This window comes from Malus domestica, chromosome 09, assembly GCF_042453785.1.
Source record: "Malus domestica chromosome 09, GDT2T_hap1".
NCBI classification, from domain to species: Eukaryota; Viridiplantae; Streptophyta; class Magnoliopsida; order Rosales; family Rosaceae; genus Malus; species Malus domestica.
In genome coordinates this window covers 7,579,806-7,644,035 of record NC_091669.1, presented here as the reverse complement: position 1 = coordinate 7,644,035, position 64,230 = coordinate 7,579,806, and the positions used below count along the sequence as shown (strand labels likewise).

The following is a 64,230-nucleotide window of genomic DNA, read 5'->3' as shown; positions in this document are numbered from 1 at the left end:
TTGTTCAAAAAGAAGTTTCTATGACCCCCTTGCTCATGTAATACTGCATCCAGGTGCTGATAGAGATACAACGACCCTTGCTCATTTATCATTCTGTTAGGGCCACACAGCGCGCCACTTAAGGGTGACACCCTAGCTTTAGCGCGATTTCGTTCTGGATTCATTTTTATAAGGATTCGATGTAACCTAGAAGTGCCCTCCCCTTCCTCCTTTATTTGGGCTTGGGATCGGCAATGTAAGATAAACTTACACAAGCGGAGTTATGTCAAAGAAATAGAGTGAAATGCAAAATTTATTTGAAGGAAATGAAAAATTAGTGTAAGACGTTTTATTACGTTGTAATGTAATAGTATTGATATTATTTATCAAAAGAGTAGATTGTATCTTTTTTATTTTTTATTATTTTTTTATTTTAACAAACGATATTTTCTACATTAAAGAAATGAGAGTGGTCTAAGCCTTACAATAGGCTAGCAATATTATGGTTCAAATTCGCCTTTTACGATAATCGAACTTAAAACCTCTTGCTTTCAAGTGAAGAATAATACTACTAAACCATCATACTAAGTGACTTAATTTTACTTTTTTTTTAATTACTATTATTAAGAAGAAAGAGTTTGAAACTACTACACTAATTTATGTGAGATGAGTTTTGTGGACCTCTCACTTTCAAATCTTATAAACGATAATTGTTTCTGGACGTGACGATATTTTGAAATGGAAGAGGTCATGGTATTTCCTTTTTTTATTATGGAAACAGCCAACTATAGATCAGTGTATTTCTATGGGACAATTTGAGGGGGCAATACGTGAAGAGTCGTAAGAGCTCTTGTACAAAAGCTTGTACATCCCGATATGGGGCAAAATACTTCGTCACATATGTGCCCCTTGATGATTTAATTACTTCATTTGAGTGCCTACCAATTTTTTGGATATTAATACTACAAGCACTATACGAAGAGTCGTCACACACATTTTTAAGAAAACATTGTATTCTTTGCAATGATTCTTCATTAATATATTCAAAAGTCAAGACGATGGTTGCAGCATTATTATCGAATTGAGTAATGCTAGGTAGAACAAATTTTTTAAATTAAATGATGTGGTTATAGATGATTGGATTATTAATTAAGTGTCGATTAATATGTTTGTTTCTTATTAGTGGCACATCATTTGGTTTAAAAATTTGATCTCTCTAGCATTACTCTATCAAATTACAATAGTCCATTTGAATTAAATCAACTCGATAGAATGATACCTCTTTTGTCTAAGTTTGAATCTCTATTTTCATGTTAGAAATAATTTCGTAAGAAGACTCACCCTGCTCACTGATCAAGTGGGCTTTACAGTAGCTTCACAAAAATTTCGTGATAACTCATAAATCGAAAGATATGTGATGATTTTTCATCATCAGTCTCTCACTCTCTTCTTTTTGGCAAGCTGTAAGAAATATAGACAATTGATATATGAGATATATAATAATTAGAATATAGACGATTAGGCATGTATTGTGTGGGATAAACTCCATCCATGGTAATCTCATGCATTAATTTTTCGAGTATGAGATGCCCAAAATCAATATGGTACTAGTTGGTATCCATATTATAAAACATAAATAAATAATAACGACTACAACTCAAACTTCCTTCTCGGACACAATACGTAGTCATTTCTACATCTTCATCTGATAACTTTTTTCAAATATGATAAAAGGACGAAGAAACTTCTCAAGAGAATTTCAATCGTCCAACTTTACCAATAGATTATTAGTCTAAGTCATCTAATAGGCCCTACATTCTCTTGAAAGAAACTTTTTATTAAGGGAGACTTAATAAGTAAACTAAAATATAATATTAGGGCCTAATCTAGTAGGCTAATACTTGTGTCATAGCTCGTCCGAGCACATCTCCACCCTTTTTGATGAATTTGTGGTCTGAGAGCGGAGTAGGAGCAATTACTATTCACGTAAATAGTGAGTTGCATGTAGAAATACAAATGTCGGGTCGCCATTGGAAATATTTGCCAATTGAGGCATCTTGTCATATCAAGAAATTATGAGTGAAAGTGCGATAAGAATTGCTTCAACTTTTCTTAAATTAACTTTTGGCTAAATTACTAAAATGATCTTTGAAATTTGCATAACTCATCACTTTGGTCCATAAGATTCTAAATCAATAAAAGTGGTCACTGAGATTGTCTATCATCTATCATTTTGGTCATTTCGTTAAAAACTCCGTTAAGTGTCCCAGAGTTCTTGGTCGGAAGTTTAGTCAATTTTCAAAGCTTCGTAACTCAATTGTTTCTTAACCAAATTCGATCCATAATATATCAAAATGAAGATAGGAAAGTGTAGAATAAGATTATACTTACTTGGAAGCCCAATGGTTGCCGGAGATGGCCGGAAAATAGTCTCAAAGTTGACAGTTCCGAGAGAAAACTTGAAAACTCACTGGAAACTGGGTAAATTTTAAACGTTCATAACTTCTTCAATACTCAACGAAATCAAATGATTCAAAAACTAAAATCATACTTCTTGACAAGACGAAGAGAATGATACCTTTTTTAATGGCTAACTCGCCTTGGTTTGGCTGAAAAAAAGCTCGAAAATGGCTATCTTGGTCTCGAGTTAGCCACTTTCGAGCGGTTTTCCGGCCAAAACACGGCTATCTAGCCGTAAAAAAGGGTACCATTCTCTTCATCGCGTTGAGAAGTATGATTTTTTTTTTGAATCACTTGATTTCGTTGAGTATTGAATAAGTTATGAACGTTTAAAGTTTACCCAGTTTTAGGCGAGTTTTACAGTTTTCGCTCGGATCAGTCAACTTTGAAGCTATTTTCATGCCATCTCCGGCAACCATTGGGCTTCCAAATAGATATAATCTTATTCTACACTTTTCTATCTTCATTTTGATATATTATGGGTCGAATTTGGTTAAGAAACGATTGAGTTACAAAGCTTTGAAAATTGCCCAAACTTCAGGCCAAAAGTTATGGGACATTTAACGAAGTTTTTAACGGAATAATCAAAATGATGGATGGTGGACAATCTCAAGGACCACTTTTATTGATTTGGAATCTCAGAGACCAAAGTGATGAGTTATGCAAATCTCAAGAACCATTTTGACTATTTAGTCTTAACTTTTTGTGTAATGTATTTAGTCTCCTCGTATTTAGTCTTTTCATTGTAGGCAAATTATAATTTAAGATAATTTTAATCATAAATAACAAGAAATAAATTTGTAACGGTCATCATAAATATGAATAGTACACACACAAATATATATACTCATTCAAAAGTGGTAAAATACCATGTCGATAATGCTATTCGTTTCAACTTATTGACTTTTGTGTTCAAATACACTCACAAGAAAAGTGCCTTGGCCAATGTTTCCAATGGCGACACGTAACCGTTACTGTTCCTTTTGAATAATTGAAATTGACCCAAAATCTGGTTTTATGTTGGTGCCGAAAACTGCATAAATATTAACATGCATCACCATCCACGCCGTTGGTAGCAGCTCTTATAACGTGTACCCCCTCCTCTTTTTTTCCAAAAAAATTAATAAATTTATAAATAATAGACCAGGATTTGAAAATACACGTTTTTTACGTATATTTTGACACATGTTTTTATGAGGCTTACTTTGTAATGTATCTTTTATATCTTATCTCAAATATCATTTATACAAAAAAAAAAAAAACAAACTCAAATTGATACAATATGACTGTTGGATTAAATTTAGTGTTTATTTTCAGAACCGTATTCGTCGAATTTTCTTCACTACTAATGAATGTTTTAATGGTTTTGAATTTGTCTAATTTTTTACAAGAATGATGTAGGAGTGATGTACTAAAATATATACGATTTTAGATCGTTGAAATATATTACAAAATGAGCTCTACAAAATAGGTGCTAAAATGCTTGGTAAAAGCATATGTCAACTAATCTTGATCCATAAATAATAAATTAAAAAGAAGGCATAATTTCCAGCGTCTGTTTGGGGTTGGAAATATGAGAAATGAATGGTAGCCTACCGAAGTGGCAAAAGGCGATCGCAATTTGACAACCTACTCATCCGGGATTCGAATTCCCTTCCGAGAAAGAGGAATAGTAGGATGTGGCGCCACTTGTCAAAGTCCATTAGAAAGTCACTTTCGGGAGGTAGAATATTATTATAATAAAATGACCATAAAATCCGAATCTGTGCATATGTTCAACAACATAAAAAGGGAATAATAATGCAATATTTTTAAAAGTGAATTGTTATTAGCATACAAAAAATCTCATTTGGCATTTTAAATTTTCTATAATTAAAAAGAAAAATACAATTACGAGGAGTGTAGAATGAAAATTTTGAAGTGGTAATAACCGTTATCTTTTAAAATAATATGAGCTAATAAGCCTAATTGATTGACATATTGGAACTCATACTTTATGAGAGGGCTTGATGAGTAACCATCTAATATGTAAGGTGATGCCATCATGAATCATGATTGTATTTCAAGTTAGTCACTAAAAACTAACACGCAAGCACATTAATACGTGATGAACTCGATACAACAACAATGACATACTTAATGTAGCTAAATTTGTCTTTGTTCGAAGAATGCAATGATCAGTCTATACTATCGAATTGTATCATTTTTTTGTTTAATTAAGATGAATGCAATAACAGGAGAAAAACTCCGATGGCAATTGGCAAATCACCCTCATTGTTATTGAGATTGCGCATGTATGCATTGAATGTTGTACTTACATAAGAGGAATGATACCTACATATCATAGCATATGTTCGTTTGTGAGAGAGTCTAACTATTTAGCAGGTCAGGGTGCCTTTACTGAAGATGATGAAATTATGGTTGAGTTTTAAGTAAATCACATACTATAATATATCATACAGATAAATCAAAATACACAATAGTACGTGATTCACTTTATCAGTCATCCATAAATTAAACAAATCACATTTAATCGTTGATACATATGAGAAAGGACATGGATTCTCTGCCCTCCCAATTCGGTGTCCTCTCCGTGCCCTCCTGTTTGTGTGGTCACGGTTAAGTCACGTCAATATTTTATATTATTATTTTTTTTTTTGTCTTATTATTTTTATAAAAAACAATATAAAATGTTAGCATGGATTAACCGTGACCACACAAAACAGGAGGGCACGAAAAAGGTACCGAAATGGGAGGGTAGAGAATCCAAGTCCTATGAGAACCTTCTATGAATGGACAACGGAGCTTATTTCTAGAGAATGTAATTACAAATTGAACATTAGTTTTCGGGTCAAACAATTAGGAAATAGACAAAGAAGTGATGTGGAAATACTTGATTGGACATTGTCCTATTAATGCTCCTTCCACCTGCCCGCGCCTCATAGAACCCCTCTCTCTCTCTCTCTCCCTCTCTCTCTCTCTCTCTCTCTTCCCTCTCTCACAGGCTCAGCCCAGCCAGTCTACTTCTAGAAGCGTGGCACGCAGCCCTAGACTCCATTCGCTCTCCACACGCCTCTTCCTTCTCCGTTCCCCTCCATAACTCCTCTGTCTTCGTCTCTCTCTCTCCTCAATCATCACACACACACTCTCTCTCTCTCTAATCAAATCCTTATCCGCTGTCATCGTTTTGTCTATATGATTGCGTGATCGTAGTCATGTATATAAACACAGCGTCCTGCTCTGCCTCCTCCCTCCTCAGAGCTTCTAGGGCTCGATTTTTCTCCTCCTCCTCCTCCGCCGTGTCCAGAACCTTCGTTTCTTCGCCCATCAGGCCGTCGCACCACCACTTCGCCTCCCTTCGCTTCCTCAGCGCCTCCTCCGCCGCTCGCTCCTTCCCTCGCTGGAGCCACGGCGGTGTCCATTGGCGCTCCCCCTACACCCTCCGCTCGCAGATCAGAGCCGTCGCTCCCGTCATCGAACAGTTCCAGCGCAAGATCGCTTCCATGGGTACGGTCTCCTCTCATTCCGGAGTTCTCGGAGTTTCTGTTTTCGGATTGTTCATCGAGTTTTTATTTTTTATCTGAATCGTTTTTGTTTTGTGGTTGTTTTCGAAAATCTGGATTGGTTTTGGTGTTTTTGACGCTTCTGCAGCTCAGCTGCTATTGCTTAGTAGTTGCGAAATGAATACTGTTTGGCTACTGAGAAAATTGAAAAATGACTCGGAAACTCTTTTGAATTCGATCTAATTCTTGTTCGCATTTCAATTCATGAAACACTTTTCTTATTGAATGAATGTGACACTGGTGTCGTAGAATCTGAATTTTTAGATAGAAAACTTGAAATTGTGGGCTTTTCTGGTAATTTTATAAATTTATTTTCAGAAATTGGTTTTACAGTCTTAATTTGGGCTCTGATCGTTCATCCGTGTGGTTTCAGCTTCCGAAAATCCTTTCAAGGCAAACTTGACCAGTCTTCCCAAGCCCGGAGGCGGCGAGTTTGGCAAATTCTACAGCCTTCCTTCTCTGAACGACCCAAGGATTGGTAACTTTCGAACACTCAGTTATCTGAATACTATTTTCCGGTTTGGTGTAATTGTACGATTATTTATATCCTCTTGTGCGTATATGTAACAGATAAGTTGCCCTACTCTATCAGAATCCTTCTGGAATCTGCTATCCGTAATTGCGATGGCTTCCAAGTCAAGAAGGAGGATGTTGAGAAAATTATTGATTGGGAAAAGAGTGCCCCAAAGCAAGTTGAAATTCCTTTCAAGCCCGCTCGTGTGCTCTTGCAGGTAATTCAGGAGTATCATTTACCCTTTGTAGGATATAGAGAAGACAAAGTTATCGAGTATATTTTTTTCTTTTTCCAACGTTTATATGACTTTGTTGCCAGGACTTTACGGGAGTTCCAGCTGTGGTTGACCTTGCTTGTATGCGTGATGCTATGAACAATCTTGGGAGTGATTCTAAGAAGATCAATCCTTTGGTATGTGGAGTTCTTAACTTCTCATTATGTGCATTCAGTCTTGTTATTTCAGTTACCGTGCCAGGGATTTGGTGTCAGCACTTTCGATCATAACTCAATTGTTAACTTGTAATTGCAAATTTAGTGTATTTTTTGTGCCCCCTTCAGATATTGTACTCGCTGTATTCGCTCCTACATTTGTTTTGGTATGTATGTTTAAACAAAATTCTGCATCATGCAGGTTCCTGTAGATCTTGTTATTGATCATTCAGTTCAAGTTGACGTTGCAAGATCAGCAAATGCAGTGCAGGCCAATATGGATCTTGAATTCCAGAGAAACAAGGAGAGATTTGCTTTCCTTAAATGGGGTTCGACTGCTTTCCATAATATGCTTGTTGTTCCACCTGGTTCTGGCATTGTTCATCAGGTAATGACTAAATAGTATGTTTTTTGTCATTTAATAGCTATGTATACTTATGTAACCTTTGTGTCTCTGTAGAAAATTATAATTCTCATGGATTTGGTTTAAAATTAGTGGACATGTTGTAATTTCAGGTTAATCTTGAATATCTTGGACGGGTTGTTTTCAACACTGATGGCTTACTCTACCCTGATAGTGTGGTTGGAACTGATTCCCATACAACCATGATTGACGGGTTAGGTGTTGCTGGATGGGGAGTTGGAGGTATTGAAGCTGAAGCTACTATGCTTGGCCAGGTAATGTGAAGTCTTGAAAATTACATAAAGAGCTGAGAAGGCATTTTTAATGTGATTGTTTAATACACCTTGATGCACACTTACATCGTTGCATGCTAATACTCTACAAAGTTTAGACTCACTTTGAATTTTATTCTAATGCAATATGCTTTGAAATTGACAGCCAATGAGCATGGTGTTGCCTGGTGTTGTTGGGTTCAAGTTATCTGGAAAGTTAAACAATGGTGTTACTGCTACTGACTTGGTTTTGACTGTCACACAAATACTGAGGAAGCATGGAGTTGTCGGAAAATTTGTTGAATTCTATGGTAAGATGATTCCGATTATGTGTAATTTTAAGTAATAATTGCATTTGTTATGTGCTGGCTATATAATGGGTTCGTGTTTGTATGTGTCTGCAGGGGATGGTATGGGTGAACTATCATTAGCTGACAGGGCCACTATTGCCAATATGTCCCCCGAGTATGGTGCAACCATGGGTTTCTTCCCTGTTGATCATGTTACTTTACAGTATCTCAAATTAACTGGCAGAAGTGATGAGACTGTGAGTGCTTTACTGAATAATTAGTTTTGTAAGTAGTATTCTTTTAAAGATGTGTGACCTCTTCATTAATTTACAGGTGTCAATGATTGAAAGTTATCTGCGGGCAAATAAATTGTTTGTTGACTATAATGAGGTAAGAGCTCCTTGGTATTTTAGTTCTTTAATTATCTGAATCAACCTTTCAAACTTTGTGTGAGATGCATCTGTTGACTAACATTTCTTTATTTCAGCCTCAATCTGAAAGGGTATACTCATCTTACCTAGAATTGAACCTTTCAGAAGTCGAGCCCTGTGTCTCAGGACCCAAGAGGTTATTATCATTCAATTTGTAATTTGCAGTCATTGTTTTTTTGTTTTGGTATATTCATCTATACCTGGTATTCTTGGCGCAGACCTCATGACCGCGTGACTTTGAAAGACATGAAATCTGATTGGCATGCTTGTCTTGATAACAAGGTTGGGTTCAAGGTAAGTCATTATCCTCAGTGTTTCCTTAAATTTTCTGAATGTTCTTTTTCATTTGGAAAACGAACTTGCCATATTTGCTGATCCATAATGGACTTGAGTAAAGACTCTATTTGTTAGATACTCTGTTTTTATTTTATTTTTTTTGAGATAATGCTGCAGTTGCAATTCTGTTTGTTGTGTGCCATCCTTCCTAAAATTCTTGCTGAATGTAGGGATTTGCTATACCAAAAGAGGTGCAAAACAAAGTGGCGAAGTTTCAATTCAATGGACAGCCAGCAGAGCTTAAGCATGGTAGTGTTGTGATTGCTGCAATCACAAGTTGCACAAATACATCAAACCCAAGTGTCATGCTTGGGGCTGCTCTCGTTGCAAAGAAGGCTAGTGAACTTGGTCTAGAGGTGAGGCAATCTTGTAGTTCTCATCAACAATCGACCATTTTTTCCCTTTCTTTTCTTTCTTTTGTTTGCAATATAAATTGTGGAAGAGAACTATTTTTGTATTTGTATAATCGAATGTTGATTTGCTGGCAACTCAGGTCAAGCCATGGGTGAAAACAAGTCTTGCCCCGGGTTCCGGAGTAGTTACAAAATATTTACTAAACAGGTAGTTTTCTGTTTTTAGATAATTAAAGTTATTAAAACTAGATACAAACTGTTTATTGAACGTTAATATGTTTGATGCAGTGGATTGCAAAAGTATTTTGATCAACAAGGTTTCCATATTGTTGGATATGGGTGCACAACATGCATTGGGAATTCAGGGGATTTGCATGAAAGTGTTGCTTCTGCTATATCAGAAAATGGTAATGTTGAAGTATTAGTGTTTATTTTTTCCTAAAGGTTATATAATTTGAAAAACTCAATCATATTTACATGTTACATGAATTATTTTCTTCACAAGAACTCAAGTCCCATTTAATGAGTTTCTACTCTAGCTCTAGCATGTGGATCTGAAATCCTATCCTTCTGCTGCAGACATTGTAGCAGCTGCTGTGCTCTCTGGAAACAGGAATTTTGAGGGCCGTGTTCATCCATTAACAAGAGCTAATTACCTTGCCTCTCCTCCTTTGGTGGTTGCCTATGCCCTTGCTGGAACGGTATGTCATGCTTGCTTAGGGTGCAATGTATTTGTTTTTTCATGTTCGTGGCTTTATGTTTTTGGTTATGTGATTCAACTTCATCTATGTACAATAGTTAACCACCTAAATTTGTTTTCCTTGCTTCATCTCCTTTATTTGTTTATTCCTTGTATTTACTTTGTTATAGAGATGGATTGTTATTTGATGGCAGGGCCTTTCGTGTTCCTGTTATGTGTGTGTGTGCACTCTAATGATTATAGGATTTTGCCTCACAAGAAATAATACATTTTTTTTATTCTGAAGAATAGGGAAGAGTGATTTTATTTACATTTCTAGTCATATGCGAACATAGTGTATTCTGGTCTTGAGGAAAATAGTCTCTGAAACCCTGTCATTCGGAACTCTTATCAGATTTATAGTCTCTAAAAATAAAAATATATTATTAGATTACTTGGGATATCCCTCGTTCCCTAATCCTTGAATCACTTGCTTGCTGGCATGTTTACGGATTTCTTAACAAGAAAATTGATTAATAAGACATTGTTGGATGTTGAAGCATTATTAAATAGTATTTACTGCATGTTCTCTTTATCCCACTTTCATTTACTACTATTATAATGCCTTTTATGCCGCGTGAATTTTAATTATGTATTTAGTTATTCTGCCAGCAGTCATCCATCGTATGAACTGATCATCTACACGAGTTAACCTTAAATTTCATTTTCCAGGTTGACATTGACTTTGATAAGGAGCCAATTGGAACAGGGAAGGATGGTAAGAGCGTCTATTTCAGGGACATTTGGCCGTCCACAGAGGAGATTGCTGAGGTAAATTAGAATTTTGGATTTCTTGCAAAACTCTAGCAGTATACAAAATCAATTCATGACTGTATGTATGGTTTGTAGGTAGTGCAATCCAGTGTGTTGCCAGATATGTTCAAGAGCACTTACGAGTCAATTACTAAGGGCAACCCCATGTGGAATCAGCTATCAGTTCCCGAATCCAAACTGTACTCTTGGGACCCTAATTCAACCTACATTCATGAGCCCCCATACTTCAAGGGCATGACAATGGATCCTCCCGGTGCTCATGGAGTTAAGGATGCGTACTGCTTGTTGAATTTTGGTGACAGCATTACAACAGATCACATCTCTCCAGCGGGAAGCATCAACAAGGATAGTCCTGCAGCCAAGTACCTTCTTGAGCGTGGGGTGGATCGCAAAGACTTCAATTCTTATGGAAGTCGTCGTGGCAATGATGAAGTAATGGCAAGGGGAACTTTTGCCAATATCCGCCTTGTTAACAAGCTTTTGAATGGGGAAGTAGGTCCAAAAACAGTTCACATTCCTTCCGGGGAGAAGCTCTTTGTCTTTGATGCAGCAACTGTGAGTTACCACCGAATATTTTCACGAATTTATATCTTTTGTTAACTACAGAAAACCATTCACTAAATCTTTGCAATCAATGTTCTGTTTCTATTTCAGAGATACAAGGCCGATGGGCATGACACTATTGTGATAGCTGGAGCGGAGTATGGAAGTGGAAGCTCCAGGGATTGGGCCGCCAAGGGCCCAATGCTATTGGTGAGTTAATTTACACAGCCATTTGAATGAGTTTGCAAGTTTTCGTTATGGTATCTCTATCTTCGGTTGACTAACTTTTGCCATGCAACAGGGCGTTAAAGCAGTGATTGCCAAAAGTTTCGAGAGAATCCATCGCAGTAATTTGGTGGGAATGGGTATCATTCCTCTTTGCTTCAAGGCCGGTGAGGATGCAGACACGCTAGGATTGACTGGTCACGAACGTTATACCATTGACCTCCCTAGCAGCATTAGCGAGATTAAACCTGGCCAGGATGTGACTGTCACAACGGACAATGGAAAATCTTTCACCTGCACTGTTCGCTTTGACACTGAGGTACTTGCTACTTTCATCATCCGTGTATTACATTGCTTTTGTCTAATTTCCGTTTTATTCTAAAAGTAAAACCAAGTAATGTTCCGTGATAATACTGTTCGGTAACACATTTACTACGCTTTCGCGAGCATGAGCCTCGTCATGAAAGATCTCTTTCTAGGTTGCTCATATTGTGATTTGGTTGCACTTGCAGGTGGAATTGGAATACTTCAACCACGGAGGCATTCTGCAATACGTTATCAGGAACCTAAGCAAGCAGTAGTTGAATCGCGTTGTTCCGAGGACTTGTTATCCATCCCACCGGAAGCGTTTTCAATTGAATGTGAGGAAGAAAATAAAGATCATAGGAAACGATCCCTTTTCGCTGGACGGCGATTTTTGGTTATTCATTTTAACACTGCCCAGGGTTGTGTAGGCTTGTTGGTTTGTCGGTCTTTCGACAGGGTTAAAAAGATAGTTTCGAGCAGTAGAATAATTTTCCGGTTCCGATTGTTTGCTTGTTCTAAAGCATTTAAATACGTACCTTGGGTTTTCAAGGGTAGCAAGATTATAGGCAGTGTTGTGCCCTTGAACACGATAAACGACCAATGTGATATTTTGTTCATGGCACATGATGAATCTAACTCCTCCTCAAACCCCACCCAATTATAATAACGAATTAGTGCTCGATTTTCGTTATATGTGAATTTGAACACATTATTATTAGTTTATGATGAGGTTTGGCCTAATTTCTCACTCATTTATTGTGAATAATATTGTTTATTCAAAAAAAAAAAACAGCTTGAAGAATGCAGAGATTTATGGTGACTCGCTTTTTGATTTGATATTAAGAGGAAGGAAAATAAATGAATAGGTTGTAAATCTTGATTATTGATATCAAATCTAAGGATGAGTAGTTTAAGAATCATCGATTACTATGTGACTGATAAATGTGACCAAGAGAATGAAATTTTTGAGAAATGTATGGTACTGTAATATTGTTATATGTTGTAACACAAGAAGATTGTTACAACACGCGGTGATCTTGCAACACCATACAATAATTTCTCAATTAGATATTTCGTCATGTTTTCTATCCACTGGTTCAACTTTTTGAGTATTTTTAGGCACTGGTGACCGATAACAATTGAATTTGATTTAACGACTTAAAAGACGTCGGCAAGAAGTTCATGTCGGTACTGATGACAAATTGTGATTAATTCACTGAATTCATCCAATTATTTTGGGGTTAACATGACTCGTATAAGTGTAAAGGATGAGTGCCTCGTGTCGTCTTGAAGGATTCGAAAAAGAATGGATTTTTTTTATTTTTTTTGGGAAACTCGAAAAGAATGGATTTAGTGTAAACGATAAACGAAAGGAAAGAGCACAATCTTGCCCAAATCCATGCCAGAAAACGCATCAAATATGCCGTGTGACAAATTTGTCAAGCCAAAAACCCAACAGATGCCAAATGGCAAAGCACCCCTATATATGCTGTGTGGGTCGATTTGTCAATTAGCCATACCCAATATATATTTAAATACCTTGATATTAGCTTACTAAATTTGATTGTTATTTATGTCTTACACTTTTTTGTCCTTTTGATACAACAATTTTAAAGGAGAGAAAATGATTGTAATTAAATATCAAACTCATTAGGTATGAGAATTGAACTCGAAACCTTATATTTGACTGTCTTTTTATTATTGTTTATGTTGCTTCTCACAAACTCTCTATGTAGGAGCGATTACAAACTTGTTATCAGAGGCAATGTATGCATTCTTCTAAATATAAACTTAAAGACTACACTCTAATTTTTTTTTATTAGGAGTGATACTCCAATTTATTTAAAGACATATTTGTCGATTTGTTCTCTAAACTTGTATAAAGTTGCTAATTTTCTCATGAACTTTAATTTTAGCCAATTACCCCCCTAAACTTTTATAAATAGACAATTTCCCCCTAGCATTAAATTTTGAAAATTTTCATTCAATTTTTCATCCATCTTGTTCACGCAGACAACACATGGCAATTGTATGTGGTCAAAAAGGTAATTTTGTTTTGGAAAATTGGGTACAAAGCCAATAATTTGCAGCTTGTAATTGGACTCCCATGGCTAATTCAAACAAAAAGTGTACCGAGTCAGCTAGAGGAAGATAATGAGATGAAGAAAAAAGCAATCCGTTGTCCGCATTAGGGATAAAATTACTTATTGCCATCAAACATTTGCCATGTTACCAAAACAGATAAAAATTTGAATGAAAAATTCCAAGATCTAACGTTAAGAGGAAATTGGCTAATTATATGAGATAATCAGCTAAAATTAAAGTTATGGAGAAAACTAGCAACTCCTTACAAGTTATGGGAGGAAATTGACAAATACCCTCTAGTTTAAATTATAAGACGGGCATTGAACTTGGTGTAGAGCCAACTCGGTTAAATTCAAATATGTAACTACCATACTCTTTCAAAAGTTCAAAAAATAATGGCCTAACTGTCTTAAACAATTTGGTTGCAGTTGCAACTTAAAGCAGATATGAATTAGTAATTTATTCGACTGTTGAACGATCACCTACTTTTCTGATTTGCGCCTTTAACTTACATATGCAACATAAAAGTAAAAACACAAGTAATTATCGTGAACAAGTAAACCACAAATTTTGGCTTTTGATGGCGAACATATAATGAGTCAACTGAACAAATTTGCAGACTTGAAGTTAGTACAATGATGATATGGTGATTAAATACTAACCCAATAGATAGATATATATAGATACAATTAGTGTATAATATATATATATATATATATATATATATATATATATATATCAATGTTGATCCTCTGGAATGCTCTCTAAAGTTGGCCTCCAGCAACCACCACTGCTTATGCTTTCATCATCACTACTTGTTCCATTAATTTCAGACACCCTAGTTCCTCTGGATTTGACAGCATTCAACAATTCCTCCAAAGATGAGTGGTTTGAATCTTTCTTATAATTCAGCAGCTGTTTCAGCTCCTCCTGTGTGACAACCAGTCTAATCCTCACAGCCCCACCAGTTTTAGAATCACCACCATCAACTCTTTTACCACTGTTTTGATGATCTTCTTGTAAATTAAACCTCACAGACTTCTTCTCCTGCTTCAAATTCGACGGCAATGGCATTGCTGTTTTTCTGGCTTCTGGGGGTTCTGCTTCCTTTGCTGCTTCATGCTTCTCATAATCTTGTGATGCAATCTTGTTATTATTTCTCAAACAATTTCCCATAGCTGAGATTTTCTAGAAAAAATGGAGTATTACTTGAGAGAGAGAGAGAGAGAGAGAGAGAGAGAGAGAGAGGTGGTAGGGGTTATATAAAAGTGTTTGCATTAATATATATAGATGGAGAACCGGAGAAGGGTGAAAGAAAAGCACATGAGGTTGCGTTTGTTGCGCCGAATATTTTGAAGGAAAAAGTGGGATTAACATTTAATTATTGCTTGAGAACAACACTACACTTGCTCACAAAAATTAATTAAGCGATTCTCGATCTCTTATATTTCTAGAATTGTCAAAAATATTCTACCATACCGCGTATGTGTTTGTTTTATGTGATTTGCGTAACCGTTTATTAACTGAGTTTTTTATTTCTAGTTCTGGTCAACCAGAAACACAATTCAAAAGTATCTGCATTAATATAAAGGAAATTTAACGAAAAACTTCTGGTACTGTTCAATTTAACGAAAAATCACATTTTTACACTAAAAAGTCAATACTGGTACTATTCACTTTACATTTTATTTTGTCCTTATCGTTAAAACTCAAAATTTTCAAATCATTTTTATTAGTGTCCTTTAATATAATGGTCTTTCTATTCGATTAAGATTCCTTTCGATCCGTCCAATATATATGCATACGTGTTTGGCTTAAACTTAGATAAAATAATACTAATTATAGTTTAATTAATTAAGTTCCCCTAAATCACTGCCAAATACAAGGTACAGTACAGCCACTGTAGATGACACCAGATGACGCTTAATTAAAATTTGTTGTTAATGGTAGGTTTTATTTCTACATACGTGCTGGATTCTATGCAATTTACGTACTCCCAATAGAGGGTATCAATCAGAATTAAGTATGTGACAAAGTTGGTACAATCCAGCTCCGATCATTTCTTTTCCATTCCTAATCCTATTATCTAGCTAGCTACTTATTTTGGTGACGATGAGATGATCCGATAAACGATTAATCGTACAAACCGATAGTACTCAATTCGTGCACGTAAAATATACATATTCCATCATGATCCAATTACCAGCAAGTGACCCCAATTATAAGAGAAGGATTAATATGGCAGTGTACACTGCTGCAATGACTTTTCATGCCAATAATTCAACGACATGTGTAAATTTATTCATTCAGTATGATTTTCAGTTAATCGTCCAGCACACCATGATGACAGTATATCTTTATCATGAAGTTGTTCTCTAATTATACATGCAAGCTACAGAGATGGGCTTCACCAAATTTTAACTACCTTTTATATTACAATATTAAGCATACATAGATGTAGGAACCGTCCACATTTATAAGTTCATCGATCATATAACGAATTAAAGTGTCATATGAGCTCATGCCATCAGCTAGAACAGTACTTTTGTATATTTGCGTTTTATGATGAACTGGTTTTTGCTTATAGGACTATTATAATGATGACGCGCAGAGAACAGACTTGATGGAATTGTTGCTTGGACAGATCATACTCCTAAAACAACAGGTATAAGATGCTTAAGTTAGGTGTGCGATTCAAATTCACTGCAAAACAACGTAAATATTTATTTGACAATATAAGTCTGGTATAATAATATTACTCAGTCTGTGATGTTTGGTATTTAAACTAGTATATATGTAGGTTTCGACGCATTGAATTTATAAATATCATCAATAGTTGATGAGGATTTACAATTTGACACCACCAAAATTTACGTAACTAACAACATAAATTTGACAAGAGAACATTTTCCGATTATCGGCAAGTAAAATACAAGTCAAGGCTAGCAATTAGTAACATGTACGTGTCTGCAAACTAATGTGTTGGACACCTATATCACGTAATTGGTTGTAAAGGGTGGTCGGGTGGGGTTCACTGCATGTGATGGAGATGCTCTGCATGGTGAGGTGGGTTCACTGCATATCATGTGAATTCTGAGCACCAATAGTTTCAAATTCTCTGCATTGCATTGTGTATACCGCGATTTCAGGGTCGTTGAAATTAATCCTGAAATTATGTATTTACCCACACACACACATATGAGAGGGTTTTACGCGTTAAAAGTGTCTTTAGAAACATATCTCACATGGATCAGATATTTATGTTCATTGTTTTATTGATTTCTTTACGAAATATTGGAGCCTTGTTGCGCGTATGCAGATGTGGATGGTGGTTTCAACTTTCCTATTCATATTGTTATCATACATGATATATAATGGGAGACAACTACCTTTCACAAGGGCACAAAGCCCCAAATTTAGAAGTATGTGACACTGACTCTCTTCGTTCACATTTTATTACCAAGTATTCTAGCACCGAAAAGTTTAGGGTTTCAGCTGTGAGGGTGAAATCCAACAACAACAAAAAAAGGTGTAAGGGTAAATAACAAGAAATTAGTTATAACTTAAATTCGTTTAACCATTATTGTAGGATCCCGAGTTTCTATATTTATCATTTGACATGTGACAACAACGATGTTTTGGCGTTCCGGGATACAAGGGTTAGCGTGTCAAAATGTTAGAAAAATGCATGGTATGACATGCTAACCCTCACATAGTGGCATGCCAAAACATTCTTGTTGGCCCCGACATGACAAGAGCATCGCGAATTGTCGGCATAATGCATGTCATGGCACGCCATGCATTCCGCCGACAATTCGCGAGGCTTGTTATGGCGTGCCACGATGTGAGGGTTAGTGTGTCAAGACATGTCATGCCCTGCATTATGGCGACAACTCGCGAGGCCTGCTATGACATGCATTTTTCTAACAGTTTACGTACTATTTCAGAATAATTAAAAAAAAAAATTCTAGGAAAGAGTAGGCCCCGAGGCCTAATTATTATTTTTTTAAATAAATTAGTACGAAACAGGACACTAGTCATATATGAATGTGTTCATATCGGTAAGAAGACGTTCATTAGTAGAACTGAAAATTTACACGCGTTCTTACCAGTAAGAACACGTTCATTATGAAGCTGAATATTTACATGCGTTCTTACCGCTGACAACCTTTGTAATTTTTCGGCTCAATTAGTGAACATGTTCTTATCTGTAAGAACTAGTCATATATAATTGCCTACTATATAGTATTAATTTTTTTAAAAAAAAATTTAAGGCTAGAGGGTCTACTCTTTCCTAGATCTTTTTTTTTACATGCATTTTGCCAACACTTTGCCTACTATTTCGGAATTATTTAGAAGCGAGGCTAGTGTTGGGGCTAACAGTGATGTTTTTGCATGCCATGATACGAGGGTTAGCATATCAAAGTGTTAAAAAAATGCATGACATGACACGCTAACCCTCACATCGTGACACGCCAAAACTTATTGTTGGCCCCTACATGACAAGTGTTGCAAATTGTTGGCAGAATGCATGTCATGACACGCCATGCATTATGTCAACCATTCGCGAGGCTTGTTATGACATGCCACGATGCAAGGGTTAGCATGTTAAGACAAGTCATAGCTCCACTAACACTCGCGTCTTGGCATGCCAGCATTTTATCAACACTTTGCCTACTATTTCAGAATAATTTAGATGTCCGCAATACATGTCTTGGCATCCTAATCCCATAACATTCCCATCACAAGCCAAGCACGCAAAACGTCAGTAAAATGCATGCCATGACATGTCATAGCATATCAACATCGATGTTTTGGCGTGACACGATACGAGGGTTAGCATGTCAAAGTGTTAGAAAAATGCATGGCATGACATGCTAACCCTCGCATCGTGGTACGTCAAAACATCGATGTTGGCCCCAACATGACAAGCGTCGCAAATTGTCAGCAGAATGCATGTTATGACATGCCATGCATTATATCGACAATTCGCGAGGCTTATTATGGCGTGCCATGATGGGAGAGTTAGCGTGTCAAGACATGTGACATGTCATCGCATGCCAACAACGATGTTTTGGCATGCCACGATACGAGAGTTAGCGTGTCAAGACAAGTCATGCCCTGCATTCTGGCGATAACTCGTGAGGCTTGTTATGACATGTATTTTTCTAACACTTTGCCTACTATTTCGGAATAATTAAAAAAAAAATCTAGGAAAGAGTAGAACCAAAGGCCTAAATTTTTTTTTTAGAAATTAGTACAAAACAAGACTCTAATCATATATGAACGTGTTCTTACTGGTAAGAACACGTTCATTATTAGAGCTGAAAATTTACAAAGGTTCTTACTGGTAAGAATGATTGTAAATATTCAGCTCACCTAATGAACATGTTCTTACCGGTAAGAACCCTTCATATATAATTGCCTACTATGTTGTAGTAATTTCCAAAATTATAATTTAAAACTCCGGGGTCTACTCTTTTCCAGATTTTTTTTACATGCATCTTACCAACACTTTGCCTACTATATCGGAATAAACTCATGTAATCGAATGGAATCCAATCCTCTTGAATTAAATCCCCTTTGTACCATATCGTTTCCTTTTCTTTGCCGTCTCCTACACCCTTCTATCTCGTTGTCTTCTCCACTTTCTGTAAAATCACGAAGCACTTGTCATCAAAGTGCTTGCTATGGCTGTGTAAGTTTTATTGTGCAATATCCAACTATCTATTGTCTTCCATCATAAAGATATAACAAGCTCCATAATATGATGGGTGTGTGAAGGGACAGACAAATAACTTTCTCAACCTAAATTTTTTTGGGGTAATGACTAACGTCAGTAAATCTTACTATTTATCTCTTCCCCTGCGATCCAGTCGAAGAACAAGATTTGATAAAATAAAATAAAAACAATCGAAGAACAATATTTTGTGTGTGTATTTATATCTATTTAATTATCAAGAACGCTCATTTCGTAACTATTATATATCTCTTTGAAATTTTCAGTCAAAAGGAAAATTGACGATTAGTTCTAGGAATTGAATTGTTAACTGAAATAAATAATTGTAGTCTTTCAACCAGTTGGCATTGAGCGTCGAAAGAAAAGTGGAAAAGGACAAGGAGAAGACTCGTAGAGAAATGTATTAGTGCTAAGGTGCAAAATGTGCATTCTATTCTAATATGATGTGGGAGGATTAAATTCGTTAGATTACATGAATGGTCAAGACTTGTAAGTGTTTTAGATTCGATTCTCGCTAAAGGCGAAGTTGAAACACATTATTATGGCAAATCTATTATAAGACTTAGTCCACTCCCCCATCCTTAGGGTAGATACTATCTTTAAAAAAAAAAAAAATCAACTAAATTTTACATTCTTTAGGTATGTGGCGATCTTCAAAATGGATTATGGGGTTGCATTTTTCACACATTACACCTTTGATGTTTTGAATTCTTATGCTTTCTAATTATTTGACCTCCCAAGTCTTTCATTATATCTATAACATGATAGACGTAAGACTAGTTCAGGGCTAAAGTGTAAACAATATTTTCATCACATGAGTAAAAGGATAATACTTCCCTCTAGGTTTGATACTATTTCAGAACTTCTATGTGCAATATGAGAAAATTGAAACATCATGATTCATTTTATCCGCAAAAGGTAATACTTCCCTTATTTCAAATAAGAATGAAAACTCTCATTTCTCTGTAATGTGATATCATTTTACCATGTAAAGGTCATAACCCCAACTTTTATTCTTCTTATCATAAATCTAAATATAATATCTATAAAAATTCATTCGACTTGAAAGTTGTCTAGACTTGCATCCTCATGGGGAATTGTCAAGTTCTTTGATTCATATGATGACTATAGTGTTTTAAAATTAAATGAATGTTTCTATATATGATGATAAGAGAATGAATGATTTCGATTATAAAGTTTGCACGATTAAATGACATCACGTTAGTAAATAAAGAGAAAAGTCTCAATAAAGATAATACATCCCTCATTCCTAATAACGAGAAAATTCCTCATTTTCCACTAACGTGACCGTAAAACATCACCATTCATTCTATTTGCATCATCATCTAAAATAACACAAAAATTTTATTTAATTTGAAGATCGTGTAGTTATTCATGTATTTCGAATAAATCGGTAGTTTAATCACCTTAAACTTGTTGACTGTATAATATCCTAAAAAAATCCTTCTTCCCTGTACAATGTAGAGATAGCCCTAAAAAGAAAGGAGATACTCTAATTTGCTTGCATCCGACGGCTCTCTCTCCTTTTCTGACCGGCATCCGACGGGTCAAAAGCCGCCATGCCGCACCTAAACGCAACACAACTCGACACACACAAGCAACTGCTCACGTGCCAACCCTAGAGCCTTGGGCTTCCAGCACGTGATCATCCCTGACATTCACCGCAACACGTGGCTTCCTCCGTCACACGTGCGAACTGTGCCATGGCTGGAGTGAGAGAGGCTGAACTCCATTTCTCTCTCTCTCTCTGACACTCTCACTCCGCTTCCCATTTCTTCTTCCCCTGCCAATTTCACCTGGTTTCAAACCCTAAAATCTCCAAATGTTACTTATCAGATGTTAAAGTTGGAAACTAGACACCGAACAAATGCAAGAATGAGAGAAAGGGTCTCTCACATTTTTCTTACTCTACTTCTCCTTCTCTGTAAGTGATTCGGCTTATCTCCCTTTTCTTCAAATTTTCCATTGTCCTTACTAAATTTCATACATTCTGTGGTTTCATTAAAATTATCAGTTGGGTTTTTGCATTACAACCTCTACCTGTATTTGTATAAGTGTTGAAAGTTTCATACTTTCTGTTACTGCTTCTCTGTCTGCATTTATACTGGGCATTTTTTGAGTTGTACTGGTCCTACCAAGTGATTGGTGTTCCCCTTTAGGTTTTTTTTGGGTGGGGTTTTATTTCAGCATGGAAATTTTTTAGTTGGTATGTTGGAGTAAAGTTTATGGGTACATTGGTATATTATGGTTTCTGCAGATTAGATTATTGGGTTGTGGTAGTTTCAATATATGTTTCCAATTGGATTGGCAATTTGGCATGTTAATTGTTTATCTTATTTGTTTGAAGTTTGAGGACTGCTCATGTATTAGACCTGTCTTCTTGTTGATGACTGAGTTGGGTTTTCTACTTATGAGAGCTTAGGTTCTGTTAACGTGTTTGCAGGTGTATATGAGTCCCATTGTGACCCGGTTAGGGATGCGGAAGCGGTAGCTCCTGATGTTGCAACCGGTGTAAACCCTCAGCCTTTTCTTCCTTTATTAGCCCCTTCACCATTGACGCCATTCACGAATAACAGCGTCCCAGCATTATCAGGTACGAGGAGCAATGTCAAGAATACTTCTTGTGAATTACCATGTGATAGGATTAGTCGTTCTCTAAGAAGATAAAGTCCGGTGAGTTTATCTATCAATTAGAAGTTGAAGGCATCCTACATTGTCCAAGTTCTAGTGAAGAATCTTCTAGTAGTTTTAATTAGGTTGCACGCTTGAAGTTTGAATGGTTCACTTAGTGCAGAAATTCATCAGAAAATGCTTAACAAATAGGCACTTTTATGTCATGGAAAATGTGGAGAAGCACATGATGGTTCGTTATATGTTTCAGGACTCTGTACATTAAATTTTTCAGCGGCTGTAAATATGATGACCATAACAGCAACTGACTGCTGGGCTTTCTTCGCACCCTTATTGGCCGATGTAGTTTGTTGTCCTCAATTTGATGCCACCTTAGCAACTCTTATAGGACACTCAAGTAAATCCTCTGGGATGCTCTCTTTGAATGCAACTCATGCAAAACACTGCCTCTCAGATGTTGAGAAGATCCTAGAGGGTCAAGGAGCAAACGAGAATATTCAAAAGATTTGCTCAATTCGACCAGAAAACCTTACTGCAGCCTCTTGCCCTGTTACAGAGGTTGATATGTTTGAGAGCACTGTGGATTCTTCAAAACTACTTGCTGCTTGTAAAAACGTTGATCCCGTCAATGAGTGTTGTGATCAAGTTTGCCAAAATGCCATATTAGATGCTTCTAGAACAATTGCCGCGATTGGTATGCCAACTTCGGAAGGGGTCCACGAGTTTCCTGAGCACTCAACTAGGATTGATGATTGTAAGAATATTGTCCTACGATGGCTGGCCGGTAACCTTGATCCTTCTTCTGTGAATAAGACTCTTAGAGGACTTTCAAGTTGCAAAGTAAATAAAGGTCAGCACACAAATAGCCTAAGGACCCTTTTATTTCAGAGTTATCAATCATATGTTGACTTATAGATCTTCAATGTTTTCGTTGCGTATGGTTCAGTGTGTCCTCTGGTTTTCCCCAACATGACAAGGGTTGTGAAAGAATGTGCAAATGTGATAAGAAATGAGACAGCATGCTGCAATGCAATGGATAGTTATGTTTCCCGGTTGCAAGAACAGAGCTTCATTACAAACTTGCAGGCCTTGAATTGTGCAGCATCACTTGGAGAAAAGTTGCTGAAAGCTAATGTGTCCAATGTTTATAATCTATGTCATATAAACCTCAAGGACTTCTCTCTTCAAGGTCAGTGTTATTATATCTGATTGGATGAACGAATACAGTATATAATCTTCTTTCAGTTCTTCATTTTGGCGAAAACTGATACTGATTAGCATATTCTTTTCCGATTTATTGTTCGTGGGGGTGGATTTTACTAATTGGATGCACCAGTTGGTTCACAAGGTACTTCTTAATATATCATAGAAACATACAATTGGCCACTTTCAACTTTTCGTTACTATGATACATTTTCGCTTTGTCTCGACTCTGTTGGTTGACAACTTGCAACTTTACTCTCATTTTCTCCCTTATTCTCCTATACTGTGACAGTAATAATGGTTCTTGTGTGTTGTAGGACTTGAAGAAAGAAATGAAAGAATTTGGAATACTTGCGTACTGATTTACTAAAATTAGAAGCACAAACTTATATGACAGAAGCTTAGAATGATTAGCCGATGCCACATCAGCTGATTTACTTTTAATCAAATGTTAACAAACCATTAGCTAAGCTAACAAGAATTATCGTATGCTTGTATCTGTACTAATGATACAATGAGGATGAGCTTGAGATAATTTTGACGTGTCATATAAAAATAGTGAAAGTGTATCAGGCTAACAATCTCTGTTTGTAGAATCATCTAGGCCAGTTCTTTTCATATGGTTAATATGAACAAATCCGTTCACAAAATTTTCTCTTAACAATTCTTCTCTTTCGTTCTAGCTTTTTACTATCCAATGTGTTCGCTGCTCTAAAATTTTGTGTTTTCCGTTTATACTGTCAATAGAGTATGGCTGCCTTCTGCCGAGCTTGCCTTTGGATGCGACTTATGATAAAACTTCGGGAATCAGCTTCATTTGTGATCTTAACGACAACGTTGCAGCTCCATGGCCGTCTTTGTCTTCTGAATCTCCATCATCTTGCAAGAAAAGTATGCGAGAAATGTGTTAAGCTCTACATTTTTTAGTTGAATTTAGTATCCTATGCTCCTTATGGTTTATATTCCAGCCACACTTTTTACACTGCTTTTCATTTGACTTGTTCCAAAACTTGGTGGGGTTGCAGCTACAAAAATTCCAGCGGTACCTAAAGCAACATCTGCACAAAGTGGTAAGTGACTTTGACACAAAATTTCAAATTTATCTTTCCGTTATAAACTTAAATCCAGTTTGATAACCATTTTGTTTTTAGTTTTTTATTTTTGTGCTAAAGATAGAGGGACAATAACTGGGTGAAGAAATAAACAAGGAAGAGTGGGGTGTCGAGGAAAGGAGGAGGGGAAATGAAGGAGAATGCAGAAACAAAAACTCGAAACTGAAAACAACATAAAATCGTTTTCAGTTTCGGATTTTAGCTTTCATTTTGTATAACATTTCATATACATTTCTTCCGCGTCCGTCCCACCATCCCTTCTATCCATAACGAAAAAACTAAAAACGAAATAGTTATAAAATGGCCCTTCTGCTCGCAAGACTTCGTCCTGTCACAGTACACGTTTCTGCATTGCAGGTCTTCACACTGGGAACTTGATGTTGCTTTCGTTGCTTTCCTCCCCTTGGTGGTTCTGAATATTCTTCCTTGAAGTTTGGTTGCAGACACCAGAGATTCTCTGCCTCGTTTATTTAACAGTAGCTTTTACCTGCTGCAATTGCACAATCTGATCTGATGTGAACTTGACATTACTGGTCAGAGATATGATCAGCTCATGACATGGAAGAGAAACTTACATATTACAGGTTCACTGCCAACGTAACGTCTTGTTCAATAATCTATTTCATGCAAGTCGTTTTCATAATATAGGCAAGTTATGTTTCGGTCACCAAATATTTTACTCCCCAGAATTGTCTACGCAAGTAGGGAGTTTCCAATTGGCTTTTTGTGTGATTATTTATTCCTCTGGGTTGCTGGACAGCCAACGTGAATAGCAATTATAAACTATAGCATTTAAAATATTAGTTTTAGTAGTGTAATATGATGCAAAAGAGAAACTTGTTCTCTGCTTTTAAATTTTAGAAAGTCCAACAAAATATGAACACCTACCATACCATGTTAAACTTGATTTCCAACACTTGTGCATATAAATTCAATGATTGAAAATGATACAATTTTATATTAGTAAAAGTCGTGCATTACGGATTTACCCCATACGGATTAAGGAGTGGGGATTCGCATCTGATTCACTAGCTTAACTCATATTTGCTGAAACGTTGAATATTAAAAGTACAATTTTTATAATAAGCTTTCAAATAATATAGGTTGAATGTGGTGACCAAAGAGAGGGGGTTCGAATTTGGCCAACTGGACTAACCCATATTTGTTTGAACGCTGAATATTAAGCTTTCAAACTTTAGAAATATGCAAGTAAAGTTTATGAAGTCTAGAAAAAAAATCAAATATGTGCACACTAGGGAATTAACTTTCACACTTCTTTTCTCTTCATGTCACTCATATTTAATTTTGGTATTTGAATCGAATAAAGCAACAAAGAACTAAGAAAAAAAAAAAGAAAAGTGATTTTTACAAACTTATTTTTCTCATGCACGTATATTTTTTGTCATTAAATTGAATAAATCAGAGTAGAATGAAAAAAAAACAATAATATATAGTGGTGCATGGAGAATAAAAAAAAAAGGATAAAAAATACATAAAGTAATGAGAGATTTTTCAGAGTATCGTAAACACGGTTCAGTACATCAAAACAATAAATTTTGTTAGATAAGATGTTAGATTATCCACCAATGAAGTTCAAATTCACACCGTCATGCAGAAACTCAACTCATTTCCACCATTACGGTAAATAGCCACTTGCTCTTCAAAATAAGAGTTTAGAGACATCATTTCTTCATTATATTATTACATTATTACCACGTTGTAACTTTTTTGTTCTTTTTTTGTTCAATAGCAACCCATATGTTCCACGCCTATCGACATATGATTTGAATGTTTTGGCTCACAAATCAAAACTTGGAACTTCCACCACGGTGGCTCTCTCCATCTTACATCATCTCTCTTGTTTGTCCAGATCTCACCTATCCCATTTGTCACGTACCCCATAACCATCATTTATCCCTTCCTAATACTACCTACTTAAACAAACTTGCTACACCACTCTTCCCGCACCTAGCAGCGCTGAACCCAGCAGATTGCTTCAAAACTAAAATCTCCCAAATGACTTCTCCCAAAAACGAGCTCCAATATCCTCTGTTGGAATCCTACCGTCCCCTTCCGTCCACCAAATCCTTCACCTCAAAGCATGCTCACGAAGAGCATGCAAGCGGAGAGCTGGAACAAGTACTATGCGACACCTACAAGCCGTTTTCGCAGCGGCTTAAACCTGCCCTATGGATCGAGTCCAAGCTCCTCGTCGTCCTCGCCGCCCCCGCCATCATCGTGTACATGATCAACTATGTCATGTCCATGTCCACCCAAATGTTTTGCGGCCACCTTGGTAATCTCGAGCTCGCCGCCTCCTCCCTCGGCAACAATGGCATCCAAATCTTCGCCTATGGTCTTTTGGTATGCAACGGAATTATTAACAGACTGTTTGGTGATCAAAATTTGATAAAATAATTTTAGTGATCATAGCGTATTTGCATCTTTCATGAAATGAATTTAGTGGATAAATTTTGCGAGTTTTGGTATCTTGGATCGAATAAATCACTAGATTAAATGTATGTAATAGGAAGAAACGTATGTCGATTTTCAGGTTTTATCTAAGTTAAACTTGGAAATGTTCAGGAAGGAAACTTAATCTTCTAAATCCGACCATTTTTGGGGAGATTCGAAATAAAAAAAATTCAATAGTTCGCATCCATTTTTTCATTCAACATACATCTCAATCTAATGAGTTGTAATAATTCAAACCAGTCCTTGACACCGAGAAAGTCCGTAATTCCGACATCTGTCTTACTATTTGTTCTTATGTCCGAACAGTTGGGTATGGGAAGCGCAGTGGAAACCCTATGTGGACAAGCACACGGTGCCCAAAAGTACAAAATGTTAGGCATATACCTACAAAGATCAACAGTCCTCCTATTTTTCCCTGGTGTACTCCTCACCATTATTTACGTCTTCTCCGAACCAATCTTGCTTTTACTTGGTGAATCTCCAAGCATTGCTTCTTCAGCTGCAGTTTATGTGTACGGACTGATCCCTCAGATCTTTGCCTACGTTGTCAACTTCCCGATCCAAAAGTTCATGCAATCTCAAAGCATAGTTGCCCCAAGTGCTTATATATCGACTGGAACCCTAGTTATCCACATTTTGCTCAGCTGGGTTGCTGTGTACAAGGTGGGGTTGGGTTTGCTGGGTGCATCGCTGGTGCTGAGTCTGTCATGGTGGATCACCGTGGTGGCACAGTTCGTGTACATTGTTAAGAGTGACAGGTGTAAGAACACGTGGACAGGGTTTTCGTGGCAAGCTTTCAGCGGATTGTACAGTTTTTTCAAGTTGTCTGTGGCGTCTGCTGTCATGCTTTGCCTGGAGACGTGGTACTTTCAGATTCTTGTTTTGCTTGCTGGGTTGCTGGAAAACCCTGAGCTGGCCCTTGACTCTCTCTCTATCTGGTAAGCCCTGGTTAAAAGTTCTTTAACTGTTTTTCATGTTTTTTGTCAGTTTCTTTTTTAGATTCTCACACCGCTGATTAATTTTTAATTGTCGAATTAAATGAATTAAACGGATTCAACAAACATAATCAGACAATTGTCTATGAAAAATTAAAATAGCGTTTGTTTATCATTTTTTATTTCACCTTATACACATCTTTGTTTATAAAAATAAAATAAAAATTAAGGGTGAAAAAACTATGTAAAATTCCTTTTCCTTGTTTTTCTTACCCAAGGAAGAGGTGCTTCTATAATGACCTGACCCCCAAGGAAAAATGCTTATACTATTTCCACGACAATACTTGGATCTTCACAGGTATGCCTTAATATCATACGTCACTACTCAATACTGGTCGGACCCCAACCCTATAGTTAATTATTTACACTCGGCCATAAGTAGAAACTTTTTTAATGTGACGGAAAACCGGTCCAAATACCAAATATTTAATCCTTTGTATTAAGATATTTAGTGTACCAGATGCTCCACGCTTAAAAAATTTTGGACCACAAGAAAAACTTCTTTTATTAGTATTTGCTGGTACTAGGACAACTGTTTTTCGGTTAATACTAGGTAGATTAAATTTGTAAACAAAATTTGTAGATTAAATTTGTAAACAAAATTTGCAAATTAAATGACTTGTCACCAATAAGAAATGAACACGTTTATCAACACTTAAGCAATAACTATATCCTCAACTTCTATGTAATTTAGTTTACACAATTTAGTTTACAAATTTAATATCTCTAGCATTACCAATTTTTTTCTTTTAATAATTAAGGCGGCGAATATCTGGATGCCAATTGATATACATGCAATAAAATAGATGATGTGCATACTCTATTTTTGTTTCTTGATTATCAATTTTTTTTTAATATAGAAAGTGAGAAATAAAAGAAAAGTACAAGAAGAAGAAGTGTAAAATATTCCCATATAAACTAGTAACTTAACCAATTTACCAATCACAAATGTAGTTGTGTATGATCAAGGGGTCAAGACTTTGGGTCACATGTTGTTAGGAATCTCTAATTAAAATCAGTGGATGACTTGGCTTCTTCTCGCTCACCAAAGCGTCAATTATTGATAAAAAATAAGTAAAAATAGTCTCAGAAAACAATAAAAAGAGAGGTTTATGAATGGATTAAGAGGTGAATCTAAGTTGTCGTGTTGGCTTCAATTATTGATATAAAAAATAGTGTGAAAACAACATATTTTATGCTGTAGTAGGTAAACTCTAAATTGTCCTAATGATTTCATTTATGATTTGAGAGGTGAATGAATCTGCATTCACTCATTTTTTTATAATTCAAAAGGAAAGATAGTTAATTATTTCTTTTCGGTGATTTTGCAAATAGCGAAAAATAATAATGTTTATATACTTTGGTTCAAGTTTGATCTCCTTTAATTCTTCGTTTTTTAGTATTTAACAATTTAATCAACTAATTACGAATCGTAATGCATTGCGAGACTTGTTGAGATCGATGAGTCTGCAACCTGTCACGTGTTTACATGCAAGTGGTCATGATATTATTTTGTCTATCTAAGTTGGCAAGTATTATTTGAATTAGGATTGAATGGATTTACTTATGCTTAAGCGTCGAGACCTAGCCTTACATTTTAGATGGAATTTTCCACATATGTAATTGCTGGCTAGATGGAAGATGTGAACGAAATGACTAGGATCTTTGTGGTCTCCAAGTCAAATTCTAATTTCATTTCATACCCACGTGGCACTTGCATTGTTTGATAAATATTCTTGTCTTCTATGCATTATTACTAGCCAAAAGCAAATTTGTGTTTTGTCTCTTTCCTAATATTTCTTTTTTGGCATAATTCTATTAATTCATGTTTCAATGGTGCACAGAAATGGAAGTTGCCAGCCAAGCTAAACTAAATAACATCTCTTTCTCAATTTCTAGTTTCTGCTTTTAGGCTTTAGGCAATCCTTGGACCACTAGCCCTAAAAATGGGTCTAACTAGCATGGACCTCACCATCGCATGAAGGCCGTGTAACGGCCTCATTTGGTGAGCGGATCATGACATGATTAAGACTAGGTTGAATTCAGTATGATATGTTTATGGAACGATAATGAGAATAGTAAGAAATTAGAAAACTTGGGAGTAACAGACATGGTTGTGACATAATTGAGATTAGGTTAAATCCAGCAGCCTAGAGTCATATCCTAATACACATGCCTCGTTTCGTGATCATCCATTACATGATTTGGACTAGATTGAAATCAATATCATTTGGTCCCATTTAGTGGGTGAATCATGACACGACTGTAAATAAGTTAAATCTAGTTGCACAGAGACTACAATCATATACCTTGGAAAATAAATTTATTTTGTCTAGTGTGTGGCACATTTTATTTAATGTTCCAATCCTCTTCTATATATTAAGAGCACCAAGCGTGGGACAACAAAACAATAATTCTTTACAATTGCAACCGTCATGTCATGCTCTCTCCGAGTCGAAGGTGGTTAATATTTGATGTGCTAGTTTCTCAGAACCAACCACCAACTCTACATAGAAACCTAATTTTGTGTCTTTAATTAAGTTTGACATATGAGGTTTTTTTAATTAATTGCAGCATGACAATCAATGGATGGGTCTTCATGATCTCAGTTGGGCTAAATGCAGCTGCAAGGTCAGTGCCATATTCATATATATATATATATATATATATATATATATATTACATACATGCACCTGATGTAAGGTCATCGATGAAAGGGATCCCGCTTCACTATAGGCGGAGCTGAATCCATGTCGATAAACATATTGAAATGATATCAAAAGCTGTACAATCAATTATCGGAAGTATCAATAATATGAATGATATGTTGATAACCCGATACAGTTAGAATATGATTGTCGATATCTCCCGCTCCAGCCACTATGGATTCGAATTCCTCTTATGAAGGGTCCTATACATAAATATTGATAGGTCACAAAACGTTTTTATGTAGAGAACATGGAATTATTTAAACTTACTTTTACTTTTTATGATTTACTGCAAGCAGTGTGAGAGTGAGTAATGAGCTTGGAGCTGGACATCCAAAGTCTACAGCATTTTCAGTTGTGGTGGTGACTGTAGTCTCTTTCATTATCTCAATCTTCGCAGCCATAGCTGTTCTTTTACTGCGTCATAAGTTGAGCTACGCCTTCACCGAAGGTGAAGCCGTGGCTGCTGCTGTATCTGATCTCTGCCCGCTTCTGGCCCTCACCCTCCTCCTTAACGGAGTCCAGCCAGTTTTGTCCGGTAAATATAAATTGGAGCATTCGTCCATGAACTTGTTGGTATATGGTCCAGCCCATGATCAATGTTCTAGATTATTCTAGTAAGCAAGAGAGATGGCTGGAGCATGCTAGACAATTCTAGCATGTTATTAAGTTGATGGAAGAAGCTAGAGAGTACTAGCTTCCTTGGTTGCAAATGGAAAGATCTAGAAGCCACACTTTTGTGGCTAGTCTAGATCTTTCTATGCTAGAGGTTTGAAGAATACACTAGAAACTAGTAGAATGCCAAACCCTCACCTATAAATATGGGTGTGATGTTGTAGTGAACCAACAACAAATCAAGAGAAGAGTGAGTAGCAAAGGATCAAGTCCAAAGCTAGAGTTCCACTCCAAGAGTGAGAGTGAGAGTGTTCCACTACACATTGTGTGAGTGAAGTTTAGAGTGATAGAAAGTGTGTGTTATACTTTCTTGTATCCATCAAGCCTTGTCTTTGGCTTGGTAAGACTACTCTTGTTGTATTCATCTTTTTTCATATAGTGAAGATTCCTTGTTTGGTGGACGTAGGCATAAATTGCCGAACCACATAAATTCTTGGCGTCCATTTTCTACTTTACCTTGTGCATTCTCTATCTTGTAGTACCGACATCCCTAACAGAACTTGCCTACGTTAAATGAAACATATGCTAACTAATGTAAGTGCACGAATTCAGGTGTTGCTGTTGGGTGTGGATGGCAAGCTTTTGTTGCGTATGTGAATGTTGGATGTTATTACGTGGTTGGAGTACCATTTGGTGCGCTTCTAGGGTTTTACTTCAAGCTCGGCGCCAAGGTACAAAAAATCAACATCAAATTGAAAAATATAATTTCGTAGTTCTCGTTAATAAATTAATCTAATCGCATAATGCGAATGTTTACTAACATTAATTGTCGTATCATATGATGCACTAATGTGATCGAAAAAAATATCATACAAATGATGACGACTATAATAATTATGTGCGATAATTTTGTAGGGAATATGGTTAGGAATGGTGGGGGGCACATTGATGCAAACACTCATCCTACTGTGGGTGACCATTCGGACTGACTGGAACAAAGAGGTATTAGATTTGAGCGCCACTTTTCTTTTACTTTAAATTTTTTTTATTATAATTATTTTTGGGATTTATCTTGCATGATTTATTGACATTATAAGTGATTTTTATTTTTATTTATTTTTATATAATCTTTATTAATACGAAAACATACATTTGAATTGAATTGCAGGTGGAAGAGGCAAAGAAAAGGCTGAATAAATGGGATGTGAAGGAGCCACTCAAGTAGTGAGAAAACAGTTGTGAAAGAAGGAAGATTCATTTTTGGGTGTGATTCTGATTTGATTAAAGATACATAACAATATTAATGCAAAACAATTTAATCATTATTATCTTCCACGATTCTACCATTCACTGCTGCTTTATGGTAACTTTCTGTTACGATATGATAAAATTATGCACGACCTGATGCCACGACATCAACACAAACAAAGGTGTAATGTTCGGGTTGAGCATTGACTGGCAGAGCACTTAAAAAGGGTCGTGTTTGTGAGAAGAAACAAAATCATTGTGCTTTGTTTTATTTTTTAAGCTGTTGACTATACTTTTCCTTAACGGCTTGGGTTCGTGTGGATTCGTTCAGAAATCGGGTTGTGTCCAACACGATCCGTTTGACAGGTCAACTTTAGTTTTCAGCATCTACCTTAACGTGAAAATACAGATACTGGAATTGCTCGCGGTAATGCAAGTACATTCGATAATTCTGATACATTTGACAAGCAGGAATGTGAATACAAACATGAAACAATCCAAAGGCTATTACTTCTTCTTCCCTGCTTTTCCCTCCTTCCTTCTTATGATTTCATCAGCATATTTCACACCCTTACCTTTGTACGGTTCCGGGGGTCTCCATTTCCTGATCGACGCAGCAAACTGACCGATGGCACTCTTGTCGTATCCGCTAACAACGATTCTGGTGTTTTCTTCGACCTTGACTTGTATGCCATCAGGGATATCCATCCTAACTGGATGGGAGAACCCAAGACTTAGTACCAGGATCTTTCCTTCTAAAGTAGCTCGATAACCGACGCCTACCAGTTGCAACCTCTTATCAAATCCTTTTGACACCCCCACCACCATGTTGTCCGTAAGCGTCCTAAGCAAATTATTCAAACAGGCACATAAGGAACAAACCATGAAGAATAAGGCCGGTTTATTGTTTAAAGTACATGACTGAAGATGGAAGAAATGTACCTGAAAAGGCCATGCATTTGATTGGCCCTTCTAGTCTCTACTGCCTTTCTGACCCTTAGAGCCCCAGAATCCTCCTTCTGAACCAGCACTTCTCGCGGGTAAGTTAGTGAAAGCTGCCCCAATGGTCCCTTTACTGCCAAAGCCTGTCCTTCCAAAGTGATTGTCACATTGGATGGTACTTCAATTGGCTGCTTTCCAATTCGTGATTCCTTACACTCTATTGTCTTCTTCAAAAACTTGACATGAGATACAGGTACGCTACAAACAGAGAATCCGTTTCTCTTGCCCAAAAAAGCAGACCGCAAATTGCTGAAACGTGATAGCAAAAAGGATCTTCACTAAACCAGAAACAATCCACTCTAATGTTAACTTCAAAAAGCATAACAAAACAATTTGAAAACTAAGTTCTTATGTTCCATTGGGTTTCTGAAACTCATGAAAGTTTCGACCTTCTCCAAGCACTGGAGAACAAAGTAACGGAAACTTCAAAACATAAGAACACAATCTAATCACTAATTTGTTATGATCCAGTGGGTTTCAGAAAAATTCATGAATCCATTTCAAGTTTGGACCTTTTCCAAAATTTGAAACCCAAGAACAAAGTAACGAAACTTCAAAAACATAACACAGGGCAAACATTAGTTTCTTATGTTCCCCAAACTTAAACAGGGTGTCTGAAAAACTCATGAAACCGGTTCAAGTTCGGACCTTTCCCCAAATTTGAGGCCTGAGAAACCAACACTGCCCTCAGCTGAGGCAAATGCACTAAAATACGATATTATTTACACTAAAAGGATGAAAAGTGTGTTAAGTCCATAATTAGCTAGTAATAATGTAGTTCAATTTTACTTTTAGCAAAAATTGAACCTAAAACCTCACTTAAATATCACTAGATACTACATCTGGGTTGCATTTGTTACTTGCATTATAAATTTGATACCTTTCCACGTGTGGGGTGTAGTGGGGCCAGTGGCTGGCCATGAAATTGAAACGGCACCGTTTGAATGTGAAACTAAGGTAGGGTTACAATACAGGTCATCGTCTTCTACCTCTAGATTAATTCTACGGATGTGCACTTTTTTTTATGCTTTAAAACAGTTTTCTGCTGAATAAAATAATCACCTGAAAATATAATAAAATCATGCGATTCCCACAACCCATTATTCTAATATTCTTGAAAAATGCTTCAAATTGTCAGAAAGATTCAAACTTTACAAATTAGTACAAGTAATTTTGACCCAAAAGAGAAGGAACAGAAAACAAATGCTTGAATTAGAGAGCGGCATAGTAAAAGTAAAAGTAAATTGCGAGCTGACCTGGTTTGGAAAGATGAGGTGAGTGAGGAGGCCATTGTTTTCAACAGCTTGAAAGCATCAGCCGCTGAGCTTTTTGTACTCTGCTCCTCTGGACAATGAAGATTGAAGAGAGCATGGCGCCTTTGTTATCCAGTTCCCACCCACATGCTACAATTACAAAACTACCCTCCAGACTTGGGCTTTCCCAAGCCAAGCACGAATCCGGATCCTCTTCGGGTTCTCTTTGTAAGGATACGGAAATCTGTAAATCATATGTGTTTATCGTACGGTCATAAATAATTTTAAATAATTTTATTTAAAATTAAATACAAATCATACTTGATAAAAACTGACCGTACGCTATACGATGAACGAACACGTTTTACAAATTCATAGAATTCTTATTAAAAGGATCCGAAGAAAGATCCTGTTGGGCTAAGCACAAGTTACAAGATGTCACGATCCATGTAGGAGCCCATATGACAAAAACATTTTCTAATACAATTTTCATTTTTTTTTTGTGGCTAAACATTTTACAGTGAAATAAGGTGAGTGGACAATCGGTTAATGTGCTTATCAGCTACGTTTTTATCTTGTGAAAAGAGAAATGAAGGGAAGTTAACCTTTATATTTTGTGTAGTGCTATTTACGCACTTTTTTTTTAAACTTCTTAGATATTTTTGTTAATTTTTGTTCGTTAATCTTTTTTAATTTATTCAATTCGACAGCTGAAAATTAAGAGAATGTGTAAGAAGTAAAAATAAGTGTGTGGACAACACCACGTTATATTTAATTGCCAAATTGATCCAACGAAAAATGTTTTCTCTTTTGAAATAGAAGAAGAGATTCTATGTTCGAATTTCACTACTCCATTCATAGAAAAAGTATGTTGTTGTTCTTCCTTTTCCTCTGTAATTGGAAATTGTTCTTAGATGTGAAAGTAAAGGGGTGTGTGGTCGATAAACAATAAAAATTATTGTGTTTGTCGAGAAGTGATAGCATTATTTCATTGATTATCATAAAGTACATTGCTCCAGTGACCAAGACATTAATCTAGGATGCATTTGCGCAAACAAGCAATTAGAGTAAAACTCCTACGCGACAATCACAAGCACAAGTGTCGCCACTACATAGCTTTCATAAGAACAATAGATCATACCTATATCATGGCACACACTGGTCATTCTCGAAGAGCAAAGTCACATAAAGTCATTGTTAAAAGATGAGACCGCATTACGCTGTCGATGAAAAATGAGACCACAACGCTCACTAGGTGAGACAACACCCGCTAAACGCAGTACAAACAAAACTTAATTCCATTTTCTCTCCTTGCACTCTTAGAAAAGAAGAACAATGTAAAAGAATAAAGGATGTGTGAAAGTCATAAAAAAAAAACACTAAATGTTGATAGAAACCTCCTATATAGGATATCACTGTCAACTAACCTATTTTCTTGCCAGGTGGGATCTTGCTATCCTTCACGTACCCAAAACCTAAGAAAAATAATGAACTTTGAGAAAATGACATTGGAAGTGGACCTGGTGCTTCTTCCATCGAAGTGTGATTCTTTTTTTTTTTTCATGATGTCCAACATCATGCTCACTTGCACTTCCAAATTGAATCATTCAACCTCCACAAACTCCTTCCTTCAACTGTTCAACAGTTGGAATTACAAAATTTTCAGTTCTGTGAAGTTGAACTGAAAATTTCTCCGGAAATCAATAATTTGTAGGTGAAATTTACTAACTTTCTATGGTTTTTCAGTTCACCAATGAGTGCTCTCAACTGGGTAGTTCACTGATCAAGCAATAAATATCCTATGTGTTTTCATACCATATTTACTGATTATATGAAGCTTTTGAAACATGGGTTTTAGAAAAGTTCGAGGCTTTACTATGAGGAATTGCTGCAGTGGGAAATCAGGGGTGCTGTAGTTTTGCCACTGCAATTTCTGATATGGGTTTTCCTCACTAGCTGCTTTTACTTTTAACTCGGTTATTGGTAGAGTTGCAAAGACAGCCATGGAAGCTGCATTCTCTGATGTTAATGCAGATCCAAGAATACTCAGTGGGACGGAGCTGAGGTTGCTTATGGAGAATACAAATTCTAGCGTGTTCTTGGGATCCGTTGAAGGTACTTAATTGATCAGTATTCTGGTTTCTGCGTATGAATATCATTACTTGTTCAAGTTCATAACTGTAGTGGTTGTTCTTTTCTAGGGTGAAATTTTGATTTTAGCAACTGTTATGGTGCATTCGGACGAGGAACTTTCATATTTGTTAGGAATGTAGAACAAAATTTGGATAGCAGGAATTGAAAATGACTTTATGCAATACATTTGAGGGAACTTTCAAATGATTCCTTGAAAGGTGTCTTTCGAAAGTCATTTGTTTAGTGTCTTTATAGTGTTTTAGTAGTAGTTTTGCAGTGATTGAGTAGTTCATCGCTAGTGTTCTTGTAGTACATCTTAATAATCGAGTCTAGAGTTGCTTGGTACCTTGAAAGTGCTAGTGAGTTGTAAGACGATGTATAGGACATTCTCAGGTTGCTATGACTCCATATTATATGGAAACCTCTTGTATTTGCTGTAGAATTGAAGTTCCAAAACACGTGGAATCAATCGCTGATTTTCTGACCTCTGCTCTGATTAGTTTAAGATTTCTTTCACCACTTTAGCCCTTCATGAGCTCTTTTCGTGTCTTTCATATACATTATCAATGGCACCACGTCTTGTTTTAAAGTTGATTTCCTTTTAATATTTCCATATGTTGCGCTTCTTATCCTCTCTTGGGACGTTTGATGTTGAACTTCACTTTGAATTGCAATCAATGTAACCCGCATTTCTTAATGGCTCACTTTCTGGGAGCAGTTTTTCAGGTGCTTGACAAAAGTATAGTAGCCATAATCGGACCACAGACCTCTTCAATGGCTCATATGATCTCTGAAATTGCTAATGGTCTCCAAGTACCTCTTATCTCATATACCGCAACTGATCCTACTCTTTCTGCTCTCCAATTCCCATTCTTTCTCCGAACTACACAAGGCGATGCTCACCAAATGGCTGCTATGGCTGGTTTGATTGATTTTTACGGGTGGAAAGAGGTTATTGCTGTCTTTGTGGATGACGATTATGGGAGGAATGGAATATCTGCTTTACATGATGGACTTGACAAAACAACGTCAAGGATTTCTCATAACTTGACTTTGCCTGTCCAATATAATTTAAATGACATTGCTGATTTGCTCAATAAATCCAGATTTCTTGGCCCTCGTGTCTATATTGTTCATGTTGATCCCGATCCTAGGTCGAGAATCTTTACTGTCGCCAAAGAACTTCATATGATGACAAGCAATTATGTGTGGTTTGCAACAGATTGGCCTTCTACCACAGTAGATTCATTCTCTCCAATGAACCGAACTTCACTCACTGCCCTTCAAGGTGTAGTTACTTTACGTAAGCATTGTTGAAATGTAATCTTGTCTTGGCCCAGGACAATTGATCCGGCCCATACACAAAGAAAGATCCATGCACATGTTAGAGAATTTTAGCAAAGTTCAAGTTGGTGGAAGAGTCTAGAAGAATGGTGAGGATTCCACCAACATACAAGATTAATGTAGATAATTCTAGCATGATGCTTCCATGTTTCTCCAAGGTTCTATCCATGCCTATAAAAGGAGAAGACATCCACACCATTTGAAACAAACCAAGAGAGCAAGTAGTGAGAAGTGAGAAGAAGCAACAAAGCTCCTAAGAGTGTCTGAGTGTTTCCTCTTGTACTAAGTTTGTGAGTGAATAAAAATCTTGTGTAATACATTGAGTGTTCTTTCTTTCTCTTGCCTATCAATTCCGCTGAATTACATTCTTCTTTGTGAGAAAAACGTCTCCAAAGTAGTGAAGTCTTTTTAAGCCCCAACAAAGTGGTACCAGAGCTATGGCTAGCAACGCTATGGCAGCCTTCCAAGTTCCAGTGCTCGACAACAACAACTTCGATAATTTGAGTATCAAAATGAAGGCCCTTTTGGGAGCACACGATGTATGGGAAGTCGTGGAGAAAGGCTACACTGAGCCAGAAGATGAAGCTACTCTGTCCCAACCCCAGAAGGAGAGTTTGAAAGATTCAAGAAAGAGAGACAAGAAGGCTCTCTACCTCATCTACCAAGCATTAGATGACAATGGCTTTGAGGAGGTCTCAAGTGCAACCTCTGCCAAGCAAGCATGGGAGAAGCTTCAAACCTCTTACAAAGGAGCCGAACAAGTGAAAAAGGTTCGTCTTCAAATATTAAGAGGTGAGTTCGAATCTCTACAAATGAAAGGGTCTGAATCAATCTCTGATTATTTCTCAAGAGTCATAGCCGTTTCTAATCAATTAAAAAGAAACGGTGAAAAGTTGGAAGATGTTAGAATTATGGAGAAGATAATACGCTCGTTGGACCCCAAGTTTGAGCACATTGTCGTGACGATTGAAGAAACTAAAAACTTGGAAGAAATTAGTAGAGAGCAATTAATGGGTTCGCTACAAGCATATTAAGAGAAACATAAGAAAAGGCAAGGGAATAATGAGCAGCTCCTCAAGACGCATGTCCAGCCAAAGAAGAAAGAAGAAAGCTTTGACAACGAGAGAAGCCAGTACGGAAGAAGTCGTGGTCGAGGTCGCGGACGTGGACGTGGTTGGAACTTCAACAACCATAGCAACTACGAAAGAGGAGAAAGCTTAACAAAAGGTCGTGGAAGAGGACGCTCAAACTTGAGGTATGAAAAATCTCAAGTTCAATGCTACAATTGTCAAAAGTTTGGGCATTATGCTTGGGAATGTAAAGCTCCAAGCAACAGGCCTGATAAGAAGGTCAATTATGTGAAAGACGAGAAAGAAGATAATGGCGTTGTGCTACTAGCATGCAAGAACAATGATGGAGACCAAGACTATACATGGTACGTTGACACCGGCGCTAGCAACCACATGTGCAGAAGAAGAAGCATGTTTTTAGAGCTTAATGAATCGGTGAGTGGCAACGTTTCTTTTGGAGACGAATCCAAAATACCCGTCAAAGGAAAAGGTAACATCCTAATTCCCCTGAAAAATGGCGGTCACCAATTAATTTCAAATGTCTACTACGTGCCCAATATGAAAAGCAACATTTTGAGCTTAGGTCAACTCTTAGAAAAAGGTTATGATATTCACAAGAAAAATTATAGTCTCTTTCTTAGAGATGACAAAGGAAGATTAATTGTCAAGGTGAAAATGTCAAAGAATAGGATGTTTCCTATGAATATTCAAAATGATGTTGCAAAGTGCCTCAAAACATGTTACAAAGACACATCCTGGCTTTGGCATCTTCGTTTTGGGCATCTTAACTTTGGGGGACTAGAGTTATTATCCAAGAAGGAGATGGTGAGAGGCTTACCGTGCATCAGTCACCCTGATCAAGTTTGTGAATGATGTTTACTTAGGAAATAGTTCAGGAAAAGCTTTCCAAATGAGTCGACCACCAAAGCCCAGAAGCCACTCGAGCTCATTCACATTGATGTGTGCAGTCCAATAAAACCAAGCTCTTTGGGTAAAAATAATTATTTCCTTTTCTTCATCGATGATTTTTTCAAGAAAAACCTGGGTATATTTCTTGAAGCAAAAATCAGAAGTCTTTGGAGCATTCAAGAAATTCAAAGCCGCTGTAGAAAAGGAGAGTGGTTGCAAGATCAAAGCCATGAGATTTGATCGAGGAAGAGAATTCATTTCAAAGGAATTTCAAGAATTCTATGAAGCTAATGAAATTCGTCGACCTTTGACAATTCCAAGATCCCCTCAAAAAAATGGTGTGGCGGAAAGAAAAAATCAAACCATCCTCGACATGGCTCGAAGCATGCTCAAAAGCAAAAGATTGCCTAAGGAGTTATGGGCAGAAGCTGTAGCATGTGCTATCTACCTATCCAATCGGTCTCCAACAAGAAGTGTGTGGGGAAAGACTCCGCAAGAAGCATGGAGTGGAAGAAAACCAGGTATCTCCGATCTAAGAGTTTTTGGAAGAAGCATAGCCTATGTACATGTACCAGACGAGAGGAGAACCAAAATCGACGACAAAAGTGAGAAGTTCATCTTCATCGGCTATGACTCAAATTCAAAAGGCTATAAGTTGTATAATCCAAACAATGGGAAGACGGTGATCAATCGAGACGTGACGTTCGATGAAGAAGGAGAATGGGATTTTGGCTCTCATACATGTGATCTTCACTTCTTTCCTCAGTTTGAAGAAGAGAATGAACAAGGGATGATGGAGCAAGCAAGAAAGGTTCAACAAGAGTCCACTACTCCACCTGCTTCACCAACATCAACCAATCATGGTAATTCACCAACATCAGCATTATCAAGTGAGAGTCTAAATGAAAGAGAAGTACCACACATAAGAAGTCTACGAGATCTCTATAAGGTAGCTCAAAGACTCGATAATCCTACACTTTTCTGTCTCTTTGCTGATTGTGAACCAGTTGACTTCCAAGAAGCAGTGCAAGATACTAAGTGGATGACAACAATGGATGAAGAAATTGAAGCAATCCAGAAGAACGATACATGGGAACTCGCTATTCTTCCGAAAGGACACAAAGCCATCGGAGTCAAGTGGGTGTATAAGACAAAAAAGAATGCCAACGGAGAGGTCGAAAGATACAAGGTGAGATTAGTGGCGAAGGGCTATAGTCAAAGAGCCGGAATCGACTATGATGAGGTATTTTCACCCGTTGCTCGGTTGGAAACTATACGATTACTAATTTCTTTGGCAGCTCAAAATAAATGGAAGATTCAACAAATGGATGTGAAGTCTGCTTTCCTACATGGAGTCCTTGAAGAAGAAGTCTACATTCAGCAACCGACAGGCTATGAAATCAAAGGGCATGAAGATAAAGTTTTGAAGCTGAAGAAAGCCCTCTATGGGTTAAAACAAGCGCCACGAGGATGGAATAGTCTCATTGACAAATACTTTCAAGAGAACAACTTCATCAAGTGCCCTCATGAACATGCTCTCTACGTCAAAGTCAAAGATGAAGATATTCTAATTGTGTGCTTATATGTGGATGATCTAATCGTCACCGGAAGTAATCCAAGCATGTATGAAGAGTTCAAGAGAGTGATGACCAAAGAATTCGAGATGACCGACATCGGGTTGATGGCATACTACCTAGGCATTGAAGTTAAGAACAAAGAAGGCATTTTCATCTCCCAAGAAAGCTACATAAAGGAGATACTGAAAAAGTTCAAAATGGAGGACTACAAGCCCATAAGCACGCCAATGGAGTGCGGAGTCAAACTAACCAAGCATGACGAAGGAGAAAGTGTAGATCCAACATGTTTCAAGAGTTTAGTTAGAAGCTTGCGCTACTTGACATGCACAAGACCAGACATTCTCTATGCCGTCAGATTAGTCAGTCGCTACATGGAGAATCCCACAACTACACACTTGAAGACCACTAAAAGAATTCTTCGATACCTTAAAGGTACTGTTAACTTTGGCTTGTTCTATTCAAGTTCCGATAACTACAAACTTGTTGGGTATAACGACAGTGATTGGGTAGGAGATTCCAACGATAGAAAAAGCACTACTATATTTGTGTTCTTCATGAGAGACACTGCATTCACATGGATGTCGAAGAAGCAACCGATTGTCACTCTTTCTACCTGCGAAGCTGAATATGTAGCTGCTACGTCATGTGTCTGTCATGCAATCTGGCTGAGAAACTTGCTAAAAGAATTAAGCATGCCACAAGAAGAGCCAACAGAGATCTATGTCAACAACAAGTCTGCAATAGCTCTAGCAAAGAATCCAGTATTCCATGACAAGAGCAAACACATAGATACCCGCTATCATTACATAAGAGAGTGTATTGCAAGAAAGGATGTGCAAGTGGAATACGTGAAGTCTCAAGACCAAGTCGCCGACATATTCACCAAGTCACTCAAACAAGAAGACTTTGTTAGATTGAGGAAATCAATCGGCGTCACAAGACAAGATTAAGGGGGGATGTTGAAATGTAATCTTGTCTTGGCCCAAGACAATTGATCCGGCCCATACACAAAGAAAGATCCATTCACATGCTAGAGAATTCTAGCAAAGTTCAAGTTGGTGGAAGAGTCTAGAAGAATGGTGAGGATTCCACCAACATACAAGATTAATGTAGATAATTCTAGCTTAGGAAGGTAGTGGAATTATCTAGATATCTCTAGCATGATGCTTCCATGTTTCTCCAAGGTTCCGTCCATGCCTATAAAAAGAGAAGGCATCCATACCATTTGAAACAAACCAAGAGAGCAAGTAGTGAGAAGTGAGAAGTGAGAAGAAGCAACAAAGCTTCTAAGAGTGTTTGAGTGTTTCCTCTTGTACTAAGTTTGTGAGTGAATAAAAATCTTGTGTAATACATTGAGTGTTCTTTCTTTCTCTTGCCTATCAATTCGGCTAAATTACATTATTCTTTGTGAGAAAAACGTCTCCAAAGTAGTGAAGTCTTTTTAAGCCCCAACAAGCATATCCCAGAGTCCAGTCGAAAGCGTGCATTTGTGTCTAGGTGGAAAAAAATGCAGCAAGACGGTTTAGCAAGTTCTGAGTTAAATGTCTATGGACTTTATGCTTATGACACAGTTTGGGTTGTTGCACATTCGATTGAAAATTTTATGAATGAAAACAGAAATATCTCATTCTCTGTCCTTGATAAATTACTTGACATGAGACCATCTCAAATTCAGCTGGGCAAGCTTAAAGTCTTTGATGGTGGATCTCTTCTTCGTGAGAAGTTATTGGAGACAAATATGAGTGGTTTAACTGGTCACGTTGAATTGAAATAAAGATTGAGTTTGTATTGAAGAATAATTAAAATTAACAATGCTTAAACAGAAATATAATTGAGAACAAATGTAAGACAACACTAAGGCTTTCATTCCACCACTAGTTATCATACCCTAGTATCCAATTGTCAACTCATGAATTATCAAATTAATGAAAACAACTTCCGTGCATATGTCCATGGTCAGGTACACATGCCAATAATTTCCCAAAGAGATGTGAATTTTACCGTGGTCAGGCTTAAACTCAACTATTCCTACAATCTTTATATCCATGGTCCAAGACAATTGATCCGGCCCATACACAAAGAAAGATCCATGCACATGCTAGAGAATTCTAGCAAAGTTCAAGTTGGTGGAAGAGTCTAGAAGAATGGTGAGGATTCCACCAACATACAAGATTAATGTAGATAATTCTAGCTTAGGAATGTAGTGGAATTATCTAGATATCTCTAGCATGATGCTTCCATGTTTCTCCAAGGTTCTGTCCATGCCTATAAAAGGAGAAGGCATCCATACCATTTGAAACAAACCAAGAGAGCAAGTAGTGAGAAGTGAGAAGAAGCAACAAAGCTTCTAAGAGTGTTTGAGTGTTTCCTCTTGTACTAAATTTGTGAGTGAATAAAAATCTTGTGTAATACATTGAGTGTTCTTTCTTTCTCTTGCCTATCAATTCCGCTGAATTACATTCTTCTTTGTGAGAAAAACGTCTCCAAAGTAGTGAAGTCTTTTTAAGCCCCAACAAGCATATCCCAGAGTCCAGTCGAAAGCGTGCATTCGTGTCTAGGTGGAAAAAAATGCAGCAAGATGGTTTAGCAAGTTCTGAGTTAAATGTCTATGGACTTTATGCTTATGACACAGTTTGGGCTGTTGCACATTCGATTGAAAATTTTATGAATGAAAACAGAAATGTCTCATTCTCTGTCCTTGATAAATTACTTGACATGAGACAATCTCAAAATTCAGCTGGGCAAGCTTAAAGTCTTTGATGGTGGATCTCTTCTTCGTGAGAAGTTATTGGAGACAAATATGAGTGGTTTAACTGGTCACGTTGAATTGTTGGAAATTATATATTATAACATTGAACATAGCCCTAAACGCTAAGTAGAAGAAACTTTGATTTTGCTTTGGAAAAATTTTGGAGCTAGATTTTATGTGCATATTGATGTGTATTAGTTTATTTGATGTGCTTGATTTATACAATAATGTCTGTATGTTGCCATACTAGTGGAAATTGCAATGTGTATATACTGGAAGATTTTTTTCGGTTTTCATCTGGCAGTTATATGTGTGCTTTCATTGTCTACATATGTATGTTACAACATATATGCCTTCTTGCCTGGTTATTCTCACTAAAATGAATCTGCCATGCGTATGAGATTAAAAGAAAATTAATAAATAAATATTTTTACATTTGACAGTGATAGGGTATTGATGTCTCTGGCCATTTACCACCATGTTAAAATTTGAATTGTCATATGGGCTGATGCCCAGAGTGTTTCTTTCAAAGAACAAAATTAAATTATTTCATGAGTTATTGATAAGTGACATGGATATCTCCATGAAAAGGTATTCGGTACTTTAACCAATCAGTTTAGTGTGGTTCATGGTTGGGGGGTGAAATCGGATATGGCTATTCTGAATTTTCTTTGATTATCATGATTGGTTTTGAGATATTTTCAGAGAAAACATGGATATATTGATAATATATGTTGCACAGCAATCATGAATCTTTTGTTTCACATATGCGATTCTCATGATTCAATTGCATCTTTCATGAATATTTGGCATTGACTCTTCTATTAGAAAGGAGGTGACGGTTAAGGCTAAGTGAAATGGCTTGATTAAAAAATTTGCATTATTTGCAAATCTAAAAGGGCAATAATGTCTACCAGTTCGTGAACTGATGCAATGTTTCTTTCTTGGGACAAAGGAAATCAATATTTGATTGGGCACGAGAATGATTAATCGGGTTTTGTTGAGAAAACCCTTATATTCATAAAGATGTCAGCAAAAGCTCTTGATGAAGAATGACTACCCAAATAAAATGGGGTTGTTCTAAATGTGTATTGAAACAGTTTGGAAAACTCCAGTAGAAGATATGAACCCAACTTCCATGGTATCATAGGATATAAGATGAGTGCAGATTATTCATATTTATTCATGGAAAGAATGGAATACATAAGAAGGAAATTGAACAATTACTCGGGCATATGTGTGCATATGCAAAATTGGGTTTAGTCTTTAGTCATGGTCAGTCATGATAAGAACCCAGAAAGTGGATAAATTTGGCTTTGAGAAGCAACGAAAATAAAATGATAAACTGAACTCATTTTAGATAAGTTATCTGTCAACGTCGAAAGACGCTTATTTAATTATGGGGTTAAGGTCCAAGACTTATGTTGAATCAAATTAAAAGACACTAAAAGTGTGGGGAATATTTTGCAATTTTAAGGGTTGCATGTACGATTCACAAATTACATTGTATAGGCTGAGGCCTATAATCAAAAGAAGATAATATTCCTCTAAGGGTTCTAGATCCTTGACAATTTTGAAATGAAAGCTAAGAAGTGCTTCTCATGGAAAGGCATGATCGTTTCCGTCGTAGGGTCATGGATTTGGTTCATTCAAACTGTAACAATTCGGTTACTGGTTATGGAGATTATAGTTCTTTCTTAGACTGTAACCTTCGATAGTTGTGATGGTGCCCTTTGAATAGCATCATTTTGGCTTCGTTATTTGAGTAGCTGCACGTATCTTTGAGATATGAGATTTGCATAAGAAGAATGGAAAATGTAATTTGCTAATTGAGTGAGATAATCAAAATGTCATCTCTTGGAATGAGTTATTGTTTAAGGTATGACAAGGTTAGAGACCTTCTTACAAATACCTTAAATGTGGGGGAAGTCTATTTCCTAGTGTTAGCAAATTGTTGAAAAGTCTTAACCCATGTTTTGAGGACTTGACATTGTAAAACAACTACTCTCGTATGAAATATAATTTCATAAGATGGATTGTGCACACCATTAAAAATAGTCAACCTAGTAGTGGATCCAATTATTAAAGGTTAGACTAGAGAGTAAGTTGATTATCGAGGGGAATGAGGCTAAAGCCAACATAACTAATGAATCAGCCGAGCGGAAACCTAACTTAGTTGATTGGAGATTCCATGGTCTAAGTTCAATAGGCAAACTGGTTGGGCATGATTCAAAGAAGTTAACACACTATATACCTCATTCCTATGATGGAAGAAATGTGTTGTCTGCAGATGTTTTAGGTTGTATATTTATACTTAATGACAATGATATCTTATAAAAAAAGAGGAATAAAGCATACTATCCTTAATCAGTGGTCACCTATGTAAGAGCAGAAGTGGGTCGTTTCTATGAGTATGAGATGACTAAATTCTCTAAAGCTCTCATGAATCTGGGAATTGTTCAGGACCAAAATGAACACAACCGTATGAACCGAAATATATTAGGATTAGTGATGTGTGTTGCTTATTGTCTCGGTTTACTGTTTCTGTGAACAGTTCAAGATTCCATATCCACTGCGTCACCAAGTAAATCCGATAAGTATTCACTAGGGTAGGTTCAAGTCCAAAAGACACATCTCCCCATGCATCTCTTGTCCACCTATACTCTCAAATTCTTCCTAAATTTTTCATTCATTTGGGGGATTGTTGGAAATTATATATTATAATATGAAATATTGTAATATATAATTTTAATAATTGAATGAAAAATAATGTTAACCAATTTCTTAGAAAGGTTATGTTGTTTAGGTGTATTCCCTTGATAAGTGATGTATACTTATAGATGAAAAGTTACATCTCTTTAATAAGTAGAAATTGGATTCTATATAAACCCATGAAACCATTGGTCTTACATATAGAAAATTAGAGTTAATTTTTACTCTTAAGAAATAGGGTTTCCCCACTTTGTTTCTCTCATTCTTAGTCAAATTCCGAGTCATGTCTTGAGAGTATGAAATATATGAAGTTCGCCAGAGTCCGAAGATTGAAGTGATTTGACTTCGGATTATAGATTATTGAATCATGGGAGATGGACGCCTACTGAACTACAAGCACAAGAGTATGAGCGAAATTCTGTCTTTAGGACATTGCATTTATGCAAGCCTCAATCTCCAAGTTTGTTAGTTTTTCTAATTTTCTCTCTAGTTGTTTATATTAATCTTATACATAAATTAATGTTGTGATTTTCTTTATAATTATTATCATTGTAATTCTTGTGTTATTTTCATATTTTCTAATATTGCTCCAACATGAATTTGATCAAGACAGAAGCCGTGCGAGTGGCATTTATGATATCATTAATTTGTTGGGGCTTAAAAAGACTTCACTACTTTGGAGATGTTTATCTCACAAAGAAGGATGTTTATCTCAAGGTTTTTACACAAAATTTTTTATTCACTCACAAACTAGTACAAGAGGAAACACTCAAACACTCTTAGAAGCTTTGTTGCTTCTTCTCACTTCTCACTACTTGCTTTCTTGGTTGTTCTCACTTCTTCTTGCTATATAGCAACACACACACACACACCTAAATTTATAGGCAAGCATTAACCGACTCACCAAGTCGGTGCAATTGGACTAAGTTCCTCCTAGCCACAAGTTTTAATTATTCTAGAGTTTTCTATAACAATTCATCAAACATCCTTGCCGACTTAATAAGCTAAAATGCTAGAATTGTCTAGCATATTAATATGCATGCATGATGCACCGACTTTGGTGCTAGAATTCTCTAGCATTTCCAGTGTATGCACCGACATGCTTCTTGCTAGAATTATCTAGCATTTGTATGAATCTTGTATTGCCTTTTCAACATGGGCTGGACCCGGCCCAAGACAAGATTACAATTCAACATAATTTTGATCAGATGAAAATTCGTACGGTTGGTTTTTGAACTTATTATTCAGGTTTTTCAGTTTCTCCCCCCGGAAACTCTAAAAAGGGAAAGAATGAGCTAATCTCCACTGGATCAAAAGCTTGACAATGCCACGTGGCCTGGTGGAAATACAGAAAGGCCACGAAGTTGGGAGATTGCAGATAATGAAAAACCATTGAGAATTGGAGTAGTTGGGAGATTGCAGATAATGAAAAATCATTGAGAATTGGAGTTCCAAAAAGAGTAAGCTTTGTTGATTTTGTTACAGAACGGAACAACAGCCATAAAATCGAAGGATACTGCATTGATGTGTTTAATGAAGCACTGAAGTTAGTCCCGTATGATGTTCCTTACAGAGTTGAACCTTTTGGTGATGGCCAGTCCAATCCCAGTTATGATGAGCTTGTGAAGATGGTTGCAGAAAACGTAAGTAAACTTTACACAGTTTAGAATTGGTCAAACCAAAGAAAACTTAAAATGTGACTGGTTTTTGGGGGTGACATTAGTTGCCAATACATCATACATGGAAACATGATGTGAATAGGAGTCAACACATGCAATAACTCAGAAGAATACAATGTCAAGTTCTGAAAACTTTAAGTAGAAGTGGCGTGCCCGTAGTATCTATCTCGTCTTCTAATTGACATTTTGCACCAGGTGTTTGATGCAGCTGTTGGGGACATTGCAATTGTGAAAAACCGGACAATGATTGTGGATTTTTCTCAGCCCTATGTTATCACCGGGCTAGTGATAGTGTTAAGGGCATAAGTGTAATACAGTTAGTAATATAGTTAGTAAGGTGGTTAGGGTTTTTTTTATAAAAACAGTATGTGTAATCTTCATTTAGTCAATTAATACAAAATCTTATTTCTCTCTCTAAACGCTTTTTCGGTGCTTCCGCGATTGTTCTTGGGTTGATTTTTCCGCGATTGTTGCGATTGTTTTGGTTGATTGTTCTTGTTGGGTTGATTGTTCTTGGGGCAGTAGTGTTGCGGCCTTGTTGACGACAGCCTTGCTGTCGAGCCACTTGGTTTTGGCGGTGCAGATAAAGAACTGAGATCCGTTGGTTCCGGAACAAGCGTTGGCCATGGACAAGATTTCGGATCCAATGTACTTTTTAATGAAGGTCTTGTAGCCAGAGCCAATTTCTTTGTGGTTTTCGTACGCGGTGGAGTCCAACAGGTATTGGGCAGTCGGTGTCTGTGTCTATGCATAAGGAATACAGAACTAAAGTCGGTGCTGTTGAACAACAAAAATATACAACAAAAAAAATAAAGTCCATACAAATTGGGTCAAATTACAAGGCAAAACAAAAATGTGATCCAGCCCAAAAAAAAAAGAGGATGGGCTTTACATACAAATTAACATCCATAAGTAAATAAAATAAAAAAAAATAAATCTGAATGTCTTCCTACAAAAGGGGGAGGAAACTGTGCAAAGCCGTTTTTTCCTGCAAGGCATGAAAAAAAAAACTGCATAGTTAGTGGGAGAAGTTAAGGGAAAGTGACAGGAGGTTAGAACCTCCATCTTCCCCCACGTAACAAATTCTAGAGCTTGCTTGGGACACCTATAAATAGGCATCACCTGCAGCAAGTAAAGACAGACAGAAAAAAGGAAGGGGAAACTCTGCAGAAAATAAAAGCAACTTTGAGAGAAATATCAAAAGGCAACGAACTGCTGCCAGAAAAGAGAACAAAGAGACCGATCATTCGTGCATTCGAGTCAAGATCAAAAAAGAAGAACATTCATTACCAGGTATGAAATAAGTTCTGTTAATTTATTTTTATTTCTCTAGTTCAATGTTGTGTTGCAGATGGAAGTAAAGAAAAAGGGTGCATAACCAAACACTCTGAACTAGTAACTTTCAGTTTATACAAGAAAACTGCCGGAAAAGGTTTTTTATGCATGGAAGGTTTCTTAAATGGTAGTCCGACTACTCTTCTATACCTGCAAAAACAACACAAAGCAGTAAAAAAAAAATGGCAGCAGCCACATGTTTTCTTTTTGTCTAAATCTGAAGAGAACAAAAACGCAAAAGAGCTCCGCTCCTCGCCGCTGCCAGAATCCAATGAGAAAACAGATGCATTTGTGGACAAAATAAACAAGGGAAAAGAAGTAAAATGCAACTTTTGCTCCCCTTGACCGACTCCTGCTTGGTCCAACTCCACAAGAAGAAAAGTTTTTCAAACACAACTCTTGACCAAAGACTACTACAAGACAAAAAGGAAAGAAAGGAAATTTTCCTTTTGTCGAATAAACAGCTAAAAAAAGGTTCAAAGCCTTCTTTGTCACGTGAAGAAAGAACAGAGTGTTTTCATCATGTCAAAATTTCTCACCTGCTTTTCTGCCACAAACATTTAAAAGAAGGTTCAAAGCCTTCTTTGCCACGAGAAGATGGGACGAGAAGATAAAAAAGGGTTCAAAGCCTTTATATTAAACACTTTCCATCCCAAAATTACAGAGAGGGAAAAGCTTACTGCCAAATTCCCCAAATTATTTGGAAAACCCATTCACATGGTAACCTTTGTATTAAACACCAAAAGACTTGGTAGACAAATCAAAACTACAGAAAGATTTTTTTTGGGAAAAGGCATCATATTGTACAAATGTTAAAGAAAAAATATGGCAAGAATGGGAACACAAAAAGGGTGTCCAAATGCCACTGTCAAGGCCAGTCAAGTAAAAATCCCTTTGTGGAAACAGAAATACCAGAGTGATGATCACACACAAGTACATCAGAACTCATTCAAAATATGGCAGATATTATGAGTGTGTGACTCCAAATTTCAGAGTACAAACTCTCACCTTTGGAGCCATGAATCAACAATTGTCTTCGACTAACTCGGGGCTGCAAAATGGTTTGTCCAACAACCAATCGAAGAGATGCCGCTACTTGGGACGCCTGCACGAAAGAATTGATAAAATTCATTGCAGCTAAAGTTTCACTTCACTCCAAATACATAAACAAACCCAGAAAAAAAAATAAAACGAAAATGGGTAACCTGTTTGATAAAAGGAATCACATGCAAAGTAGTGAGCCTTCGATCCACAAAAAGAAGAACAATCAAAAGTGGGAAGAGCAAGAATACAAGGCGGCAGGAAGAGAATGAAAGTTTTTTTGTGACCTGCGAAAGAATAGGTTTGCAATTTGAGGGGAAAATAATGGAAAATCGAAGTAATTGGAACAAAAAATTTAAACTCCAACAAACCTTACCCATTTTTACTCTGAAATCCACGGATACCCAATCCAAATAGAAGTTTGAAATGCAACGAAGTCCACGGAAGTCCAAATATAGCGGAATAGTCGCTTGCTTCTAGAGGAAAACCACCAGATTTCAAAGCCAAGGGAAAGAGGATCGCTGAAGCCATCTTACGGGGGGGGATGAGGATGCTAAATCCTCAAAATCATCAAGGAGAGGCACGGCAGGCATAGAAAATCAAAACATAAAAAAAAAAAAAGGATAAAAGCAGGGGACCTAAAACCTAAAAAGGCATTTATAAAAAAATGGTACTTTACCACTTGCTTTTATTAAACAATAAAGCAAAGGCTTGCTTTTCTACTATACTGCCCAGTTAGTGTCATGCATGAACACATGGAACGAGTTTCAAGGCAAAGTAAATGAAGGCAAATAAAAAAGAAAGATTGCTCCTCACGTGGGAAGTATGGTCTCACCTTAAATGCACTAAGCTTTGCTTATTAAAGGAAAAAGGGCGTGGGTCATACTTGGCAAAAACCATCAATTCATTTTTTGCTAGTCATCATCTTTTTTGGCACTTTTCTTTTGCCAAAGTCTGAACATAAATCTAAATCAAAGTTATGAACTACGCTGGTTTGATTCCGTTAAGGATACGTAGGCAGTTTGATATCAATTTTCAGACACAACCATGAAATCAAGTAATGAACTACGCCGGTTTGATTCCGTTAAGGATACGTAGGCAGTCTAATATCAAGTTTTAGACGCAACCGTGAAATCGAAACGAATCCCTAGTTTATATAAACTAAATTCACTCCTGCTATCAAATACCAAATGGCACGAAGCCGAAGAAAAGTTTTCAAAGGGCACGAAGCCGTATCAGAGTCTCAGATGGCACAAAGCCGAAGAAAAGTCTCAAATGGCATGAAGCCATATCAAATTTTCAAATGCTCCTTGCCCGCATGAGCTAAAACTGCATAAGGCACTATGCTCCTCGCCCGCACGAGTTGAAACTGCACAAGGCATCAAAACCCAAACACCATGAACTACGAGTGACTTGATCCCTCAAGAGGGTACGTAGGCAATCTAGGGGTTCGACCTAGGTGCAGTCACAAAATCAAACAAACATCAAATTCCTCAAGTTACATTTTTATTCGAATTGGAATCAAAGGGTATTTCTTTCCCAAAAGAAAGATTGTAATTAATAGGCGTGTAGCTTAGAATGGGTCGAACTCGAATTAATAAAACCCTCTTCAGAAAACTGAACCAGGGTGAAATTGTGTCGAGTGAATTATTTGTTTACATATTATGTACAATTTTTGCTCAACAGGTGCTTGACACATAAAGAAGTCAGTGTCTAAATGTGTATGCAATCAACTTGTTGTTTTCTGAGTATTTCGCATTTGTTGGTTATCTTGGTTGGAGGACGAAGACGAAGAAGTTGCCGTTGGAGACAACAAAGATGAAATCTTGAAGAATGGAAGTGGGGATATTTTCCAACTCTGATGTCTGACAAAGAATTTCAATATCCCTTAATTTTGCAAAGTAAAGGTACCTTTCTTTTTCAAAAAGGTCCACAGAGAGCTTGAGATTTGTAATCTCCTTAGACAAAGCTTAAACTTCTGAAGAATTAGCATCGCATGTAGCTGCATAAGGTCTCCCTTGCTTTGGTCCTGAGGTCCTATTAAGACCAACTGTATCTCCATAGCCAGGGTTATGCAAATTGCTTGATTGCAGAGATTTTGAGATTTTTTAAGCACCTTTGGGACGCCGATCCTTCCCACCTTTACTCCTTCGCTCCATAGGGTTATAGTTTTCATCATCTTGGTGGTGTTTTCATAGCAGTTTTTTGAATTCTATTTTCTACGATTATGATCCGTGCTCTGTTATTGGTATGGAAGAAAGTTTAGACCTATGTGCAGCCCAAGTGTTTGACAAAATGCCCAGCTTAGAAATTTCATATGAAGGTTAAGTTTTTCAGTCACTTCTTCTGAATTTCTTATGATGATTCTTTTAGTATTCTGTAAATCAATTAGTTTGTGGTTGTGGGCATGGAGTCATTCAGTTGATATGTTAAGTATTAAAGAGCTCAAAGTCGTCCTTCTTGTGAATTTTTTCTGGGTTCTTCTAGTTGTTTGTGATAATTGCTTTCAAGATTCTTCATCTTGTGATATTTGGGATATTTGGATTCAAGAATATTGGTCATTGCTGGATTGTGCAATTTGTATGGTATGTCCAGTTCTTTCTCTGCTTCATTGATATTCTGCAAGTTTATTGGGTTTGATCTTTCTGCAACTCTTGATATATTTTGGAGAAATGGGTGTGAATTCTTGCATTGTGGCATGTATAATTTTGTGGTTGTTCGGATTATGGTTTGCGTAGACAGAGCACTTGCATGATCTTGGAGCCTTTGCCACATCTGGTTCTTGAGCTTTCTCAACCTTTGTGTCGAGTTATCCAAGGTATCAATTGTATTGTTGTTATGTCCTTTGCTCCATCAGAATCAATCAAAGTGGGGGTGGATTTCATGAAATGTTTGCTTAAAATCCATACCGAGAACCAAGCAGAGAGAGCTTATTATGTTTATGTGGTCCATTATCAAATTCAAACGGTTTCTCTTCTCATCTTGATATTCAAGCAGCCGTCTACGCAATTCATCAAGTCTCTTCAAGGACAATATGTTTTCCTATCACATCCTATAATTTCAGAGTCTAATCTACTCAGTTGTTAGCATGAATTTACAGTAAGTCCGGTTATACGATGAAGTTTGAAGAAGTTGTAAACGGTAAATCCCACGAAGGGTAATTCCGTGATGTGAATAGGTAAATCCCACGAAGGGTAGAAAAAGTTGTTAACGGTAAATCCCACGAAGGGTAATCCCGTGTTTTGAGTAGGTAAATCCCACGAAGCGTAATCCTACATAGATGTTGATTTTCAATTGTTGAAATTGTGAAGGTCGATGTCATTGTTCAAAGAAGTTGTTTTTTGGTAAAATCCACAAAGGGCGATCCCGTGGTGCTATAGTTAAGGCTGATGCCACACTATAGTTTGTTAATTTTCTATTTTAAAGGCCGATGCCAATGTTAAATGAAGTTGTTGACGGTAAATCCCACGAAGGGTAATTCCACAAAAAATTGTTATAACCGGCATGAGGGTGTGTAACAACTTTATAAGAGTTTGTTCTTTGATTGAAGCTCCTACGAGAGGCAGAGGAATATTGAACTTTTGGTTGTGTGCAGCATAGACATGGGATTTTTGTGCAGCTTTGATACATGGGATTTTTGGTTTTCTGCCATATGATGAAAAGGATTTCTGCAGCTTTGATTTTACCGTGCCCAAATCCATGTGATGAGAGATGATGCGAAAGTAATTAGGGATTCTCTGCTTCGCAGGATCAACTTGCAGTAATCTTAGCAACTTCCAGTCAAGTCATCATTTGTTAATGGTCATTTTTCTTCCAATCTCCAACTCGGTTTCCCCAGTTAAGATTGAGAGGGAGTATTAAGGGTACAAGTGTAATACAGTTAGTAATATAGTTAGTAAGGTTGTTAGGATTTCTCTTATAAAAACAGTGTGTGTAATCTTCATTTGTCAATTAATACAAAATCCTATTTCTCTAAACTCTCTCTCTCTCTCTCTCTCTCTCTCTCTAATATCTCTATGTTCATCCAGTTGAATATCAGAGTGCACAACGAACAAGATTAACAAAATAATAAGAATATTATTAAACAAACTGAGAATGCCAAAACAGCTACAAAACCCTAAGAGACTACATTGTGACTAACTTGATTTTCTAATGAATAACAAAGCACCCTATTTATAATAAACTAACCCTAATCTCTAACAAAACCTAATTCTAACGGGCTAAGCCCATAAAACCAAACATTCAAATAAACTAAAATACTAATATTTTCCAACACCCCCCGTCAAACTCATGGCGGTACACGACATGGGTTTGCCAAAGTAGATGTGGATGCAAGACTCCAGATTCCAGTGCCAATGCCGATGCCGATTGATGTCGATACCGATGCTGATGCCGATGCCAATGCCGATACCGATGTCAATACCGATTTCCGAACAAACAAACAAACCAAAAAAAAAAACAACCAAAATTTTTTTCCCTTTTGCCCGCATGGGCCTCAAACAAAACAAACCAAATATAACTGCTTCAATTTTTTTCTCCTTGTACAAAGCCAAAACCTCAAAAACAAACCAATTTTTTCTATTTCCCTTGTCTTTTTCCTCTTCCTTTTTCTGTTTCGTTTTTTCCTTCCTTTTTTTTTTTCTTTGTGGCGGATACAGAAGTGCAGGTTGCTCTCACAGGTTGCAATAGCAGCCTTCAAGGGTGCAGAAGCAGCGTCAGTGGCTGGGGAGGTGCATACCAGAGTTGGGGCAGATGCAGATTGGAGGGATAGAGCAGATACGATGCGGTGTGATGGGTTCAGGTGCGGGTGTAGATCGAGCAGATTGTGGGTGTGGTCAGATGGTGGTGCGATGCGGACCAGGTTGCGTGGGTGCAGGTCAGAGAACGGAGTACGGGACAAAAAACGAACGGACAACAAACAAACTGATATGAATCAATGGCAGATTAAATCCCGAATGATCAAACCTGCTCTGATACCAAGTTGAATATCAGAGTGCACAACTAACAAGATTAACAAAATAATAAGAATATTATTAAACAAACTGAGAATGTCAAAACAGCTACAAAACCCTAAGAGACTACATTGTGACTAACTTGATTTTCTAATGAATAACAAAGCACCCTATTTATAATAAACTAACCCTACTCTCTAACAAAACCTAATTCTAATGGGCTAAGCCCATAAAACCAAACATTCAAATAAACAAAAATACTAATATTTTCCAACACATCCCTCTGTTCATCCTTTCTTCTTAATTTTCCCTTCAATTCCCAAACATTGCAATGTAGTTAACAAATGGCACCTCTCGACAATTCAAAGTCAAATGCTTGGGTGTTTCTCAAACCATTTTCATTGGAGATGTGGTGCGTCGCTGCATCTTTCTTTGTGATAATTGCTGTGGTAATGTGGGTTCTTGAGCATCGAGTCAACATAGATTTTCGGGGTCCCCCTAATAGGCAGCTCGCTACAATCTTTACGTAAGTTTTCTGTATTTTGTAAATGGAGTCCACTGCAATTCTTCTTGAAGATTAATATCTTGAGTACGATATCATTACTGCAAATCGATATTATTATGTATTTCTTTTAACTAAACCGATAATGTGGTTCTGACATCATTCGATCCTTTCATATTGCAGGTTCAGCTTTTCAACCCTATTTAAGAAAAATCGTAAGCAAATATTTGGGCTCTGCAGTCTAATAGTTCTTATTAACATGAATCCTAAAAGTTAGCTTGTTCACATCTGTTAGATTACTAGTTTTCCAGTTGCATATTTTTAATAGATTAGCAGTATGTATCCGTTTCCTCGTTAGTTCATATTCTTATTGAAAGAATGAAGAAAATTAGCCTGCACTGATCCTGTTCGGCCATCCCCTTCAAATCACATTTTAGTAAAGTACTAGAAGGAGTGCCCGTCGTTGCCGCGGGTCTTTAAAATATTTTGGAAATATATCACTATAGAAAACAGAGGTTTCCTATGCTGTGAGTTTCAAAACTGTATAAAACATGTAAGATCACTATTTACATACATGTGGAATGTAGTAAGGAAATTATAGTCCTTTTGTTCTGAATCAAGAACCATTTTCCTGCTGTTGAACATCAAGAAGACCACTAATTCTGAAATACAGATTAAATTTCTCTCCATGTTAAAAAGCATGTAAGCAGAGAGACAAAGGATGTGGCTTCTATTACCAGTAGGATTAGCTTGTAAAGACTTGTCCACTGTGTTCTGAATATTGGTCTTCACTATAACCATCTTTAGAGAACTTTTCTGTAGATAATTCTACTGTAAAAAGAAAACCATGTTAGAATGCGTTTCTATTCATAACACATTTAATACTTTTTAGTGGACTATGATCGGATTTTAATGTTGTGTGTCAATACATAAAATAGAACAAAGCCACTAAGAATCTAAAAATATCATATAATTGATAGCGGCATGTACTTTTGATAGACACTATGTAATTTTTTGGCTTAGTCTCAGATATTTTGTAATTTTTTTTTTTTTGGGAAATCAGATATTTTGTAATTTTGTTCCCCTTTGAGGTGACAACTGGGCACCCAACGACCTTTCAAATTCACAGAAAATATGACCAGGCGCTGTGATAACAAAATGATAGCAAAAACTAGACCTGACATTCATGTCGTGTTTCTCGTATTCGTGTAGTTTTTGTGTCATACCTGATAACCTAACAAGTTGTGTCGTATAATACCCGTTAAAGTAAACGGGTAATATGACCTAATCCGAAATCAACCTATTAATATTATCAGGTAATATGACCCGACCCGTTACCCGTTAAGAAAAATTATTTTAAATAAATAAAAATGAAAATGACAAACATAATTTGACCCAAAAAAATGTAAAACATAATACTAAATTAGTATGTACATACTAAATTTCAGAGTTGACCTCTTCATGAAAGTTGTAAGGCTTTTCATTATGAGTGATTACATTTTTCACACTTCTACAATAATTATTATTAGTTTTATTAATTTTTCACTTAAATAAAAAACATTGTTCATGAGATTTGGAGGGTTTTAAAAATCTAAACGACCATGTAACCATCGTCTAAGCGTTGATGATGCAATTATGAAAGTTTATTATGCTTTCACATCTTTTAGACTTATACATTAATGATTATGAATTTTGTTTATTTTGAACTCCCTTAAAAATGCTATTCATGAGAGTTTGTATGGTTTTAAAAATTCAAACGATCATATACCCATCCTTGAAGTGTAGAGGATGTGACTATGAGTGTTTGCATATTTTTTTTTTCATATTTTTCGCACATGTAAATTAATTATTATAATTTTTTTAATGTGTTTGGTATTTTTAAATTACTTGATATTTTTGTTTTTAATGTGTTTTAGGATTTTTAATCTCAATCTTTGACTATAATATACTATAAAAATAAATAAATAAATAAATAAAACTTAAATTTTAAAATTTATATAGAATAATAATTAATAAACAATATATGCATATTCATTATATCTATTGTATTTTATAGTAAGTTTTTTTTAGTAGTTTAAAAAATTAAAATCATTAAAATAACTTTTTTCTTATTATGTCAAAACATGTAACCCGCGTGTCACTCTCGTGTAAACCTGTTAAGAACCCGTTAATAACAGGTTATTAGGTTATTATCGTGTGACCCGATAATGACCCGATTAGTTATCATGTTAACCTGAAATCCGTTATTTTCATATCGTTTACATATCACGTTAACGAATCGTGTAAGAAATTGCTGGGTCTAGCAAAAACCCAAAAAATAGGAGTGTACTATGAAAGGAACACATGCAGCTTCACGTTGGCTTCTTTTGATGGAAGATTGTCTGGAAAACAATGATTACTCACCTTCATTAATCATGCTTTTGCTTAAAGGTTTGCCATGAATTCATTTTTGACCAGGTTTTTGTCAGTCCCTTCCGTGCTGTTGAGAGATTCTTCAAATAAGCTAATCAAGAATTTAAACTAACCTAATAAATAGATTAATTAAAACTAAATTTACTCGCAAGTGCACGAATCGGTTGTAGTGGAAATATGTAAATACGAGATCAATTCCACCGGAGTTGATTTAATAATTTAATCCTATAACTATTACTTAACGAATTGAAATAAAGATTGAGTTTGTATCGAAGAATAATTAAAATTAACAATGCTTAAACAGAAATATAATTGAGAACAAATGTAAGACAACACTAAGGCTTTCATTCCACCACTAATTGTCATACCCTAGTATCTAATTGTCAACTCATGAATTATCAAATTAATGAAAACAACTTCCGTGCATATGTCCATGGTCAGGTATACATGCCAATAATTTCCCAAAAAGATGTGAATTTTACCGTGGTCAGGCTTAAACTCAACTATTCCTACAGTCTCTATATCCATGGTCCGATATACACAAACATGTAAAAATCCAATTAAGCAAAGTGAGAAACAAATTAACCACTTATCAACTTGGTCACGTCAAACAAATAACTAATTTTTTAGGAAGCCACACAAACCAATATTCGTCTACGGTCGGATCAAAATATAAGTTCATGATTCTCATTCACAAAGCATCGATAGAATCCAATTCATGGTCAGAAATAAATTCATATGCAAATAATTTCAATATCAAAATCCTAGGCTATGGTCAAGCACAAAGAACCAAATATCAAAATTGCAATTCTACTAGTGAATGAAAACTAATCATCAATCTAAAATTCACGAATTAAACAATCAAGTAACTAGAGTAATCATAATTAGGGCTTCCTCTTAGCCTTAGCTAAGAGTTTAGAACCCCATGAACGAAGAATTCATAGTAGTTCTATAGAAAATATGCATAAAATAAAATTCAATAAGAGAAACTAAATTGTTGCCGCTCTGCCGCTGCCTTGTTCCACACCAGAAGAAGAAGTCCGAGTCCCTCTTTACTGCTTGTATCTTCCTTTTAATATCTTTGCCTCCAGTCCAAGTTTGCTAAAAAATAGGAGTTCCAATCAATTTGAGATTCTTTCCTAAGATATCTCCACCGCCTCATGTAATCATCTTGTCCATCTTTCTTTAATTATTTTCATCCTTCCTTTTCTATATTAATTGTCCTTTTCACAACCTCACTTAAAAGCCACGGACTGGAATTTGGTTATGGGCAAGTGAATTTGATTCATCCTTCTCAAATAAGTCGAAAAGCCCTCCTTTGAAAGTATTGGCTTTTGGTCCAAATAAGAAGACTAAAACGTATAGGATGTGTCAAAACCTTGTTAAATTCCACTTTTATCAATAAGCATCCTAATCCTTATAAATTACAAAAACTAAAGCAATTTACTAAAAATAGTCTAAATGAGGCAGTAACAAATATAAATAATAAGGTGACAATTGTAATAAATATGTTCTATCAGTTTCCACTACTAAGTCTACAAGATTTGTGACCGGAAGATAGAAAGTGTGCATATAAATATAAATCAAAATATAGAAAAGCTCATATCAAGATCAAAGTGTAGATTTTAAACTAAAACTAAAGTGTACATAATGCATAATATACTGGAAAATAATGAAGAAAAATAATGTAGGGGGAGAAAATTGATAAAACAACAAAGGGGGAGAGAAGTGAAGAATAATATTGGGCTTATGCACATGGTCTTCTTGGAAAATTGTCTTATTTATATAAAAATAATAATAAAACCATAATTTATATTAAAAATGGTTCGGTCTGGTTTCTCCGGTTCTTAATATTTTCAAACCGGAACTAGAACCGTTTGAAACAGTTCGGTTCAATTTTTGTTCCGATTTTGAATTTTTTGGTCAACGTAGTTTTTTACGATTTTTTTCGTCACGATTCGATTCGATTTTTCGATTTGACGGTTTTTATGCCCACCCCTAGTTCTGGGAAGACAGAAGTCTAGCTGATACTTTAAGAGAAACAGCATATGCAGATGCATGTGTACAGTCTAAACTGTTGAAAGCTAAAGCTTCAACCAACTTTGGCTATTCAGGTATCTAAAAATGCTATCTTCTTCCACTCAACTTCTTTTGGAAAATCTTATTGTTTAAGGTTGTTATGTTATTTTAACTTTTTGTGTACTTTTATGTTCTGCATGTGGTTTGCTTCACCAACTTGTTCATATAAATACTTGGTATTTTATACCGTTTGGGAATAGGGATTCCTGGCTTGATTTGGTAATGATGGTAGTTTAGTACACTGATTAGCCGTTCAAAATTGGAGTTTTAAGTAAAACCCATGTTAAAATTGTTCTTCTGGTTCCCATTTGGGTATTAATTTTAATTTTTAGAAACCACTAGGTCTAAGCCATTATTCAAGAGGATTTTAATTGGTTTTATTTATTTATTTTTGTTAATAGGAGTTTTTGAGTAAAACCTCATGTTCAAGCTTGTTCTTTTGGTTCCAATTGGGTATCAATTTCAAGAATCCAAGGTGTTTTAAGACAATATTAAAGTGGAATTTTAATTGGGTTTTTGCTGCAAAATCTTGGTGTTCAAGGTAAAATGTATAATCTGGATTATCTTCTTAGAATTTTGGAACCCATGATGTTAATCTTCAATCTGCCATTCTTTACAGGTCTTTGTTATATTTGATTCACTGCTTAGTCCAAGTTGAAGACTTGACAAGTTTTCGACCGGCAGTTGCAGAGATTTCTGTAGGCATGGAGGTATTGCTGATGAATAGGCCTACTGACCATGTATGCAAGGTAAGAACACTGCTTGCATTGATCTTGTGCATGTGGGTGTCCATGCAAGTGATGGCTGGAACAGAAAATGCCACGCATTTGTCTGCAAGGCCAAGTTCTCTGAATATTGGAGCTCTGTTTACTTTCGATTCGGTTATTGGGAGGGCAGCCAAGCCGGCAATTTTAGCTGCAATTGATGATGTCAATTCTGATCAAAGCATTCTTCGCGGGACAAAATTGAACATTATTCTCCATGACACGAATTGCAGTGGATTTCTTGGAACTGTTGAAGGTATTTCCTACAACCTGCTTCTTTTATAGTCTACTATGTTGCAGTTTCCTTCAGTTTTGGGGAGTGGAAAAACAAGATCCTACTAAATAAGAAACCAGCTTTTAGATCAAGCTGCTACTGATTTCATTTATCAAATTAGTTGCCATCATGCTGAATTTTTCTGTTTTGTTGCCCTTAGAAAGTTCAGATTTCTGGCATTGCGTGCTTTTTGAAAACAAAGGGCCTACCCAAAAATTTCAATCCTAGCTGCTGTGGCTTGTAATGTTGATAGGGAGTCTCGTAGTTCTTGTTTGTGTTGGTATTCAAAGTTTACTAACTCAATACCAATATATGTGGGTGATAAGTTTACAAACTCTATCACACCTCTCACTTTGCATTCTCAATAAAATTGGACAAACGAAAGGAAAGAAGTAGCAAGCTTGGTGATAACAAAACACTTTGAAATATTATAAGAGTTTATAACTCTTAAAGCTTACAAGCTGAAAATGAGAATGGGAATTGGATTGATATTCTAAAGCCTAGCAAGAAGGCCTATTTATACAAAACAGAAATTGATTAACAATACAACAGCATGCAATGAATGATGGTGCTCACCATCTTTACACCCTTTCACACATGCACTAGCTGCTAGCTAGACACTTTCACACACATGTTTTGCATCCTTCCAGCTTGCAATCACCACCTTTGGCCATCACATGGCAGCAAGCATGTTTGTAGTTGCTGGAAATGTGAATACAACATGTAAAACAACTAACAACTAGCAACAACAACATGTTTTTATTTGAATTTCCAACACACCACCTCAAATCAAAATGCCTTCATTCCTAGCATTTCACGTAGCAGCCGGAATGATTCAACTGGCAGGGGCTTTGTGAAGATGTCAGCCACTTGTTCCTTGGTGTGACAATAGACAAGTTTGATTGTCTTTTGCTTCACATGGTCCCTCAGAAAATGGAACCTAGTATCACTATGCTTGCTCCTTCGATGTTGGAATGCATTCCTAGCAAGCTTGGTAGCTGAGATGTTATCCACATGAACCACAGTCGATTCCACTTGTGGATGACACATTGACTTCAACAGATTTCTTAACCAAATTGCCTCACACACAGTTGAGGCTACAGCAACGTATTCGGCTTCACACGATGACTAAGCAACAATTGATTGCTTCTTTGAAGTCCATGAGAAAGCTGTTGATCCTAGAAAAAACACATAGCCAGTTGTGCTTTTCCTTTCATCTTGGTCACCTCCCCAATCACTATCTGAATAACCAAATAATTTTGCATCTTCACCAAAATTATAAAAAAAACCATAGTTTAGAGTACCTCTTATGTACCTTAAAATTCTCTTGGCGGCCAGCCAATGAGACTCCCTTGGTGTTTCCATGTACCGACTCACGAGTACAACACCATAAACTATATCAGGTCTTGTGATTGTAAGGTACCGTATGCTTCCAACCAAGCTTTTGTACACAGTTGAGTTTACAAACTCACCTTCTCCTTCCTTGGACAGCTTCAATCCAGTTGCAACTGGAGTGTTGACAATATTGCACTTGTCCATATTGAATTTCTCCAATATATCTCTCATGTACTTTTGTTGAGAGATGTAGATACCATCACTTTCTTGCTTCACCTCTATGCCAAGAAAGTATGACATTAATCCATTGTCAATCATATCGAATTCACTGAACATGGATTGCTTGAACTCACATAACATTGCTTCATTGTTTCCTGTAAACAACAAGTCATCTACATAGAGACAAATAATTAAGAACTCTCCTTTTGTACCATTCCTCATGTAAATTGAATGCTCGTATGGAAATTTCTGAAATCCATTTTGATGAAGGTAGTTATCAATCCTTGAGTTCCAAGCTCGTGGTGCTTGCTTGAGGCAATACAAAGCCTTCTTCAAACGATACACCTTTTCTTCTTCTCCTTGTACTTGGAAGCCTTCTGGTTGTTCCACGTACACTTCTTCCTCAAGTACTCCATTAAGGAAGGCTGACTTGACATCT

At 36.5% G+C, this 64,230-nt stretch overlaps 7 protein-coding genes and 1 long non-coding RNA gene across 11 annotated transcripts in view; 5 read left to right on the top strand and 3 right to left on the bottom strand.

The window, feature by feature from the left end:
* Positions 1-5,256: 5,256 nt before the first annotated feature.
* Positions 5,257-12,239, top strand: LOC103442605 (aconitate hydratase, cytoplasmic). The gene is made up of 20 exons (XM_008381410.4): positions 5,257-5,946; positions 6,376-6,480; positions 6,573-6,733; positions 6,835-6,927; positions 7,148-7,333; positions 7,462-7,623; positions 7,787-7,931; positions 8,025-8,167; positions 8,244-8,300; positions 8,398-8,477; positions 8,560-8,635; positions 8,848-9,033; positions 9,171-9,238; positions 9,319-9,437; positions 9,610-9,731; positions 10,442-10,540; positions 10,619-11,098; positions 11,198-11,296; positions 11,388-11,630; positions 11,824-12,239. The coding sequence occupies exons 1-20, from the start codon at positions 5,655-5,657 to the stop codon at positions 11,890-11,892; spliced, it is 2,985 nt and encodes a 994-aa protein (XP_008379632.2). The 5' UTR covers positions 5,257-5,654; the 3' UTR covers positions 11,893-12,239.
* A 2,201-nt stretch (positions 12,240-14,440) lies between these two features.
* Positions 14,441-14,878, bottom strand: LOC103442921 (uncharacterized). The gene has a single exon (XM_008381708.3). It carries the CDS (start codon positions 14,876-14,878, stop codon positions 14,441-14,443), a length of 438 nt encoding a protein of 145 aa, XP_008379930.2.
* Positions 14,879-20,938: 6,060 nt separating this feature from the next.
* LOC103442606 (uncharacterized GPI-anchored protein At1g61900-like) lies at positions 20,939-25,212 on the top strand. Of its 4 annotated transcripts, XM_008381411.4 has the most exons (8): positions 20,967-21,387; positions 21,907-22,056; positions 22,345-22,944; positions 23,041-23,283; positions 23,431-23,442; positions 24,045-24,188; positions 24,323-24,367; positions 24,767-25,212. In XM_008381411.4, the coding sequence occupies exons 1-8, from the start codon at positions 21,300-21,302 to the stop codon at positions 24,823-24,825; spliced, it is 1,341 nt and encodes a 446-aa protein (XP_008379633.2). In that variant the 5' UTR covers positions 20,967-21,299; the 3' UTR covers positions 24,826-25,212. The 4 variants fall into 4 exon arrangements, 3 of the variants coding, with proteins under 3 accessions (XP_070661446.1, XP_008379633.2, XP_070661447.1); XM_070805345.1 differs by lacking the exon at positions 23,431-23,442 and having other exon boundaries at positions 20,939-21,387; XR_011571403.1 differs by lacking the exon at positions 23,431-23,442 and having other exon boundaries at positions 23,041-23,287.
* A 1,028-nt stretch (positions 25,213-26,240) lies between these two features.
* Positions 26,241-32,569, top strand: LOC103442922 (protein DETOXIFICATION 40). The gene is made up of 7 exons (XM_017334201.3): positions 26,241-26,773; positions 27,191-27,822; positions 30,454-30,510; positions 30,887-31,125; positions 31,815-31,933; positions 32,118-32,204; positions 32,371-32,569. Exons 1-7 carry the CDS (start codon positions 26,426-26,428, stop codon positions 32,425-32,427), a joined length of 1,539 nt encoding a protein of 512 aa, XP_017189690.2. The 5' UTR covers positions 26,241-26,425; the 3' UTR covers positions 32,428-32,569.
* A 239-nt stretch (positions 32,570-32,808) lies between these two features.
* On the bottom strand, positions 32,809-34,928 carry LOC103442604 (large ribosomal subunit protein uL6c-like). Its single transcript, XM_008381409.4, has 3 exons — positions 34,709-34,928; positions 33,393-33,701; positions 32,809-33,294 (listed from the first exon to the last, which is right to left on the bottom strand). The coding sequence occupies exons 1-3, from the start codon at positions 34,741-34,743 to the stop codon at positions 32,958-32,960; spliced, it is 681 nt and encodes a 226-aa protein (XP_008379631.1). The 5' UTR covers positions 34,744-34,928; the 3' UTR covers positions 32,809-32,957.
* Positions 34,929-36,225: 1,297 nt separating this feature from the next.
* Positions 36,226-38,499, top strand: LOC103429177 (glutamate receptor 3.7-like). Its single transcript, XM_029107977.2, has 2 exons — positions 36,226-36,820; positions 37,557-38,499. The coding sequence occupies exons 1-2, from the start codon at positions 36,709-36,711 to the stop codon at positions 38,153-38,155; spliced, it is 711 nt and encodes a 236-aa protein (XP_028963810.1). The 5' UTR covers positions 36,226-36,708; the 3' UTR covers positions 38,156-38,499.
* Positions 38,500-49,656: 11,157 nt separating this feature from the next.
* On the bottom strand, positions 49,657-51,893 carry LOC108174036 (uncharacterized). Its single transcript, XR_011571630.1, has 4 exons — positions 51,631-51,893; positions 51,419-51,541; positions 51,222-51,318; positions 49,657-49,866 (listed from the first exon to the last, which is right to left on the bottom strand). It is a non-coding gene; the product is annotated as an uncharacterized lncRNA (long non-coding RNA).
* Positions 51,894-61,323: 9,430 nt separating this feature from the next.
* The window catches only part of LOC103442918 (glutamate receptor 3.4-like), a 9,831-nt gene continuing 6,924 nt past the window's right edge, over positions 61,324-64,230 (top strand). The window contains exon 1 of the mRNA XM_029107976.2: positions 61,324-62,219. Within this exon, the coding sequence (XP_028963809.2) occupies positions 61,904-62,219 (316 nt within the window). The 5' untranslated portion in view covers positions 61,324-61,903. The remainder of the gene's footprint in view (positions 62,220-64,230) is intronic.

Excerpts from the sequence above, each read along its gene's own strand:
- LOC103442605 (XM_008381410.4), top strand. The coding sequence starts at position 5,655 with ATGTATATAAACACAGCGTCCTGCTCTGCCTCCTCCCTCCTCAGAGCT. Across the intron at positions 7,932-8,024 it reads AAAATTTGTTGAATTCTATG|GGGATGGTATGGGTGAACTA; the intron begins GTAAGATGATTC and ends ATGTGTCTGCAG. Across the intron at positions 11,099-11,197 it reads TTGTCTTTGATGCAGCAACT|AGATACAAGGCCGATGGGCA; the intron begins GTGAGTTACCAC and ends TTTCTATTTCAG.
- LOC103442921 (XM_008381708.3), bottom strand. The coding sequence starts at position 14,878 with ATGGGAAATTGTTTGAGAAATAATAACAAGATTGCATCACAAGATTAT.
- LOC103442606 (XM_008381411.4), top strand. The coding sequence starts at position 21,300 with ATGTTAAAGTTGGAAACTAGACACCGAACAAATGCAAGAATGAGAGAA. Across the intron at positions 21,388-21,906 it reads TACTCTACTTCTCCTTCTCT|GTGTATATGAGTCCCATTGT; the intron begins GTAAGTGATTCG and ends ACGTGTTTGCAG. Across the intron at positions 22,057-22,344 it reads CAGCGTCCCAGCATTATCAG|GACTCTGTACATTAAATTTT; the intron begins GTACGAGGAGCA and ends TATATGTTTCAG.
- LOC103442922 (XM_017334201.3), top strand. The coding sequence starts at position 26,426 with ATGACTTCTCCCAAAAACGAGCTCCAATATCCTCTGTTGGAATCCTAC. Across the intron at positions 27,823-30,453 it reads CTTGACTCTCTCTCTATCTG|CATGACAATCAATGGATGGG; the intron begins GTAAGCCCTGGT and ends AATTAATTGCAG. Across the intron at positions 32,205-32,370 it reads GGACTGACTGGAACAAAGAG|GTGGAAGAGGCAAAGAAAAG; the intron begins GTATTAGATTTG and ends ATTGAATTGCAG.
- LOC103442604 (XM_008381409.4), bottom strand. The coding sequence starts at position 34,743 with ATGGCCTCCTCACTCACCTCATCTTTCCAAACCAG. Across the intron at positions 33,702-34,708 it reads ACCTCATCTTTCCAAACCAG|CAATTTGCGGTCTGCTTTTT; the intron begins GTCAGCTCGCAA and ends ATCACGTTTCAG. Across the intron at positions 33,295-33,392 it reads CAAATGCATGGCCTTTTCAG|GACGCTTACGGACAACATGG; the intron begins GTACATTTCTTC and ends TAATTTGCTTAG.
- LOC103429177 (XM_029107977.2), top strand. The coding sequence starts at position 36,709 with ATGGAAGCTGCATTCTCTGATGTTAATGCAGATCCAAGAATACTCAGT. Across the intron at positions 36,821-37,556 it reads GTTCTTGGGATCCGTTGAAG|TTTTTCAGGTGCTTGACAAA; the intron begins GTACTTAATTGA and ends TTCTGGGAGCAG.